This window comes from Cupressus sempervirens, chromosome 7 (assembly GCF_028749045.1).
Source record: "Cupressus sempervirens isolate cs-2001-9-10 chromosome 7, ASM2874904v1, whole genome shotgun sequence".
Classification (NCBI taxonomy): Eukaryota; Viridiplantae; Streptophyta; class Pinopsida; order Cupressales; family Cupressaceae; genus Cupressus; species Cupressus sempervirens.
Window position 1 is genome coordinate 230,735,048 of NC_143124.1, and position 63,755 is coordinate 230,798,802.

The 63,755-nt window shown below is 33.9% G+C and overlaps 1 protein-coding gene and 2 pseudogenes across 1 annotated transcript; 2 read left to right on the forward strand and 1 right to left on the reverse strand.

The window, feature by feature from the left end:
• Positions 1-26,444: 26,444 nt before the first annotated feature.
• Positions 26,445-34,516, reverse strand: LOC149546343 (protein ACCELERATED CELL DEATH 6-like; annotated as a pseudogene).
• Positions 34,517-40,084: 5,568 nt separating this feature from the next.
• LOC149546344 (protein ACCELERATED CELL DEATH 6-like) lies at positions 40,085-42,275 on the forward strand (annotated as a pseudogene).
• A 6,739-nt stretch (positions 42,276-49,014) lies between these two features.
• LOC149546345 (uncharacterized) lies at positions 49,015-52,542 on the forward strand. The gene is made up of 3 exons (XM_089791168.1): positions 49,015-49,916; positions 50,567-51,069; positions 51,320-52,542. Exons 1-3 carry the CDS (start codon positions 49,439-49,441, stop codon positions 52,253-52,255), a joined length of 1,917 nt encoding a protein of 638 aa, XP_089647294.1. The 5' UTR covers positions 49,015-49,438; the 3' UTR covers positions 52,256-52,542.
• Positions 52,543-63,755: the final 11,213 nt, after the last annotated feature.

The window sequence follows — 63,755 nt, forward strand, 5'->3', positions numbered from 1 at the left end:
TACCAACACTAATCCAAATTTTCATTGAGCTCCTTTAGATTTCCTTATGGCTCCCAAATTTTCATTAATCTATTGAAGCATGAGCTCTGCTAGATCATAAGTGTGGTCCTTCTTCACTAGTTTGTATACAATTTCTACTGCTATGCATGGCACACTATTTAGTCTGCTAGATTGATAAAATTTGTGGGATATGACTCTAACAACAAAATCAAGTAAGGTTTCAGTGATGGTGTCAATGGTCATTCCCCTGTTGTTCCATTTGGCACTAGTATTTTTCTCTATAGCCTCCCTTTTGTCACTTCTCAGGGTCTTAGGCTGATCTAGGGTTGGGAATCCAGTAAGCCTATGAACTATTTTCTTTGTGATCTTTACTAGTCATGTTTCTAACCAAAATGATCCATCATGAATTTGACTTAGCACAATGCAAATCCATTAAATCTTAAATATAATGGAAAAAACTAGGGCATTAGTTAAACCCTTCTTCTCAACCACTGAGAACGCATCCTTCAATACTCCCTTGTCACACAGCTTATCAAAGGCATTAAAAATTTCTAGGTCACCTATGACTCCAATCATATAGTTATAACATTTCCTAACATCTTGGACCATAACTACTGTGTCTAGAATGACTGACAAAGCACCGGCTGGGTCATTTTTGTATGCAACCTCAGGGATGGGTTTAGATTCTAGTTGCTTAACCTCATTACTAACAAGTTGAACTTCATGACTCTCCTTTCCTTTTGTGGTTTTAGACCCAAATGCAATCTTGATCAAGCTAAAGTTTAAATTTCAAATAAACTTTTAAATACTACATAGCTCGGCACTTGATGAAATACCTTTGAATTGAAGAGTTCAAGTTGAATTGCTATTTGGATTTGTGCAAATCATTGTTAAATCACTTCTTGATTGGCTCTTCGCTATTCTTTTCTTTTCTCTTTGTGTTCAAATGACTTGAAAATGGGTGATTTTCAACTTTATTAGGTTCAGAACCTAGCATTTATTGCATAGTGCTTACAACTATAAACTCGACATCCATTATTTTCTATTCACTTGGAAACCACTAACATATCTCACTCGGCACCAACTAGACTTTCCAACTAAGCTTATACTGGAGTTTCACTCAGCATCCAAAGGCAACTCGGCATCTTCTAAAAAAATTTCAAGTTTTGTCTTAGCATCTTTTCTCATGTTGATCTCTTCTTTGCAACACTTCTTTGTTCTTTTGGGCTGATGTATGATATATCTTTATATATATCAGCCCCATGCACCTATCTTTTGCTTAATTGGATGAAGTGTTATCACTTGACATCTTGGGTGAAGTGACCTCTCCATTGGATTTGCTTGGTCCATCTCTTCTTTGCCATGTCTTTTTCATTTTTTCCTTGATGTGTTCGACATCAACTTTTTCTTTACCCTTGTTGACTGCTGACTTAGGTGCTTTGGCCTTTGTTTGACAATATCTACTAACATGTCTAGTCTTCAAGCAACTCAAACATGTGGTTTGACTTTACCACCTACTATAGTTCCCTCTGAAATGTGTTCTTATGCAGTTTTGAGGAACATGACCATATTCCTGACAATAGTGACAACTTTTCCTGGTATTGTAATCCCAATTGTAGTGGTGTACATAGTTGTTTCTCCTTGTAGATTGATTGGGTGTCCACATAGGCTTTGATCTACACTAAAAATCTCTATGTCCATACTTTTTACAGTTGTAGCAATGACCATTAAATCTTGGTGTCCTTATGGCTTTGTTTCTACAATCTTTTGTTAGGTGTCCTTGCATGTTAAACTTGTGACAATAACCTTTGTTTTTGGGTGTGTTCTATTGATTGGTCTTCCTACTCCTAAAAACATTAGCAATGTGCCCTTTTTAATCACAAAAATGACAAGTGGGTTTAGAATTCTTACCTTTGTCACTCCTTTTCTCAGCACTCCTTGATGTTTCACCTTCTTCAGTACTGGTGAATCCTAGTCCTGAAGTGTCATTGCTAAATCTTGGTGATTTAAGTAACTGCTCAAAGTGCTTGATGGCTTCACTTGACTTGTTGAAGCTCTCTACTATCTCTTTTTCTCTTTTCAAATCATTTTTCAATTGTTCATTTTGCATTTTAAGAGTAGAGATCTCAATGTCCTTAATGTTTAGCTTATGATGAGCATTCATCATCCAGCTAAGTGTATCCAATTGCATGTTGGGAATCCTTGTAAGTTCTATGGACTTATCCTCAAGTCTGTTTGCAAGGTTTCTTTTTTCATCCTCAAGCATGGTTCTATCCTCAATTTCTCTTTTCTTTTGTTTAGTTATTTCACATAGCATCATGGCTTGTGAATCTTGTTCCATTTTAAGAGATCTTATCTCTTCTACTTGAGCTCTATTTTTCTCCATCAATTCTACTATTGTTGCATCAAATTCCTTTGAATCTCCATTGGCAAACACTTGTGTGGTGTCAATCTCCTTGTAATCTATGTCATTCTCAGCTATGGCTATGTCCTTTCTTCTTTTCAAGAATTTTCTCAATTCCTCTCTAGCTTCCTCCACCTTTTGTAGAGTGAGATGCACATCGATCACCTGATTGTCTATGATCTTCCCAAGTTTGAAGACTTCCATCTTTTGATCCTGTTCTCTAAATTATTAGGCTTCTTCTTGTGAGAACCAGAGCTTTGATGCCAATTGTTAGAATGTTCAAAATGGAAAGTGGACTTCTGAGAAGAGGGGGGGGGGGGGGGGGGGGGTGAATCAAAAGTAACTAATTTTTATCCTTTTAAACCCTCTTTAACACATAACTGGAAGTAAAGTGCATGCATCAAAACATATAAGAAAACATGGAATAAAAGCATGCATCAACACATGACACCAGGAATTTGATAACCCAGAAACCCTCCAAGAATAAGAAGGTAAAACTGGGGTGGGAATGACACCCACAAAATCACTACAATAATATTTTTTCAATCACTTCTGATTGTCTGCCCTATTAAAGGCTTTACACTATGTCAATAGTGACCTAGTTAGAGGATTTACCAACACTTTACAAGAAGTGTCACCCTATTAAAGGATTTACAATAGGTTGTTAAACCCACCTAATTCAATAGGATTTTCATCACCTTCTCCAATGGTTATCCTACCTAGTTGTTAAGCTAAACTATCAACATAGGATTTTAAACATCTAATACAATGGTAAGAAAGTATTAGAATAATAGACCTGATAAAATGCAATCTTCACTTGCTAGGTTTAGGTGCTTGATCTACTCTATCTGTTCTAATCCTTGCTTGATCTAATCTCTATGTAACCCTTGTTTTTTTTTTATCAACTAGATGTGTAATTGTTGCTCAAATTACTAAGTCCTTGACACCCTTGTCGATTGCTTTGTTCTACAAAAATCTCTTGGAAACTTGATAACTCCAAAAACCTTGACATTATGGTGTCCAAGCCTCCTCATCAAGACATTGTGGGCTTAGGGTTTGCAATGTAATCACAAACTTAAAATTCTTGCTCAAATCCTTCGATTTCACCTATTGGTTGCATGTTGTCTCCAATTCTCTGATTGGTTGCATGCTGATATCATAGGTAAATTCGAAGGCTTGATCTTATCTTCTTATCCCTTCATGAGTCATGCAAAAGTGGTTTTACATCTTAGTTTGTCAATGCACAAACTATTATGTTGATTCTGTGTTACTTGGCACATGTTACATTACTGGTGCTCGGCACATGAATGTTCTTGTATCGCTCAACACCTATTACACTCTTTGTTACTTGGCAAATGAATATTTCTAGATCACTCAGCACATACTAAATTCTATTTTTCTCAGCATGAACTGTGACTCGGCACCTATATACTGCTCGGCATCCATTGCTTGCTCGGCACCTGAAATCACTCGGCACTTGTTAAGATTCTAACTTGGCACACACTATAACTTGGCATACATGGTGTACTCAGCATATATGGTAGAATTTATTAAGTGTGTTGACACTCAAATGTCAAAACCATTCTAAGACCAATAGTTTATACCCATGGATAGAATAACTTTGATTTTCTAGGAAAATTAGAACCTTTCCCCCTTGGAAATGGTGCACCATAACATTATTTAGGCAAGCTAAAAGCATAAATAAATATGCTAAGTTTTATGTAAATGTTGCATCCCCACATCAAGAAAGAAATAAGATAAATTAAACATTACCTATGTAAATTAAATAACTTTATATATAGTAAGTAAATAGATAATTAATTTCCATTTTAAAGTATTAATGAGATTGAAGAATTATCACCTATATCAATCGAAGATTTAAATTCAAACAAGAGAGACAAAGGACATACCTACAAACTTCACTAGAAAAGAGAGCCTTTAAAGCTTTTCTAAAATTCTTTAAAAACCAAAACTTGTGTATAAAGAAATGAAGAAAGTAAGTTCTTGTTATAAATAATTTTTTCGAATTCAAAAATCTCTTGCAATGAGACCACTTCATTCATCTACTTATCTAGCCAAAAAGCTCAAAAAATGTGCAAACTTATGGTGGTAATTTTTCAAATACTCTCTTGATAATAATTAGACTTGATAATGACATTGTTGAGAAATTAGATTAGAAGGAAGGCCAAAGAGAGGGAAATAAAACTCTCAACCCAAAGGCTTCTCATCCAAGAAAGGATTTGATTGAAACATAACCTAAACATATCTTTCAACATACAATATTGTGCATGGACATGTGTGCACGTGTATGCACACCCACACACACACACACACACTATCTTTATAAATATAAGATTAGCACCAAACTTGAGAAATTCTTAGAGAAGAGAGACTAAGCACTCATACCCACTTTATTAATTTTAACTAATAGTATATATAATTATCTTGTATTTTATAAGTATCTAGATCATCAATTAATTCAAATGAATTTAATCTATTTTAAAGTACTCCAAATTAACATTGAAGACATTTTATTTCACATAAGTAGAAGATATTTTAGTGTGTAAAATTATTTATTGTCATAATACATTAAACATGAATCAATAAATTTGAGTAAAAGATTACAGAATTAAATTCATATAAAAATATGAAATTTCATCCCCTGTTCATCTTATAATGTACCATTATCACATTAGCTTAAAGATCACAACCATTTCATTCTACAAACCATAGACACTTAGTGTGTGAAAAATCAACTATTGCAGTCACTAATTATTAATCTCCTATTGTAAACAATTTTTAAACTATTAAAAACAAATTCCTAGCTAATATAGAAAAATAACACAATTGCAACATCACTTATAAAATATGGAAAGAAATGCGTGCAACGCAACACAATGAGCACAATATTTTTAGACAAACTATCCCTAGAAAAACCCCTAAAGGAAAACTAGTTCTACAAATGAGAAATTATATTAAACTTCAGCAAATCAAGAAGTACAAAATTCCTTGCCTCTCACTAGGAAAACTTTGATAACCTCCTAATTTCTCTTGTTGATATTCTCCACTACTATTCCCATGGTAACACTGTGCCCTTGCTAACATTGCAAACTTACAAACTCATTTGCTAGCACTACAAATGTTTCTCCAAACTTCTTATTCTCCTAATGCCCCCTAGACCCCCTTTTATACTACTCTTGTTGGTAAACCAATGACCAAGATTGATTTACAATCAGCAGCTAAGATATAAAACAACTTACCAACCCTAAAAAAATTGGTTTCTAATGCTTCTAAAAGAAGTCAATTATTTAATAAATAATTTTCCTTACTCTAACCAATTTGTTAGAGAAAATAATTATATACTAAATAATAGCATATGGACAAACAACTGTCCAAGCTACCAAAACTAACACTCCCTCTTAGTGAGGAAATTGTTTTGCATGACAGCCAACTTATCTCTAAAGAAGATGAGTTTTATCGTCCCCAATGCCTTAGTTAGAATGTCTGCTACCTGCTTGTTTGTAAGTATGTATTGTAGCTGAATAACTCCCCATTGTACACAATCTCTGATGAAGTGATATCTGATCTATATGTTTAGACCTATCATGAAACACTGAATTCTCAAACAACTTGATGTAGCTCTAATTATCACAATGTATCACAGTAGTTTCAACATTCTGACCAAACAAAGCTACTAACAACTTCCAAAGCCATATAGCTTCACATGTCTCCATGCTAGCTACTATGTATTCTAATTCTACTTAACTTAGACCCATAGACTTTTGCTTCCTACTAAAACAAGAAACAACTCCTAATCTCAAGTTGAAAAAACACCCTAAAGTGCTCCTTTTGTCCATTGTACCTCTTGCCCAATTTGTGTCAGTATAGCTTATCAACCTAATACCTCCACCTCAAACATATCTGATCCCATACTCAACTGTACCACACAAGTAATGTAGCATGTGCTTAGCCACTGTCCAATGCATTCTCTTTGGTTCAACCATGAACTCATTAAGAGAGTTAACTGCAAATGCTATATCTAGCCTAGTGTTGACCAGATACATAAGCAAACCAATCAACTATCTTTATAAAGTGGGATCTACATCCTTCTCCTTGGATGTATCTACCTTCCTCCAATTTGTGATCATCAATGTAGACATGGCTTTGTAATCCTCTATCTCGAATCTCTTCAAGATTTCAATGCAATATTTCCCTTGACCAATGAAAATCTTCCCATCTATCTACCACACTTCCATGCCTAGAAAGTAGTGCATAAGTCCCAAATCCTTCATCTCGAACTCTTCTACATGGTTCCTCTTGCAATCCCCTATGAGTCCTAGTGAACCTGTAAAAAATAGGTTGTCCACATAAAGAACAAGAATAAGAATCTCACCCCCAACCACCAAGTAGTGAAGCTTAGCATTTGCTTCACTCTTCACAAAGCTTATTTTTTGCAAGTATGTATCAATATGCTCATACCATGCTCTTGGAGTCTGCTTGAGTCCATACAATGCTTTCCCAAATCTGCACATGTGGGTCTCTTTTTTGTGTGCTACAAAGCCTTCTGGTTGTTCTATACATATACCTCCTCCTTCAACTCACCATTAAGGAAAGTTGTCTTGACATTCATTTGATGGATCTTCCATCCCATCTATGCTGCAAGTGAGATTATAGCTTGTATAGAAGTATACCTGGAAACTGGAGAAAATATCTCCTCATAGTCTATTCCCTTCTTCTGAGAGAACCCCTTTTCCATGAACCTCGCCTTGTATTTCTAGATGCTACCTTCGACACCGTGCTTTATCTTATAGATCCAACAAAATCTAACTGCTACCCTATCTATTGGTCTAGGCACTACCTCCCACACATCATTCTACATTATTGAGGAATATTCCTCAACCATAGCATCTTTCCATACCTAATGTTTTGTAGCTTCCTAATAGCTAGAAGGCTCACTATCTACCAACTGACTAACTAATGCCACATAGTCATTGAACTTGGTTGGTTGTCTCCATTGTCAAGTACTCTTCCTAGGAGCTCCCACAAACTCTTGAGTATCCATTTGTGTATCTAGAACCTCATGGTTCCTACTACCAAATGTAGAGGATGAAATTTTAACCTCTAAGTCCTCTAGATGCATTTCATGTTGCACTTGTTGCTCCATACTCTATGAATCTTCACCACTTGAGTCTACACTTGTATTGGTAATTGTACTTGAGCTTTGCTACCCTTAACTTGGTCTTGGAGCTTCTATTGGCTACTCGCTCTAATCATCTATTGGAAAATATCTGGATATTCTAGATACCTTGTCCTCCATGAACTTGACATTACATTTGATAATAATTATTTTATTCCTTACAATGAAAATCTTATATTCTTTTTAGGTCTCATTGTACCCAACAAAGTACCCCCTCTCTACAGTCTGATCTAACTTTGTACAGGTATCTCTAGGAATATGACAATATGCCAAACTCTTGAATATCCTAAAGTGACCAACGTCTGGCTTCTTCCTTGTGAAAGCCTCCTCTGGTGTCATCCTCCCTAGCACCTTGTGTGGAACTCTATTGTGGATGTAAACTATTGTATTACATGCCTCTACCCATAAGTAATGGGGCATGTCCTAGTCATGTAGCATAGCTCTTTTTGCCTCAAATATAGAACGGTTCTTCCTCTCAGTAACTCCATTCTACTGTGCATTATAAGGAATAGTCCACTCTCTCTTGATTCCTTCTCTAGTGCAGAACTCTTGGAAGACATTTCCTTTGTACTTGCCTCCATTGTTTGACCAAAGAACCTTTATCTTCTTTCCTGTCGAATTCTCCACAAGAGCCTTGAACTCTTGGAATCGACTGAAAACCTCATCCTTAGTTTTCAAGAAGTATATCCAAGTCTTTCTAGAGAAATCATCAATAAAAGTAACATAGTACTCATATCCTCTGAGAGATTTCATCGACATCGATCCACAAACATCTGAATGTACCAGATCAAGAACACCCTAAAATCTAGTGTCACTTCTTGGAAAAGATGTTTTCACGAACTTCCCCAACACACATCCCTTACATACATCATCATGCTCTATGCTCACCTCTGGAACACCTTTCATTGTCTCATGAAGGAATCTAAGTGCTCCATGATGAATATGACCCATCCTCTTATGCCATAGCTCTCCAAGATCTTTAGGATTATTGCTGCTCATGAGTGCCTTAGGAGTATCAAACTACAATCTATAAAGGCAACCACTTGTAACTCCAACAGTTATGGGTGATTTCCAATCCTTGTGCTTAATCAACACATTTGTCCCTCTATAGAGTACATTATACCCCCTATCCTCAAAAACAAATACAAAAATCAAATTCATACCTAAGCTTGGCACATACAACACATCATAAAGTGGAATTATCTTTCCATTCTCCCTCTGGAACTGAATAGTCCCTTTCCCAACTGGGTTGAGTTTGGACAAGTTTCCCATAGAAATTTGGATGTTGGTATCCTCCTCCTTGTAACTAGAGAAGTACTCTCTAATTCATGTCATATGAAATGATGGCCCGCTATCTATATACCAAACACACTATGAGGTTGAGTTGACCATACAAGCTATGAGTGCAAATTCATCTTCCATTCTACTAGAGAGTTCTTTTGCACTTGCTAAAGTTGCCACCTACTTCTTACCCTTCTTCATCTTTGGGAAATCATTGACATAGTGGTCAAACTCATGACATCCAAAGCACTTGCCCTTAAAATGGTCCTTCTTCTTCTCACTTTGTGAATTCAATTTGGGCATTCTTTAGCTTCTCTCTGAGAATCATCTTCTTGTTGGTGGTAGCATTCTAGCACAGATTTAGAATGGCATCCCACATCTTTTTTTCCATATTTAGCTCTGTGATATGTGGAACAATACAATCCTTGACACCATCAAGGATGATCCTCCTCGCCTCGGTATCATCCTTCTTATATGTTGCAAGGTATGTTGCATCCATTAGTACAAGTACATCACTGATAGCATAATTCTTGATACCATTCTCTTCCAACAATAAAGAAATTATGGTCTTCCAAACACTAAAATTTGAGGAACCATCCAATCTATCTTGATCTCTCAAACCAGCTAAAGCCATCTTAAGGGATTAAAGCATTAATAAATCTAAAGAGATCAAAATTTCTTTCTTAGGGAAAAACTCTTCTACCCTTAACAATGTTATGATACCATGTGAAAAATCAACTATTGCAATCACTGATTATTAATATCCTATTGTAAATGATTATTAAACTGTTGAAAACAAATTCCTAGGTAATATTGAAAAATAATACAATTGCAATTTCACTTATAAAACACGGAAAGAAATGTGCAACACAATGAACACAATATTTTCAGACAAATTTTTCCTGGAAAAACCCGTAAGGGAAAACCAATTCTATAGATGAAGAAATATATTAAACTTCAAGAAATCAAGAAATACAAAATTCCTTTCCTCTCACTAGCAAAACTCCGACAACCTCCTAATTTCTCCTGTTGATATTCTCCACTGCTATTCCCATGCTAACACTACGCCATTGCTAACACTACAAGACTGTTTGCTAACACTGCAAACTTACAAACTCATTTGCTAGCACTACAAATGTTTCTCCAAACTTCTATTTTGCAAACGCCCCCTAGAACCCCTTTTATACTACTCTTGTTGGTAAACCAACAGCCAAGATCAATTTACAATCGACGACTGAGATATAAAACAACTTACCAACACTAACAAAATTGGTTTCTAGTTGATTCTAAAAGAAGTCAATTATTTAATAAATAATTGTCCTTACTCTAACCAATTTGTTAGAAAAAATAATTATATACTAAATAATAGCATATGGATGAACAGTTATCCAAGCTACCAAAACTAACATAGTGTGCACTCATATTAAAAGACATTGTTGAAAAACATCGTAGATAGGGACTAATCAGAACATGCACCATTATATTCATACTTCATCTTGTAGCACAAGGCTGATAGGTTTTAGTGTGAGCTTGACAAAAATAGCATATATTTGTAAAAGCAACATTTTAAAACCTTATTAATCAAAAATAGCATATATTTGTAAAAGCAACATTTTAAAACCTTATTAATCAATCACTGACCACAGTAGGAAACTATTGCCTATGGTTAGAACTTAACTGGTGATTAAAATTCTTACTAAGCACCAATGAAATTGTTTCATTTAGTTCTTTAGTCATAGCATTGCAAGGCTTTGCTCACAAAACATGATCGATAGTCATCCTCTCACTACCAAATATGAATGGCGTCATCTTCCCACTGCCCAAATAGAAGGCTTTGCAAATTTCTATGAAGAGTAGGTGTCAAAGCAAAATATTGGGGTTACCATTTTCATAGATGGATAGGTGACATGTTTTTGCTAGAAGGTGGGAAAATATCAAAATGTCTTTGTAGAAGATGTTGGGGTTACCATTCTCATATAGCTTTAATAGTTGGCATTTATGGATTTTTCTCCTTACATGCAAGCAAGCCATGTGTTGTTTAGTTTAGCCTGCATGAAATAATAATAAAAGGGAGAAGCATTCCAAAAACAAGATTTGGGGTTTCCATGGATGCATTGTGAAGAATCTCTTAGGGCGGCGTGGGCAGCAAGAATCCTAAGCAGTGAAGATGTATCTATATCTTCATTTGATCAAGATGTACTAAGCCCACTTTCTCTCCATTTGATTTGTGCTTCATGTACTAAGCCCACTTTCTCTCCATTTGATCAAGATGTATCTATATCTTCCTACAATTACGATCAGATTTACCAGCAAATAGAGCTACAATTTATGCCAAAGAGAATATCGTAGTGAACAGATAGCTACAAAAATAAATAGAGAGAAGAAAAAGGAGAATGTTTATGGAGCACGCCAAGCCTGTAACTGTGCAGCAACCTTCTTCACAGACTATACCGCCAATTTCTACTACCCACGTCTGCTTCTAAACCTTATCATTCTTGCCTTTGTCATAATCTCCTACGCCTTTATGCCTATGGCTTTCCTACTTGCAAAGAAGAATGCTTGGATTGACAGAAATTCCAATTGTGACAACTACGATGATGCTAGGAAAAACTATATATGCCTCCTTGGTCCTATTTAGTTTCTCTGCAACCCTCAAGAAATATTGCTTATGCCGAAGCATGACACGAACATTATGTGGGTAGAGTTACACATGGATAGTCATCTGGGGTTTCGGAGCACGGTTATTTGAAAGGAAAATAGGGTTTTTGATAGTTGTTGAGGTGGACAACACTCAAAATTTGTTTCCTTGTTTAAATATCATCATCATGTGTCAATGACTTTTGCTGCTTTCCAAATTTGTTTGTTTGAAGTAGCATAGTGATTATTGATTTCACAAGAAGAATTGCAGAGAGTAGATAATGGAGGTTAGCATGGTAAAATCAAGACAACTGCTAGAATGAAAAGTATTGGAGCAATTTTGAGATAAATTTAGGACAGAGGAAAAAATTCATACAAAGATCAATCTTCTTAACAAAGATTTAAAATACGAGAGTTGAAACTTCAATAACTGATTTAATATGATGATATTCTTTTGTAATGATTCACCTTTTGGATCAACCAAGAACACTATTCTAAGAATGTACAAGCGATAGCAACTGATTTGACCAAAAGTAGTGATTTTTTAATTTAAATTAATTTATCTTTTAAAGAAAAAATAAAAGATAGAAATGCTTTCCTCAAGACTAGGAGGGTACATAGTCACATTTAAATGTGTTTAAAATATTTCTTTGGCAATGTAATTTCCCCATGGTTTTAATAATTTTAATTGATTGTCTTTGATTCACCAACCCAAAAATGTCCTTATGATTTCCTCAAGACTAGGAGGGTATATAAGTTGCATTTAAATGTGTTTAAAATATTCCTCTATTGTATTGAGGATTTTTTTGACGGTTTTCACTAGTTTTATCGCCTTTTTGCATATAAATATATATCTAATCTTCTAAAAATTGAGAAATTTTGAGTGTTCAGTCAATAATTGTTTAGGTACTTTCTGTTAGGTGGCCAAAATAGAATGAACAAGAGGTACATTAAAGAAGTTTCAGCTGTGGCATCACTTGGTAGAGTGCCCAGAAGGAACTGTTCCTATTAGGAGGACTACCCAACAAGACATAATAAGAGTTAGCTTGTTAAAATATTTGGACGTATATCCAATTGCTATTTCGCTACCTGAAATTCAAAACATCAAGATTTTGTTTACTTTGGTGGCCATCCGGTTAGTTAAATGTTATATTTCTTACAAAATCCCTCAAATATATCTGTTGAAGATCTTATTAGTTCAAAGATACTAGATTTCTACTTTTCATAAAATGATTATTTCATTTTGTTTCTAAATTCAACTACTCAATGATGGGCATTATTTTCTCTAATCTTCTTAGTTTCTCAATTTCCAAATAGGATAACTCCAATTTGTATATCATGATGTACCTTAATTGCACTACATATGTACTTCAACATGCACTAGGATATATTTTCCTTAAATCTATTTTATAGTCTACTAAAACTCATATTTTATGTCCATCTTATACTGGGCCTTTTGGGTTTTGCTCAAATTCCTATCAATGGCTAAGTCATGCTTTGAGTGCTTCATTACTGAGATATCAATTTGTAGTTTGTACCTCTAATGTCTCTATTGTGATGTGGCCAAGTGAAGTAAGATGGTACAATTGATTGAATTTGGGAAGCAATTCACTTTCCAGGCCTGCTTGCCTATGTCTTTTGTTCCTTTTTGAATTCGCATTGTAGTCCCACTTGCATTGTTTGTTATCATAAATTTGATTGTTCTTTTGTAGTCTAATAAGATAAGTTTAATGTTAAAGCTCTATATCAGCGATTGCATCTAGATTTTGGGTATTGGATGGTATTACATTAGAATTGATTGAATTCTTGAGATGCTTCAAATTATTTAATATTCATGGTTCTCAAATTGTTTCTTGTTACTGAAGAAAAAGGTAAAAGGGTAATAAATATCTACAACTATTTAAACAAGTTTAATGACACTGTAAAGTTGAAGCTAATTTTTGGATGTTTTGCGTGAGATATGAGTATTGAGTGAATTTGTGATATGTTTTTTCTACAGGTATGAGGATATTTTCAAGACCTATATATTAGGATGTCCTTGCATTATGATTTCTAGTCCAAAGGGAGAAAGATTGATCTAGTAAATTAGGCTCCTACGTTTAAGCCCATCTTCTCGAAGACTAAAGAGTGCATGATAGGTCCTTGGGCACTCTTCTTTCACCATGCATGTCAAAGGAAGCTAGTTTAGAGATTCATTTTTCTTGAGGCCATCAAAAATATTGTTTTCAATGCTGAATGTCTTTCTCTTCAGGCTCTCCATTCCCGGGAAGGTAGTACCATCAACACATTCCAAGAGATAAAAAAGGGTATGGATTTTATTTATTTTATGACAATCACTTGAGGAATTACTTAACTACTCTGAAATATATTAGTATGGATAGACATAAGAATCAATGTGTTCAATCTTATTTGATCTTAATGACTTTCTAATATGTAGGTATAACCTTTTCTAAAATGGAATAAGCTAACCATGCCTACATTACTAGTATTTGGTAGTATGCATTTGAAGTTGTGCTCCTCACAATATTTGGGATGGATGAAACATTAAATAGATATGTCTAGAAAAAGCATATTTTATCATGGAGAATAGATACAATTCAATGACCTTCAACCTTCTTGACACCCTCTTCAACAAGGTAATGAAGGTAAAACAAATATATAATTTTTAATTTTTAATTTATTTTTTAAATGTTGGGGAATTAAGTGGCTACGAAGTCTAGAACTTCCCATGGAACTTCCAATAGAAAGTTGACAGAGCTTTTGATTTGACTACTAGTTTTAGTCTTTGTTAATTACAATGGGCTAGGCTGGTGAGGTTCCTAGCAAAACAAAAAATAAAAAGTTAACATATGTAAAATTGGCCTTTTAAGCTCTTCCATTTCATAATAGCTATTATTATAATTTATAATAGATCTTTCAATTATCATTAACAATTCTTTCTATCTTAGGTGGGAACTTAGGGCCCATTTGGCAACAGGAATACAAGCGGAATTGTAAATTCATAAAATTTTAAATTCTTTGTTTGGATGCACAAAATCAGAATTGGAATACAAAAATAAAATAGGAATGTGTATTCCAATTTTGGCCCAAAAATGAGGTTTTGCAATTCCACCCAAATAGGTGGAATTGGAATATGTATTCCTATTCCAATTTTATTTATTTTAGAAAACATAAATTTTTGGGTCCACAAATTCCCCATCAAATTTTGGCTGAACCAAACAGAGAATAGGAATATGTACCCCTATTTTCTATTCAGCCCCGTTTGGTTGGGGAAGATGAATTTGTCTCATAACCAAGTTTTTGAAAACCTAGTTATGCATTTTAGGAATATAGTTGGATTATTTGGTTGACATGGAAGATGAATATACAAATCCATATTCTCCATTTGGTTGCCAATTTAGAAATTGGAATTGGAACAGAATATGATTGGGAATATCTTTTTCTTGCATTCGGTTGTTCATTTTTGAATTGGAATTGGAATTTGAAGTAAATTTTTTTAAACTTATTTTATTAGTGAAACACAAGTATTATAATGAGTAAAGAATTAATATTTAATTTAATATTTATGATTGCTAATTTTTTTTAATTAGACTACATTATTATTTTTGATTCTTGAATATTCAAGTTTTATTTTATTAGTAAAGAATAAATAAAATTATTATTATTTTTTATTTTAATTATATTTATTAGCAAAGAAAAGTAAAAAATGATCATACTTGCAATCATTTGTACAAAGTTATAAACTATCCCATAGTTGGGAATTGTGATCATATATATTTATATATTTTTGAAAAATAATATAAGACGAATTTATTGTCGAATTTTTTTCAATCATTTTGCCTTGTCGAACTTCATTTGAACTTCATAGTTTTTGAACTCAAACTCAAACCTTGTGACTTAACCATTAAATATGAGAACACTAGGAAATCCATGCTGTATACCATTATGGCCAACATTCGGCAAGCAACCCTCTCATGTTGCTCATTCTTCCCATTAATGTTTGTATTGTTAGATGGTCAATCCTGCATATATAAACTATGTATAGATCAAACAGATATCAACATTCAAATAATAATGTCATCAAAATATGTTCAAATTATGAATGTGATCTAAATATGTTTAAATTAGGTATGTGATAAATAATTCAATGTTACATATGTAGCATAAGATAGAAGATAGAAAAATAATATCCATGAACTGATGAGAAAGAGCAATATCCATGATCTAAATGGTGGTGTGAAAATACACCGTTAAATACAAAAACACTGGAAAATCCATGCTTTATACCCTTATGCCCAACATTCCATGAGAAACCCTATCATGCTGCTCAATCTTCCCATTACAGTATGTATCGTTAGATGGTCAATCTTGCATATATGAACTAAACATGCTTGAAAAATTAAAACCTAATTATTTTTTAATGGAATACACCAAGGAGTAGCATCAGAAATATTGACCGTTTACAAACATGCACAGTAAGAAATCATCAAATAGCTCATTTTTTATTAGCATGTGTGGTCTCGCAATATCAACAAATCAGGAGCAATAACATAAATACAAAAGAAAGACACTTTGTCAACACCATTGACAATCTTGTCAGGAAACACATACATAGGAAACCAAATTGAGAAAAAAAGATAAGGAATAAAAAAAATATCCAAGCAAATTAGGAATATAAATTTAACATGGGACATAATCATGAACTATACAATAATCTACCACAAATCCTCAATACTTTTGATAATATTGTCAGTGAGAACACACATATGAAATCAAGTAGGGACAAAAAGACAAGAAATAAAATCAAGACAAAAAGACAAGAAATGAAAACATATGCAAGAAAATTAGGACTATAGATATAACATAGGAGAAAATCATGAACTACAGAATCATCTACCAAATCACATTTCTATCAACATATGCTCTCAAGTTCTACAATTAAGCATTCATCGTTTGCCACTCTCCATGTATTCCACGTATGTATGGTTCAATTATAGCTCTAACTAACAATGCAATGAAACACTATACCAAACGTTTACACGATCATAAACTACATATAGATTAGGTATGTATACATCAAGTATGCTTAGGAAAATAGTAAAAATGTGCTCAGTAACGAGTTCCAGTATAGTGTTGTGAGAGATCAATGCAATACCTTTAAATAAAGCCAACTAACCATCTGGAATTACATGCCAATTGTGTGAATGCCAATGAAATGAACAACTAAACTACATATTGACCAATGCTAATCATGCCAATGAAATGGACAACTAAACTATGCATAGATCAAGTATGTATACATACGTACATACATGCGTGTACATACATATGCACATACATACATACATACATACATGTCTGTACACACATATGCACATACATACATAAATATATACATCAATGCAATACCACTAAATGGAGCCCAGTCAAAAATTGGAATTACTTCCGATGAAAATCATGCCAATACCATTGAAATGAACGACTAAACTATGTATTGACCAATACCAATCATGCCAATAAAATAAACAACTAAACTATGTATTCACCAATGCCAATCTTGCTAATGAAATGAACAACTAAATTATCCATAGATCAAGTAATTAGTTCCAGTTTAGTGATGTGAGAGATCAATGCAATACCATTAAATAGAGTCAAGTCATAAAATATGTAGAGATCAACTATGTACAGATCAATGGCAATCATGGCTTTTATCTATACATCGTCAATATGTGCTCAATATGTGATTAATAATGAGTTCCAATATGTGCTCATGTGATTACCTCTGACTACCTATATATATCATAGTGCCAATCATAAAATAGAATTACTTCAGATGCCAATCATACCAATCATACCAAAGGCAACTCATAAAATAGAATTACGTCATATGCAAATCATACCAATGCCAATGAAATAGTCAAAATGTACTTAGTAATAAGTTCCAATATAGTGTTGTGAGAGATCAATGCAATACCATTAAATTAAGCCAAGTGGTAAACTATTTATGAATCTAATATATATAGATCAATGGCAATAATGGCTCTTATCTATAAATAGTTGACCTATACATAGTTTATCATGGTTCTATTTCTTTCTGCTATCTGCTTAGCAAAATAGTCAATATATGTTGTAACTATTTGTTTCAAATCTATTTAGCAAAATAATCAATAAATGTTGTAACAGTTTGTTTAGAATCTGTTTAACAAAATAGTCAATATATTCTCACTAATGAGTTCCAGTATAGTGTTGTGAGAGATCAATGCAATACCATTAATCAGAGTGAATCATGCTAATGAAATGAACAACTAAACTATGGATATATCTAGTATGTATAGATCCATGCAAAACCATTCAACATACTTATGAGGTCATAAACTATGTAGAGATCAATGTAATACCATTAAACACAACCAACTCATAAACTATGTATGGATGTCCATCTTATATTTATGTAGTATACATGGCAAATCAATGACAATCATTGCTTTTATCTATAAATAGTTGACCTATACATAGTTTATCATGGTTCTATTTGTATCTGCTATCTGTTTAGCAAAACAGTCAATATATGTTGTAATTGTTTGTTTTGAATCTATTTAGCAAAATAGTCAATATATGTTGTAACAATTTGTTTAGAATTTGTTTAGCAAAATAGTCAATATGTGTTTATTAATGAGTTCTAGTATAGTGTTGTGAGAGATCAATGCAATACCATTAATCAAAGAAAATCATGCCAATGAAATGAACAACTAAACTATGGATATATCATGTATGTATAGATCCATGCAAAACCATTCAACATACTTATGAAGTCATAGACTATGTAGAGATCAATGCAATACCATTAAACATAGCCAACTCATAAACTATGTATGGATGTCCATCCTATATTTATGTAGTATACATGGTAGATCAATGAAAATCATGGCTTTTATCTATACATAGTTGACCTATACATAGTTTATCATGGTTCTATTTCTATTTGCTATCTTCTTAGCAAAACAATCAATATATGTTGTAATTTTTTGTTTCGAATTTGTTTAGAAAGATAGCGAATATATGTCGTAATAGTTTGTTTAGAATTTGTTTAGCAAAATAGTCAATATGTGCTCACTAATGATTTCTAGTATAGTGTTGTGAGATATCAATGCAATACCATTAATCAAAACGGATCATGCCAATGAAATGAACAACTAAACTATGGATATATTAAGAATGTATAGATCCATGCAAAACCATTCAACATAGGAAACTCATAAACTAGAATTACTTCAGATGCCAATCATACCAATGCCAATGAAATGAACAACTAAACTATGTATTCATCAATGCCAATCATATCATGCCAATAAAATGAACAACTAAACTATGTATTGATCAATGCCAATCATGCCAATGAAATGAACAACTAAACTATGGATATATCAAGTATGTATAGATTCATGCAAAACCATCAAACATAGGAAACTCATTAACTAGAATTACTTCAAATGTAAATCATGCCAATGCCAATGCCATGAACAACTAAACTATGTAATAGTTTCTTGCTAGTAATTAGTTTCATTTTAGTGGTGTGAGAGATTAATGCAATATCATTAAATAAAGCCAAGTGGTAAACTATGTATGAATCAAATATGTATAGATCAATGAAAATCATGGCTCTTATCTATACATAGTTGACCTATACATAGTTTATCATGGTTCTATTTCTATCTGCTATCTGCTTAGCAAAATAGTCAATATATGTTGTAAATATTTGTTTCAAATCTATTTAGCAAAACAATAAATATATGTCGTAACAATTTGTTTAGGATCTATTTAACAAAATAGTCAATATATTCTCACTAATGAGTTTCAATATAGTGTTGTGAGAGATCAATGCAATACCCTTAATCAAAGTGAATCATGCTAATGAAATGAACAACTAAACTATGGATATATCTAGTATGTATAGATCCATGCAAAACCATTCAACATACTTATGAGGTCATAAATTATGTAGAGATCAATGCAATACCATTAAACAAAACCAAATCATAAAAATTGTATGGATATCCATCCTATATTTATGTAGTATACATGGTAGATCAATGACAATCATTGCTTTTATCTATACATAGTTTATCATTGTTCTATTTCTATATGCTATCTGCTTAGCAAAACAGACAATATATAACATGTAACTATTTGTTTTGAATTTGTTTAACAAAATAGTCAATATATGTTGTAACAATTTTCTTAGAATCTATTTAGAAAAATAGTCAATATGTGCTTATTAATAAGTTCTAGTATAGTGTTGTGAGAGATCAATGCAATACCATTAATCAAAGAAAATCATGCCAATGAAATGAAAAACTAAACTATGGATATATCAAGTATGTATAGATCCATGCAAAACCATTCAACATACTTATGAGGTCATAGACTATGTAGAGATCAATGCAATACCATTAAACACAACCAACTCGTAAACTATGTATGGATGTTTGTTCCATATTTATGTAGTATACATGGCAGATCAATGACAATCATGGCTTTTATCTATACATAGTTTATCATGGTTCTATTTCTATTTGCTATCTACTTAGCAAAATAATCAATATATGTTGTAATTGTTTGTTTGAATATGTTTAGAAAAATAGTCAATTTATGTCATAATAGTTTGTTTAGAATCTATTTAGAAAAATAGTCAATATGTGCTCACTAATGATTTTTAGTATAGTGTTGTGAAAGATCAATGCAATACCATTAATCAAAGTGAATCATGCCAATAAAATGAACAACTAAACTATGGATATATCAAGTATGTATAGATCCATGTAAAACCATTCAACATAAGAAACTCATAAGCTGGAATTACTTCAGATGTCAATCATACCAATGCCAATGAAATGAACAACTGAACTATGTATTCAGCAATGCCAATCATATCATACCAATTAAATGAACAACTAAACTATGTATTGATCAATGCCAATCATGCCAATGAAATGAACAACTAAACTATGAATATATCAAGTATGTATAGATCTATGCAATACCATTAAAACATAGGAAACTCATTAAATAGAATTACTTCAAATGTCAATCATGCCAATGCCAATGCCATGAACAACTAAACTATGTAACAATTTCTTTTCAGTAATTAGTTCCATTTTAGTGGTGTGAGAGCTTAATGCAATACCATTAAATAAAGACAAATGGTAAACTATGTATGGATCAAATATGTATAGATCAATGGCAATCATGGCTTTTATCTATAGATAGTTGACCTATACATAGTTTATCATGGTTATATTTCTATCTACTATCTGCTTAGTAAAAATGTCAATATATGTAGTAACAGTTTGAACAACTAAACTATGGATATATCAAGTATGTATAGATCCATGCAAAACCATTAAACATGGGAAACTCACAAACTGAAATTACTTTAGATGTCAATCATACCAATGCCAATAGAATGAACAAGTAAACTATGTAATGGTTTCTTGCCAGTCTACTTAGAAAAATAGTCAAAATGTGCTCAACAAGGAGTTTCAGTATAGTGTTGTAAGAGATCCAATGGCAATAAATGAACAACTAAACTATGTATTGATCATTGCCAATCATGCCAATGAAATGAGCAACAAAACTATGTAGTGATTAATACCAATCATGCTAATGAAATGAACAACTAAACTATGTATTGATCAATGCCAAACATTAAATAGAGGCAACTCATAAATTGATCCATGCAAAACAATTAAATAAAGGCAACTCATAAACAGGAATTATTTCAGATGCCAATCATACCAATGTCAATTAAATAGTCAAAATGTGCTCAGTAATGAGTTCTAATATAGTGGTGTGAGATCAATATAGTTCTAGTTTAGTGCTATTAGAGATCAATGCAAAATCATTGAATAGAGCAATCATGCAACATATATCATTGCAATCTAGTCAGTAGCTAAAATAGCTAAATTGTACCAAATGTCATTGCAATTCAGTCCACTCTTTCTGCCTCATCCATCGTCAAGAACCCCTTGGCTCTTTCATGTTGAAGCATGAATGTATCATGTGCTTTTACAAAAACTACTCAACTTAGTTCAGGGATAGCTTTGAGAGTAGTATATGCAGCACTCAAAACATTATCCTCTTCAAATTTATCCTTTACAATCTAAGGCTTACTGAGGCCATCTTTTAGTTCCTTTATAGTTTCACATATCACATCCAATGATGCAGATAGAGTTGTTCTCTTCCTCTTTCCCCTCCTTGATGATGATGGTGGAGGAGTCCCTCTACCACTTGCACTCGACTGATTGGAATGATATACCTCTTCATCAAAATCTGGTTAGTTGTTAAGAGGTGTACCACAGTTGGTATCATCCTCATCAAGCATGTAGAATGCATTGTTCATAGGGTGCCCTTCTTCAACATCAAGGGGCATTGTAGCTACAAACCCTTCAGCAATGTCATTGCTAACAATTATAGCCAACTCATTGAAATATTGGAAAAGTGACCTCTTATACTTTTTTGCATTTTTGAATTCTCTCCTCTACATGTAAGCATTAATAGATGGATTAGGTTGTTAGTTATTCATTACTAAAATAAGAAGGGAAATTTTCTTCAATCAAAAGAGGAAAAATATCATCCTACCTTCAAAAGCTCATCCCACACAGAATCCTCAGCATCTACAGTTTGAGTTTCTTCATTCCAAGCTAACCCACTTGTATTTTTCAGGTCCTTCATTACTCTATATCCTACTTTCCATGTTTTTAGATTATTCTTAAAATGATCTCGTGATAGATTCAAGTTCATCCCTTCATTGAATGTCCTCTCTATAGTAGTCCAGGCTTCTTTTTAAAACCACCTTCACCTTTTCGTCCAAGATGAACTTGTTCAAGGAGAAAGTCTAGAAACTTATATTCCATCAATTTTGTACACATTTTCTTCTTTGAAGAAGAATATTTGTTGCTCGCAGTGAGGGATCCATCTATATCACTCAAAGTAATGGGAGAACAAATTGGGTTCACATGATCACATCCATCCATGCTCATCATGCGCTCAATATATGCCATTGTGTACTCCTTCCTATATTTCATTTAAATTTGAAGGTGATAAAGTTTAAATATCAATTTGTAATATATCGTAATGGAACAAGGCTAACATATTGAATAGGTAAACGTATTACAATTTAAAGTAATCATATGATTGAAATTGAAAGTTACTGCTCTTTAAATTTAAATGGAATGCAACAAGAAGTAACATTAGAAAAATAGAATTTTAGGCAAATTCATTGTTCTCTTGTTACTAGTGGGTTTATGATCTTCATCATTTGGTACTCCTTGTTGTATTTCATTAAAAATTGAAGACGATAAACTTTAAATATCATTTTTTAATACATCCTAAAGCAATGAGGCTAACATTTAATAAACTTGAAAGTATTTAACTAAAGATGATAAACAATATTCAACTACAACATATGACAGTTTGAGTGGTTTTGAGGCAACGGATAGGAGGTATAGTTGGGAGACATTTAAGCTACTCATATCAAATGATACACATGATCAACCTACTGTACCAGTCAATTTAAACTTTTCCAAATCATCAGATACTATAAATTCAATTATAACTATTTTGGTGGATGGAAGATTTGTGCACAAAATATCATTTAAAGAGGCTTGGTGTGCAAGTTGCAATAATTGATGATAACACATCAACATCAACAAAACTACCAGCAAGACAAAATGGTGATATCAATGGCAGGTACATAATCATGAGCCCCATTATGAAGCATGTTATGGTACTTTCTCAATGTAAAGATGTATAATAATTGTTCTTTCTTACATTTAAAACAATGTAATCTAAATTTCAAGTTTGATTGTGTATAGCAGATATGATCAAGATTATTTGTACATAAAGTAGGTGTGAAATTGAAAGTTAATGCTCTTTTTATTTAATTGGAATGTACTAAGGATTGATATCAGAATAAAAAAGTCACACACATCATTGTATATACATACATCAATTTAATCATATAAAGCACATTGCCTTCTAATAAATCATTTATTCTTAGGATCTATAATCTTCCCACATCCTACTTGGTATATCTTCTTGAAATTAGGCTCACTCATTTCTATCTTCCTGAGACAACCCATATGTCTCAAGCAGTGGTACCTATATCCCATCACGATCATCTTCCTCTTCAATAGCTACTTTTGATGGAAGGCCATCCTCTATCATAATGAAATTCTGAAGTATGCAACATGCTAAAACAATATAGGATTGTGCCATGGTATCATAAGATGTTGCATGTCTTAAGATTGAAAACCACTGCTTCAAAATACCAAATGTATGTTCTAATACATTTCTAAGAGAGAAGTGTTGATGGTTGAACAACTCGTGTGCAAATTTTATTGGCTTATCTCTTGACCACTCTTTCAAGTGGTAGCATGTACACCGATAAGGAGCGAGAAATCCAAGTGCATTTGGATATCCAACATCCACTAGAAAATACTTTCCTACATAAAGAAAGTATATTGTCAATATTTGAAACATTTAGCATACCCTTGAGTATATTAAAATGTGATATGGCTTATTAGGGGGAACTACAAGTGGATTTGATCTAGACAGAATTGAGGCTAGAACATGGCTATCTATAGCAGAGCCTTCCCAACTAGCAAGGCAGTATTGAAACTTACAATCAAAGGAGCAAACACCCATAACATTTTGCGATAGGTTCCATTTTCTATCATGATATTTACCCTATATGTCAAGATCAACTCACACTAGAATATGGGTTCCCTCAATAGCTAAAATGCAGTCATATGGGATATGATACACTAATCAAATGTATGCTCAAGCAATAATAAAAAAAGGACAACAATCCAGATAATAAACTTGTAACAATGAGAGATTTACCTTGAAGAATGGTTCAAAATGATCCTTCCTACTAATTTTAGGAGTGCCTGGACTAGGTGGTATGAAGTAATCCTTGTGAAGGGCTAAGATAGTCATCAACACCTTGTGGAAGTATCGACTAATTGTCTCTCCTGAGTGCCAAAATTTATGGGCAATCTTACAGTTCCTTCGATTGTGCCCAAGGGTGTACAGTAACATCACTAGTTGTTCCTCTAACTTCAAGTGGATCATATCTCTCAAGCTTCCTTTTAGACTAAGAATGCAAGCTAGAGAAAAGAAAGCTGCCCTACTCATCCAAATTTGATCATGAAAATCCACCTCATTGGAATGAATAATGTCTCTACGAGAGGAATTTCTTTTTCTTATTTGTTTACCCATTTGACTTCCTTCTCGGGCTACCAGTACTTTGGTTATGCCAACAAAAGAAAAAAGAATTGTGAAAATGCAGGTGTATGTGGTCTTCCTAACTATGCATCCTCAAACCTCTATACTATCCATAGGATCCATTAGTGGCCTGAAACATGGACAACTTATACACTACCAGTTAAGAGGTACAATATGATTATTTGCTAGCCTCATTGCATTAAGAAGTCAATTATTTATTCAAATACAGCAAGGAGTACCAACTACTGAGGATCATAAGCCCATAATGAACAATTTACAATAATGTGTCATTCTACTCCATGTAATTTGTCTACCAATGAAAGCATACTACTAATTCCATTTGTCTATATGTACATAGGCACACATATGTATGTATGTATGTATATATGTACACACACACGTATGTATGCATTTATGTACACACACACATTTATGTATGTATGTATGTATACACACACACATGTACATACGTACATATTTGGGTTTTTATGAATGAGTTTTAATAAACCATCAAATTAGTCAAAATTGAGGCTCATCTTTTAGAAGATGAAAAGGAACATTTTTGGCATGTGGGAATAGGTTTTCTTTTTGCATTTATCTATACATAGTTTATGACCTCATAAACTATGTATAGTTGATGTATACATAGTTTAGTTGCTCATTTCATTGGCATGATTTGCATTGATCTTATTACTGAGCACATGTATACTATTTTCTTAAGAAGATTCAAAACAAATAGTTACAACATATATTGATTGTTTTGCTAAGTAGATAGCAAATAGAAATAGAACCATTATTAACTATGTATAGATAAAAGCTATGATTGTCATTGATATACCATGTATACTACATAAATATAGGTTGGATTTAGTATCCACCCTTTAACAATGCAAAACCGAAACATGTGAATAGAGTCATGGGCATAAACACTTTAGTTAGGTACATCCATACATAGTTTATGAGCAGGCTGTGTTTAATTAAATTGCAATGATCTATGCATAGTTTATGACTTGGTTGTGTTTAATGGAATTGCAATGATCGATACATAGTTTATGACTTGGCTATGTTTAATGAAATTGCAATGATCTATACATAGTTTATGACCCCAGAAACTATGTGCATGAACTATGTATAGATCATAACCAAGATTGGTACTGATCTATACATAGCTTACAACCTCATAAACTATGTATGGATAAAAGCCTCGATTTCCATTGATCTATACATAGTTGATCCATACAGATTTTATGACTTGGCTCTATTTAATGGTATTGTATTGATCTCTCATAGCGCTATACTGGAATTCATTACTGGCAAGAAACTATTACATATTTTAGTTATTCATTTCATTGGCATCGGCATGATTGACATCTAAAATAATTCCAGTTTGTGAGTTTCCTATGTTGAATGGTTTTGCATTGATCTCTCATAGCACTATACTAGAACTCATTAGTGAGCACATATTGTTTATTTTGCTAAACAGATTTGAAACAAACTATTAAAGCATATATTGACTATTTTGCTAAGCAAATAGCACATAGAAATAGAACCATGATATAAACTATGTAATCAGATAATTAGAGATAATGACATGAGCACATATTGGAAGTCATTGCTAAGCACATATTGACTATTTTGCTAAGAAAACTGGCAAAAAACTATGATATATCTATGTAAAGAAAAAACCCAAAATTCAAAGATGGGTGAGAGAATAGAACTATGTGCACAGAGATTTGTGGGAGAAGAAACCCCACAGTCGTCAGCCAAAGCAGAGAATAATGGCCCAAAAATTCCAAACTCGTCGTCGTCCACAAAAACTCCCAAATCTCCAAAGTCATCGATGTCCACAGAAACCTCCAAAACTCCAAACTTGTCGTCGTCCACAAAAACCCCAACCTCGCCCAAGAACACTAGAAACCCATGTTGCAGGAAGAAAAATGGCTCACGGGTTCGTCTTCCCAAATGCCTCTATCATCTTCCAAAACCCTAATATAAATTTTGCAAACCTGGCGGTTTGATTAAAATGCCTTCATAAAAATCCATACTCGAGTTTTCATTTCAAATTCAACCTATTTCTTGGAAGAAACGTCTTCTAGTTTTGCTCCAAAATTGGAAGAAAAAACTAATAATCAAGTTCTACGTTTGGTGAACCAAACACCCCCATTTTGCTGCATAACCAGGTTTTCACTGTCAAAATCCTATTTTGCCCCTTATATTCATGTAACCAAATGGGGCCTTCTAGAATAAGTATACCAGAATAGCTATTCCTATTCCCCTATTCCTATACCCGCAGCCAAACGGGCCCTTAGCTGCCCTGCAACACTTATTTATCTTTGTTATGGGTACTCTTGTGATAGTTGGAGAACCATGCACCAAGTCCAAAAGTCCCCATCATTCTAGTTTCATCCACAAGTGCTACCACAAATGGTCAGGAGGAAAAGAAATTAGGCCATTCAGGTGGTTGAATCGGGCCTTCTTCATGAAAAACTTTGAGCCCAGGTACAAAAATGTGAGATTTCCACAACAGCAAATGATCAAGCATGCCCAAGAATGAACCAAGCCAATGTGTGAGCCTCGCGGTTAAGCATGGAATACACTGCAGCCATGAAGCCATAGGCTGTAAAGGCAAACGTGGCACAAACCAATAGGTTAGTAGTGCATACGAACAATATCTTGTACCCTGGGGTGATTGGTGTAGTCATTCGCCACATCAGCACCACGAAGAGCGACACGAAGAATGCCAGGCAATCAAAGATGAGAAAGATCTTGAAGGAGTCCAACCCAAGAAGAATAGGAGACCCTAAACTTTTTTTTGGGTCTGATCCAGCTGGAGCTTGCGATCCAATCTTTGAGTCCCCATTTTCATTTCCATCATCTGTAACAAAACTGCCCGAAACTGTGAAAGCAGCCGTAAATGCCATTGTCGCTAAGAAAACTGCCACCACTAATTCTGTGCTACGCCTATCATCATATTCTTTGTTCACCATGTTAATGGAATTCTCATACTTTTGTGCGCTCAAATTTGGAACATCGTACAAGAAAGGCTTCCGTTTGAAAGGATTATTCGACAACACTGCAATTATCTTATCAGATTTGTAATACTCTGTGTTTTCTCTCACAATGTCCAGGGTCGTAGGGCCTTCCTTGTTAACAACGAACTTTTTTATGTTGGCGGTAGTTAGTAATTTCTGTCATTAAAAGCAGACAACCAACCCAACTCAGCCATCCACAGTCAACACTCCAGCCCACAACGCAGCCGTCTATCCATCACCCATAATGAATTACATAGCAGACACTCTGTCGTTCCAGCCGCCCATGTTTTTAATATATGTAATATTATGTTTAATATAGTGTAACATGTGTAAAATATGTTGTGTGTAGAGAGTTCTCATACCCTCTATAAATAGAGGCCTTATGTAATGCATTTGTGTAAGGCAGTAAGGCAATAAAATCAGTTATTATCTCTGTGTCTTTGTCTCTCTTTGCCTTCAAATTGGTATCAGAGCATGAAGAGCTGGGCGTAGGAAGAAAAGAATTATGTGTTGATATGTATAACTGTTGTAGCAGTGAATGAAGCTTCTAATGTTTTCTTGATTGCAGATAATTATCAGCTTCTAAAGTTGGAGACTAGTGGCTGCCAAGATTGAGAGAAGAAAATATCCCAATTTAATGTTTGAAGAAGGTATGAGCTGATTTTTTGGAGTGAAGCCTAATGATTAAAAAAAAAATTGTTAAAAGGGGAAAATAAGCATTATAATGTTGTTTGTTTAAGCTATATGTCATTGGCTTAGACTTGTTTGGTGGATTTGCTTTGTAAAGCAAATTTTAAAATTGTAAGGTGTAGTTGTAACTGTGTATTAATATGGCTTCAGGAAGTAGTATAGCTCAACCACAAATTCCAATATTTTCTGGTAAAAATTATGAATTTTGGGCTATAAAAATGAAGACACTATTTTGTTCTCAAGGCATATGGGATCTTATTGAAAAGGGTTTTATTGAACCACAAAATGAATCTACATTAACACAAGATGAAAAGGATAAATTACAAGATAACAGGAAAAAGGATGCTAAAGCATTGTTTCTAATTCAACAATCTTTAGATGAATCAATTTTTCCTAAGGTTTGTGCTGCTAAAAAGTCTAAAATTGCATGGGATATTTTAGAAACAGCATATCAAGGGACATCAAAAGTTAAGATTGCTAAATTGCAAACTTTAAGGCATGATTTTGAAAATTTGTGTATGAAAGATTCAGACTCAGTTGATCAATTTCTAAATCAAGTAATGAATGTGGTTAATCAAATTAGATCATATGGTGATGATTTGACAGATCAAAAAGTTGTTGAAAAGATACTTCGTTGTTTGCCTAGAAAATTTGATGCCATTGTTGTTGCCATTGAAGAATCTAAAGATTTGACAATACTATCTATTGATGAATTGATGGGCTCACTTTTATCTCATGAATCAAGAATGAACAGAAATAACAATTCTTCTTTGGAGAATGCATTTAGATTGCAGGTATCTTTTGGCAGAGGAAGAGGAAGATCAAACTACAGAGGAAGAGGAAGAGGTAGAAGCATAGATGGACGTGGAAGTCCAAATCAAGAAGAGAGAACAAATCAATCCATTCAGAGTTCTAATAGAGGACATGGCAGAAGTTCATTCCAACACCCATCGTCAAGGTTTGATAAATCTCAAATTCAATGTCATTATTGTAAGAGATTTGGGCATATTGCAAGTGAATGTAGAAAGAAACAAGAGGATATTGAAAAGAATGGTGCTAATTACTCAGATGTATCTAATAACAATTCAGGAAGTTTATTTATAACTTGAAATGTTGCTCAAGAAAGCTCTAGTGATATATGGTTCCTAGATAGTGGATGTAGTAACCATATGACTGGAAATAAAGATTTTTTTGCTAGCTTGGATGATTCTGTAAAATTTGAAGTAAAGCTAGGAAATGATAGTAAAGTCTCTGTAATGGGAAAAGGTGTTATAAATGTCTTGACAAAAAATGGAGGAAAAAGATATATTCCTGATGTGTATTTTGTGCCTAGATTAAAACACAATCTCATGAGTGTTGGTCAACTAGTACAAAAGGGTTACAAAGTTTCTTTTGATAATGATGTTTGCACAATCTTGGATAGAAATCCTAGTGGCAGGTTAATTGCAAGGGTCAACATGACACAAAATCGAATGTTCCCCCTCCAGATTCATTGCATTCAAGGAGGAAAAGAAGTTAGTTTCAAGACAGTATACTCAGATCAGTCGTGGCTATGGCATTTGAGGTATGGTCATCTTCATTTTGATGCTTTAAGCTTATTACAAAAGAACAATATGGTGAAAGGATTTCCTCAAATATTGAAACCACCAAGTTCATGTGAAAGTTGTATTTTGGTAAAACAACATAGAGAAAGCTTCCCAGTAGGAGGTTCATATAGAGCAAGAGCACCATTGGAATTAGTTCACACTGATATATGTAGACCTATGCAAACTCCATCTTTAGGAGGAAATATATATTTCCTAACATTTATTGATGATTTTAGTAGGAAGATTTGGATATACTTTCTCAAACAAAAAAGTGAAGCTTTTGAAAAGTTCAAGGATTTCAAAAATTTGATTGAAAAACAAAGTGGTCACTACATCAAGGTATTGCGATCTGATAGAGGTGGTGAATTCAGTTCTAATGATTTTCTAGAATTTTGCAGATTTCATGGAATTAAGAAGCAATTTACCACAAGGTACACACCACAACAAAATGGTGTAGCAGAAAGGAAGAATAGAACCATAATGGAAATGGCAAGGAGTATGTTGAAGGCCAAAAATCTATCCGATGAGTTTTGGGCAGAAGCAGTAGCATGTGTTGTATACATTTTGAACAGGAGTCCTACAAAGAGTGTTAAGAACACAATTCCACAAGAAACATGGAATGGTAAGAAACATACAGTATCCCATTTTAGAGTTTTTGGTTGTGTTGCTTATTCATTCGTTCCATCTGAATTGAGAAAGAAATTGGATGATAAAAGTGAAAAATGCATCTTTATTGGCTATAGTGAAGAATCAAAGGCTTATAGATTGTATAATCCCATTTCAAAGAAATTGATCATTAGCAGGGATGTTAAATTTGAAGAAGAAGATTCATGGCATGAAAATGATAACAAACAAGTCACAAGAGGAGCACCAATATTACAAGGTGATGATGAATTAAAGGAACATGAGACTCAATCAACACCCAACACTCCACCAAGGAACTTTGTGCAAGGTGCCTCACCTCCAAGTTCAAATGTAAGTAATAAATCTGATTCAACATTCTCAACAATGGGTTACAAAGGTAAGAAGACAAGAAGCTTAAAATAAATATATGATCAAGAAGAAGAGAATGTAGATATTTACTCAAATTTTGCTTTATTTTCTTGTGATCCATTGTATTTTGATGAAGCAATTAAAGAAGATAAATGGATCTAGGCAATGGATGAAGAAATTGACTCTATTGAAAGAAATAACACATGGGAATTAATGGATTTACCTAAAGGAAAAGAATGTATAGGAGTCAAATGGGTTTACAAAACTAAATTTGATGAAAAAGGTGAAATTGTTAAGCACAAGGCAAGACTAGTTGCTAAAGGTTTTTCACAACAATATGAAGTTGATTATAATGAAACATTTGCTCCAGTTGCTAGACTTGACACCGTTCGAACTATTTTAGCAATAGCAGCACAAAATGATTGGAAAGTGTATCAAATGGATGTAAAATCAGCTTTTTTGAATGGTTTTCTTGATGAAGAGGTATATATTAAACAACCACCTGGTTATGAGGTTAGTGGGCATGAAAACAAGGTATATAAACTAAACAAGGCACTTTATGGTTTGAAACAAGCTCCTAGGGCTTGGTATAAGAGGATTGATTCATACATGATAAGTAATCAATTCAATAGAAGTAACAATGAGCCCACGTTATATGTTAAGACTAATAAGAAAGGTTAGATTTTGATTGTATGTTTGTATGTTGATGACTTAATATTCACTGAAAATCTATCAGTAGACATGTTCAAGTCAGAAATGATGAAAGAATTTGAAATGACAGATTTGGGGTTGATGAGATATTTCTTAGGTATTGAAGTTATTCAATGTGACAAAGGTATCTTCATTTGTCAATCCAAGTATATAAAGGATGTTTTAAAGAGATTTAAAATGATGAATTGCAATCCAGTGTCAACTCCAGTTGCAACAGGAATAAAACTTAGCAAGGAAGAAAAGGGCTCAAATGTGGATCCAACTATGTTTAAAAGACATCATGTATAGTGTCAGTTTAATCTCAAGGTTCATGGAATCACCACAAAATTCTCATTGGCAAGTTGGAAAAAGGATATTGAGATATATTGCAGGAACAATGGGATATGATAGCTACAAGGCCAGACATCATGTATAGTGTCAGTTTAATCTCAAGGTTCATGGAATCACCACAAAATTCTCATTGGCAAGTTGGAAAAAGGATATTGAGATATATTGCAGGAACAATGGGATATGGAATTTTATATTCCAAAGCTAACAATTTTGATTTGATGGGTTATACTGACAGTGATTTTGCAAGTAGCATTGATGACAAGAAGAGCACTTCTGGATATATCTTTCACCTTGGATCAGGAGCTGTATCATGGGCATCAAAAAAGCAACCTATAGTGACGATCTCATCAGCTGAAGCAGAATATGTAGCTGCCACTTCCACAGCATGTCAAGCAGTATGGATGCGTCAAATTTTATTCGATCTTCACCATCATCAGGAGGAACCAACACCAATTCTTTGTGATAAAAAATCAACAATAGCATTATCTAAAAGTCATGTATTTCATAAGAGGAGCAAACATATTGATACAAGGTACCACTTCATCAGAGAATTGGTCAACAATGGAGAAATCTACCTTGAGTTTTGCAAATTTGAAGATCAATTGGCAGATATATTCACTAAGCCATTACCAAAGAATAACTTTGAATATCTGCGAGAGAAATTGGGTATTACTGATGCAAAATTTGTTAATGACAAAAATTAAGGGGGAGTGTTGGCGGTAGTTAGTAATTTCTGTCATTAAAAGCAGACAACCAACCCAACTCAGCCATCCACAGTCAACACTCCAGCCCACAACTCAGCCGTCTATCCACCGCCCATAATGAATTACATAGCAGACACTCTGCCATTCCAGCCACCCATGTTTTTAATATATGTAATATTATATTTAATATAGTGTAACATGTGTAAAATATGTTGTGTGTAGAGAGTTCTCATACCCTCTATAAATAGAGGCCTTATGTAATGCATTTGTGTAAGGCAATAAGACAATAAAATCAATTATTATCTCTGTGTATTTGTCTCTCTTTGCCTTCAGTTTATCCCCACTATACCCAGCAACGAGTTAACCATCTACAAAATACACACTCAAATTAAATGATTTTTCCAAATCTAATTGATTCCATATAGAGTCCAAGTGCCATGGAAATAAATTCAATGATACCCAATTGATATATATATTAAATATAAAATGTGTACTTTTTAAACATTTTTAAAATTCAGTGATAACGAGGCCTTTGTTTAGAGAGAAACTTACATTCAAGTTTTTTTCCCTCGCTGCAATATGCAGAGGTGTGTCTCCTTCACTTATCCCTGAGAAAGAATCTTCCTTTTTAGCTGGATCTACTTCTTCTGAAGGCTTCTCAACTCCTTTTTTGACCAAGTATGATAAGCCTATCGTTCTATTCAGGTAATCTACAATTCGCATTTGGCTAACTTGTGCAGTTAAGTGTAGCACGGTCATTCCGCAACTATTTCGTATTTCGACAGCGGCTGGACACTCATTTATCAACTCTTGTACTCCTTCCAGATGCCCAAGTTTTACTGTCAGACAAAGCGGAGTTTCGTGGCTCTCATTATCCCTATAACACAATTCAGCCTCAAATTCTATTAAAATGTGCATTATATCGACGTAGTTTCTTCCAACAGCTACATGAAGCTGTGTTGCGACGTTCATCCGTTTCTTCGACTAACTGCCTGGCATAATCTGATTTTAGTATATGATTCACCATACCTGCAAAATAAGTATCCAAATTTAGACAACATGTTCTTAAAGAATGCCAAGTCTGACTGTGTTCGCAAACTATTCTAGATCTATCTAAAGCTTAACAGATAGTCGACAAAGAAACATAAATTATAAATACCTGAATCTCCTCGTTTGACTGGAACGGTTAAACAGGTTCTCCTGTTCTTCGTGACTTGGACAAGGCTCGATGGACATTTGGCAAATATTGCCTCCACTGTGGCTAAATTGCCGCTTTCGTAGGCTTCGAAGAGAGCTGTTTCATCACGCTTGTTACGGACATCCACACCACAGTCTTGTTGTTGGAGTAGAATCTCCACAACATTAGAGAAACCTCCTTGTGCAGCCAAGTGAAGCGAAGTATCCTTTTCGGCATTGGTGGCCTTCACAAGCAGAGGATGGGCTTCTATATCGCTTTCGTTCACAAGTTTCAAGAACTCCTGAACAAATTGGAAGATTTCCAACACTGGAAGCCAAATGGAGAAAAATATTTTCCCCTCCAGGTGTAAAACTGTTGACGAATTTTCTAAGTTTGGATATCTCAACTGTCCCACTTGGTTGTTGATTTACTGCTGCATTGAACGCCTCAAAACTGATCCACCAATTTGTTGATGATCAGATGCCATGGCAAATATATGCTTCTTTGTAATATGAGTAAATAGTACAACACAACGCTATGCAGAACATAATATGTAGAGGCAGTGTAAATTGGGAAAAATGGACAACGGCTATCGTGGATGGCCATTTCGGTAAGGTTCTGTTAGGTTGCTCGAATATGAGTGGAATAGGGAAACGAAATTAGAATATGTTTTATATTCACTGTTTGGTAAGCTCAATCGAAATTGGGAATAGGAAGACATATTCCAATTTTGCCCCTAAAATGAACATATGTCTATGCCAAAAAATATCTGTTATTGGAATAGGCCATTTTTTTCATTAAAATTTTTTTTTTTTTTTTTTTTGAATTGTTTTTTTTTTTTTGAATTTTTTTTTGTACTTTTACTTTTTGAAATTTTTTTGTTAATTTTTTTTTAAATAACATTTTTTAAATTATATCTATTTGTTTAAAAAAATGAAAATGAAAATGAATTAACTAAAAACAAAAATTAAATTTTTTTTGAGGAAAAATGTTTTTAAAAATACAAAACTTAACCTTATTCCTATTCTATTTTTGTACAACCAAACAATATATTAACACATTCCCAGTCGAATTCCAAGTGCACCAAACATGATTGAAATTGCCTATTTCTATTCTCATTCCTCATTTCCATTCCCATTCCATTTTTCTATTCTAATTTTCTATTCCTATGCCAGCAACCAAACGGGCCCTAAATATTCCAAATGTGAATACTTTGAAAACTTTTGTCCGAGTGTCCCCTTTCCTTTTATAAGTCGGAATATCACTTTTTCTTTATTTAGAATAGGATGTAGGTTTCGTTGATTCGGTAAAAATAATTAGTGTTCAAACATTTATTCGTTTAAATCACGGAACTATTGTGGAGGTTGTACATTTAACGCGCAATTAATCTTTTTTCATTCAGCATATTAGATGGCTATCATTTCTTATATGAATTTGTTTTCTAAGATGTGCACATCATGTATATATTATGTAGTCGGAGAAGACAACTATTCATTAAAAAAAAATTAACATGTTAAATGGAAAGTCCTCAAGCTGGAAGAGTAGTGCCAGTCGAAGAAGGGTCATTATCATTAGAACCCCAAAAGTTTGTGGGGTTGGTAAATGGCTTAGCAGAAGCCCACCCATCAACAAAGGTGGCAACAACATCATTTGTTTCTTTCTCTCCTCCGGCCTAGGCTGAGAGATAGCTAAATCAAGCCGAGGGAAAGCCCATTTAGGGTCTCTGTAAGCAGAAGGCCAGCCTGCATAAGGGGCAACAAGAGGAGCCACTGGGGACCAACCTGATCCCGTCTTTCACGAAGGCAAGGCCGAGCAGCGGCGACCACCAAAACTGCCATTGGGAGAGCAATGAGAAGGCTATGACCTGGGAGTATGCAAGTGGCTCGTAGAACTACTTCAACAATCGCGAGGAGTATGATCACTGGTAAAAGTATCATGGGGTAGTTGAGCAACCGTACAAGGGGGATTACCCCAATGAGCCAATAACTCCTACAGGTGAGCAACCTCCAATGCCACCTTATCTGTTTGTACTTGAATCTTCCTTATGACATTATTACAAATACATGCTTTAGCATACATAGCAACATGTACATCAAGAAAACCGCACGAGAGAATAAAACAACATTGCAGTCTTTCCAAATAGTTAATAAAATCTCCATTCTGAAAGCCATATCTACGAATACTTAAAAGGAAGTCTGGCCAAATCTCCTAGCACAACTATATGCTAGGTAAAGGCCTCTAGGAGGAAAGGCTTAAAAAAATTATGAATCTAGAGCCAATAATTCTGGGCTCACCTAGAAAACCAAAAAAAATATGTAGGAAGCTTTTTAGCTAGCCACAAAAAGGACATCTAGGGTTTAGGACACCTAGATGTCAGAGCTGAGGGCCCAATGATAGTCCCTGGAAAAGGAGACAACAGGAAAAGTGAGAAATTTTGGGCTCTATGATAGTTTACCAAACTGTGACAAATCTAAGACTCTAATTCCTCTAAGAGGATTGTAAATTCCAAAGCTAATCGAGAGTTTCAACCATCAGAAGATGGGGAACCAGATACCGACAACCCAACTTGGGTTTGTGACTGGTCAAAGGAGTGACAGGATACCACTTCTAATCATTCCACCATGGGTGAGATGAATGAATACCAAGCTTGTGCAACATATGGGGAGGCACAGCAAAAGCTAGAAGATCAATTGTCTATTGATCTAGAAGTATAAGCTTGAACAACACTTGCAAGTTTTCCCATGCGTGAAGGTTGATAGTAACCCTGGAAAATTGATCTTTGGGTGTTTTGATTCCCCTTCTAAATAAGCACAATGTGTTAGCTCCTTGAATTTTAGCCAGTGGAATACCAAATATCATTCCAAATCTCCTAATAGAGTGCATACTTCATTCTATGTTGTAAATCCTTTCACAAGGTGTACCTAATAGTCCTTATTGCTCCTAATAGGGAAGATCATCAGAAGTGATCAATTGTAAGCTTTAACATGTTAACTTTATACTGCAGCAATAAAGTTTCTAGGTATCATCTCCACCCAAGTTTTACTTTCTATTTGGAAGGTTTCTAGGTTACCAGATATTGTGTCAAGTGTTATGAATGTTTTATTGTTTTTAGTCTTTCATGCATGCAATTAGATCAGTGAATGTTTAATTGGTGAATTAAAGTATAAGTTTTATTGGTTCCTAACTCACCACCCCACCCCACACCCCCCCTTAGTCACCTAGTCTATATTACATTTCCAACAATTATTATATGATCATACTAACCATAGAGATAATAGATCCCTCATGTTCTCTCTCTTTGTCATGTTCTCATTCCCTTTGTGTATTCTATCTTCGAGGTATTGTAGTGCAAATGTCTCTAGTGGATGCATTTACAATCTATTAAATATATTGCTCCCATTAATTTATTTGAAATTTCTTTAACATGGGTACATACACTCCGCTCATATTTTGCGCACACACACACACACACACACAATGTTTAATGATCTTATACATTTTGGATCCCTTCTTGGATTACCAACAATCCCTAAGGCCTGACCCTTGTATTTTGGATCCTATCTTAGATTACAAACAATCCTTAAGGTTCCTGCATTTCCACCATTTTGATCCTTTAAGGACACACAAATCCTAAAATTTTAGAATTTAGAGTTTTAAAACTTAAAGTTCAATTATCCATGAAACAAGATTATGGAGTGCATATATTTCTTAAAATATGTTTCATATACAATAAGATAGATATTATATATGAAAGTGTTACAATGAGATTCGTCAATAATTGCATGCATATGCACAATAAATAATAACTATTAGACATAATGGTGGGTAAATATATGTGATTTCTAGTGTGTACAAATTTTTGGAAGTAGATAAGAGTGACAAGCTGGAAAATAAGCCCCTTGTACATCAATATTATCCTATTTATTGATATGAAATTTATTTTAAACTATAATTCATTTAATCAAATTAGATGAGAGAGAGAGAGAGAGAGAGAGAGAGATTTTATTTTATTATAACTTAATTCCAATTTTACATAATAAATTTGAAAATTTTACTAAAATAAAAGTTATGAAAATCTTTAAGATTTCAATTTTATATCACTCTGGAGGGTAGGCTTTAGAATTTTTACTATTACCATTTCCCCATCTTGAACCTTTTTAGGAACCGTGACCTCATTTCATTCCCCTATCTTATTCTACATTCTGTGGAGGACAACATCCTTAGGGTAAGTAAGAAGATGAAGGAAAACCCTAATCCATCCTCCATGAGGTTTTTATGTATAAACTATACAATATTCACAAAGCCCTTTGCCCTCCCCAACCTCTCAATGTCTAGGTTTTTTTACCTAACCCAACTATCTCCACCTTGACCCCTCAAGTTTCTGTTGAGGTTGTGTCCATTGTGGAAACTAAATGCCCTAAGGCCTCCCTACCCCAAATGCTTAAACAAATTAGAATGGAGAAGTACATTCAGATTGTGGATTCTGATGTGGAGATGAAAGGGGGAGAAGGAGGTCCCTTAAGAATAAGAAGAAACCGATACAGAAGGATCCCAAGGCCAAGCATGATCACCCTGCTAGTTGGATTCTACTTGTATTGGAAAGAACAAACCCACTCAAAAAATATAGAAAAAGAAGGCTAATAGGAAAAGATACATTGAGGATGATGAAGTTGAGATGCCTAGTGACAATCATCAAAAAGGGGGAGATTATCCCTAGTAATAGCCACTTAATCCCTATGTCATCTCATGTTTAAGATACCTTCAAGAATGATACCAATGATAATTCCAAAATGTTGAGGGAGAAGGGAGACATCTTCACCTCCCCTTCTTGTTATCATGGGAAAGATAAGCAAAGCTAGGACAATGACCCCCAGGACCCCCAAGGTGAAACCCAAACCTACAAGGAGGAGCATTCCACCTTGGAGAAGAGCTTTAAGAAGCTGGAGGAGAGGTAGGAGGTCATGGAACATAGGTTTGATGATGTGACCATGTTTGTGGTTCAAGTTATGCATTCTACTGGTTCAACTCTTCAATTACTTCATGCTGAGAAAGAAGGGATTATTGTTATAGCGGGGGTGGACACCATTGGTTCCTTATACAGGTTTATGGCTATTGCTTAGTTGCAACTACTCCTAGACAAGTCGAAGGGGAAGGAGAGCTAGCTCTCTGTTGGCTTATAAGTTTTTGTTATGCGTTTTGCTTCAATACTCGACCCACGTGGACTTTGTTTCCGGTGTCTTTCTGGACTCTTCGTAATTATTGGTTTTATATATATAACACTTACGATACCGATAGTTTTACTGTTAGATATTGGGATACTTAGGTTAAGAGTTTTTATAAATTAAGAAAGGGGATAGGTTAAGTTTTTACTGTATCTGACTTTAAGTTGTTTTACAACATTTTGTTTCCGAACCAGACCCCATTTGTAACTACTTTTTAATTTCAAAAAGATTTCAATTATCATTTTAAAAAATCATGCATTTTTCATATAACATCACTAAATAAAAGTTATAAAAATCTTGAACACTTCAATTATCATTTTTAGAAAAATATACATTCTCGGAAACACCACATAGTCAAGATTTCCCCTCATTTTGTTTTAGTCTAACACAAATTATTTGTAGGTTATCGTAAAACATTCATGTCACGCAAAGAACAGAATAATTTCAAATAAAGGAAAAATCTACTAAAGCAAGCCCGTCAACCAACTTACATCTTGTCCAAAAAAAGATTTTCAAATAAAGAAAGACTTATTTGAATCAAAGTATTTATAGCTAATCAATGAAACTTTCATCAACTCTAAGAAAAGTGGTTTCAAATAAAGAAAAAGTCCTCCCTAAGTAGAGGAAAAGTGCGACTCCAACTAAAGTAAAACGGAGATTTCAACTTACTCTGAATTTGAAATATCTAATAAATGTGGTCAGATGGGCATCCACGATAGATGCCGTCCAGTCTTCCTACCTAGCCATTATACAGTCTATTCTGTGGTATCTTCAATCCCATTATAAAGAAGCATCATCAATTGTGTTGAAGGGAGCAAGAGCAGATATTTGCCATGGAAACTGAGACTCAAGAGCTTCGCCAAAGGATCGATCCTGACACCTTCGTTGCTGCAGTAGATCACCAATTCACGAGCAGAACCATTGACAGATCTATAGTTAAAGAACATCTTAGCAGTGTTACACCTAGAGGGGAAAATACTCTCCTCCATTTGGCAGCTAGTGTAGGAAATCTACCGTTCATTGAAATGCTGGTGCAGCTCAATCATGAAGTTCTTAACGCGGATACCATCCGCGAAGTTCAGCCTCTGCTTGTGAAGCGTAAAAATGCCGAAGAAAGTACTGCGTTGCACTTGGCTGCTAAAGGTGGTTTCTTCAAAGTTGTGGAGTTTCTACTCCGACAACCAGAAAGTGGTATGGGTGTCTGCAACAAACATGGATAAACGGCTCTGTTCAAAGCTTACGAGAGCGGCGACTTAGACACGGCGAAGCTGCTGTTTGACGCTCATCCGCCAAGTTTACAGCAAAAGACGAAGAACGACAGAACATGTTTACATGTTGCAGTGAACAGAGGAGATTCAGGTTAGTGTTTAGAATTTAGGATTTGTTTCTCTACTCATTTCTAATGTTATCTATTATGTTGAGGTCTGTAGTGCTTCAACAAAGCTGGAGTATCTAATTTAAGGGAGTGATTTTCGATTCTTCTATTACAGGTTTGGTGGGTCATATACTAGGATTACCAGATGCAAAGCACTTAATCCAACAAAAGGACGGACATGGCAACACGGTCAAGACAGCTCTGCATATAGCCTTTGAAAGAAACTACGAGGATATAATACAGAAGTTAATAGAATTTGAACCCGAATTGTGTTATTCGCTTAATAAAAGTCAAGAAACTCCACTTTGTGTGGCAGCGAAACTGGGGCATCTGGACGTAGTAGAAGTGTTGATAAAGAAGAGGCCAGATGCTATCGAAATATGGGATGAATGTGGAAGGAATGTGCTACACTTAGCTGCCCAAGTTAACCAAGTGCGAATCGTGGATCACCTGAATAAAAGCGTAGGCTTGTCATACTTGGTCAATACGGGACTTGAAAAGCCTCCAGAGGAAGAGCCCCATGGAAGTGGAGGAAAATAGGATCCCTTTTCAAACACATGGGAAGGGGACACACCTTTGCATATTGACGCAAGGAGCAAAAGTTTAAACGTAAGTTTCTTTATATAGAAAAATGTAGTTCCCGCTAAGGTTGTTTCCCTGAACTCATTACTACATGTATCAATCTTGTGATTAAGCAATTTTTTAAATAAATTCCTATGATGAATCATTTAATTTCTGCATACTAATTTGAGTGTCCATTTTGCAGATGGTTAATTTGTTGCTGGGTATACGGGGGAATAAACAAATTTGCCATTAACAAGGAAGGTTTAACGGCCCTCGACATTTTGAGAGAAAATACAGAATATGACGAGTCTGGCAATATAATTTCAGTGCTATCTTATTATCCTTCAAACCGCAAGCCTTTCTTGTACAATGCTCCAAAGGTGACCGCACAGAAGTACGGGAATGCCATGAACAAAGCATATAAAGACAGGCGCCAAACAGAATTAGTGGTGGCAGTGTTGTTAGCGACAATGGCATTTACTGCAGGTTTCACTGTTCCAGGCAGTTTTGTGACGGGCGATGAGAATGGAGATGAGCAGTCAATGATTAGATCGGGAACTTCTCATGGATTAGGCTCAAACAGGACTTTAGGCTCGCCGATTCTACTTGGAATGCAATCCTTCAAGATTTTTCTCATCTTTGATTGTATGGCATTCTTTCTTTCTCTCTTCATGGTACTCCTGTGGCAGCTGAGTACATTAATCACCACGGGAAATAAGGTATTGTTCGTCTGTACTACCAACATATTGATCTGTGCCACTTTTGTTTTTACAGCCTATGGTTTCATGGCTGCAATGTATTCCATGCTTGCTAAGGAAGCAAACAAGCTGGCTTGGTTCATTCTTGGGGCGTGCTTGATCATCTGCTGTTGTGGTAATATCATCTGCTTATATCTGGCTGCAACATTTTCCGTGAAGAAGGCAAGGTTTAACCACTTGAATGGTCTGTTTCATTTTCCTACGGACCGTATAGGGGAGTCCGTGTGGAAGAAACTAGAAAGATGGGGGGTTATGAACCCGTTGCGCGGGTTCAAAACACAGTGGCTCGACTTCTTTTACCAGAAAGATGTGCCTGAGAGTAAATAAGATAAAGAACAACCACTCATTAAGGAGGTTTTATCTATGATATTTTCTATCAAGTTGGCCACGTTAATCTTCCTGGCTTTATGCAACGAAGTGAAGCGTGGATGTGGCCAGTGATTGTATCTGAGTGTGTCTTATAGTCTTAATGCTTGCATAATGTTATGTAAATAGATCAAGTTCTTGAATGTTTCGAGGTCGTGTTATATATATGCTTCAAGCTAAATGTCAGATGTATTGGTAACAATAATATGCGAGTTGACTTAATGTTTCATATTATTCTTCTTTCTAGGTAAATTATTAAAATGTGGGTTAAATTATTTAAAAATGTTATACATGAACATTTGTGGATGTCAAGACAAGTTATAGGGTGTAGGTTGAAGAAAAGAGCAAGTGGTCAAATCTTGTCTAATTACCAAGGGTACATTTTTCACTTGTTGCACAATTTTGGATCTTGAAGCCTCTACATTTTGTTCCAATCCATTCTTTCAGTGCTGCCATATCGATAGAGGCTTATATAGCCAAGTTTTTAGAAACTCAACTTTTTTAGTAGGTATTCTAAATCCAACAATGAAATCAACTTTACCAACCATTGTTTCTTCAATCTCATAAAAAAATTGAGATTATACAAACAAGAATGTATTATGTGTGTTAGTTAACAAAACCCTAATGTTATCTTCTTTTGTGGTTCTTATTAAATTGATAGACAAAATGAGAAGGAAACTCTAGGTAGCAATTAAGATTCCATTGGTAGAAGGAAACTGTTTGTAATTTTATAGTGTTCAAATTGTATTTTAATATTTATGTGGAAAGCACAACATTAATTGTCAGATTCAATGCTTCCTCCACATGTAAAAGCCTTTTAAACAAGTTATTTCATTTTTTACCTTTATGTCCAAGGAATGTGATGTGCTTTATGGTTCCTCACACTTACATGACCTCAACTAGTATTCAATGTGTTCAATTTCAGCAACTCGGGTCCATGTGCCCATGAAAGGTCTATGGCCATATGAGTCAATCTATCTATAGAGTGAACTTAAAACATATAATGGTATTATATTATTATGAGAAGATCCATGTAGCCATTAAAGGCCCATATAACAATCCATCCATGGTGTGAACTTCAAACAAATATTATTATGACTAGATCCATTAAGATATATAAGTTTAGATTATACTCATTATGTGGGGATTTGAATTTGTTAAAAAAGTACTATCATTTAACTACCACATTATAAGACTAATATAATATTTTTTGTGATATTAAATTGTATATTGGTTTATTAATTTTAGAATAGCTATGGTAGAAATTTATTGTTCACATATTCTTGTTTTACTCATCCAGATCATTGTATTCATTACTTATAGAGATGTCAAATAAGTGAATAGATCTAAGGTATCTTTTTTCTTCTTATTTTCCACACTTGACTGTAGTGTAATTTATATATATCTCAAAATAATATCCCTAGACATTGATTGTGATACTAAAATTATGATTAAAATATCCACTCATTCAGATCCTTGTATTCTTTACCTATAGCAATGTCAAATAAGTGAAAGCATTTATGGTATCTTTTTTCTTCTTATTTTCTACACTTGAACATAGTGTAATTTGTACATCTTGCTATATAATCTACCTGCGCATTGATTGTGATACTAAAATTATGAATAAAATAACAAAACTAGTAGTGTAATAACTATTTATAAATATCATCTTTAGATATTTGTATGTCTATTAAATCATGATACTATGTTGCTACTAAAATTTGCCCTAATATTTTTTTCTTTAGGGAAAATTTCAATATATTCTAAATGCCTTCACTTTTTTCATATTTGGAAACTAATTACATTTTGGTATAGTAGTTTTATTGATCCATTTAAAAGGAGGAAACACTTGTTTTGCAATGAGTATTATAGAAATATTACAATTCAAACTTATTGATATTGTTGATGCACCCTCACTTATTACAAGAAATTCAAAGGCTCTCTGTACACTCTCATCTTTCTCTACACTCTCATAGTTTCTAATCCTCTACAAAATAGTAAGGTAAAATAGTAAATATAGTGCAACTACAACAAATAAAAATAAAAATGAGAGTGAATAATTTTGAATTATTACAATTTTCTAAACATCTTAAAACACATTTTTGTTTTATTACTATATGATTTAATAATTTTTATTAAACTTTATGAAATGTTTTTGTCTCCCCCATCATTAAACAAGAGATGTAATGCGTCAAAGTTCTTGCCAATAGTTAGAAGAAACTAAAAATAAATAAAGAGACAAAATATGAAAAGAATTAAAAGTAATATAAGTATATGCAAAAGAAGGGAGAATGAAATAAAAAAGGATAATAAAAAAATATGTGCATAAATAAATGTAAATGTAGCAGTCAACAATATTCTAATAAGCATATTTTATCTGTACTATGGAAAAATACACTTACAAAGAAAAATTTAGAAATCATATAAAAGAAATTCTTAATATTTAATTTTGATATATTATTATAGGTAAATCAAGTTACTATATAATTAAAGAGAATAATATTTTAGTGATAATAAGCATATTCAAAATATTTTAACTTAAAATATAAAATATCTAATTCAAAATTATAACAATAAAGAAACAATATAAACAAATACAAATAATTTTAATAAAAAATTTTGATTAAGTAAAAACGGGTTTTGAAAGGACCCAAAACTTTACAAAGAGAAAAGAAAGATATAGTAATGAAAGATCTTAAAATAACCGTAGAACACCACCCAACAAACTAGATGAACTCACCATAGTTCCTATCAAGAGGGCTAAGAACCAACCCATCTAAAAACAACAAAGGACCAACAAGATCATTTTGGCCCTATCTTATGAGAACGTAAAGACATCGAAGGTTTGAAGGATTTGACATTTTTTCCTTTAACTAATGTCCATTCATCCTCCACCTTTTTAGTAGCCATTTGCCAATCCAGAGAACCCACCAAAGGACATACAACAACATTATCCATAGAAGAGAAAAGGGTAGCACCACAACTAACCCCTAAAACCCTCCCATAAGAAACATAATTTTCATAAATTATTATTATTGCAATTCAATTAAAATATTCTACTAAAAATAATTTAACATGAAAAATAGTATTATAATATTGAATTTCATTTAACTCTATTTTATGTTTAGATTAAGAAATGCCAAAAAAATTGATTGTCATATAAATAATATTATATATTTCTATGAAAATGTTTTTAATCTTTTATTGCACTTTAATTTAAAAATTTAATTTAATAATATTTAATCTATATGCATGTGCATGTATTCTAATTATGGTAATAATTAGAATTCTTACAATAAAGATGAGTTATCCTTTTGAAATGTTGTTTGCAATGGTATTTATTTTATTACTTCGTTATAAAAGTACTTGTTTTATATCTCAATGGTTTTCTAAAGTGTTATGTGAATGCTATTTTTCTTCTGTATGGAGTGTTAGATATGTGCGGTGTAAATGACCCACTTTTTTTCTTGAGTATTTTAATAATTTATACTCATGGTTGGATGTTATTACTGTACAAAGCCCATGTGGTGTGTCATTGTCACATACACTTCAATTTTTTATTTTAAAAGTTGGCAACTATATTATTAGGTAGATTTACCTTTTTTTATGTGAGATACATATTTAAATTTTTGTTGAAAAAAATTGAATTGTATCCCTACTAAAAATAGTAAGATCCAATAGAATTAATGAAAAATATGATTTATAAAATAACAAAAAATAGGAAAATATATAAACATTTGAATTTTATTCAATCTTTTAAATTCTTTGATTTGGTTAGCTAATTTAATTAAAATTTTTAATTAAATGAATGGAATAGTCTTCTAAAACAATTAATATGGCTTTTTAACTTATATGTTTGATTTTTTATGGGTTATCATATGATCATAATTCTTTTAACATTAAAATAGAGGCTCACACACATTAATTCAAAAAAAGAATGTCAATTCAAAGCTAAATTTACATACAATATATAGTAATAAATATAGATAATTATAAATTCTATTTCTTTCTATTGTAAATATAAAATAAAGACATTAATGATTGGGCTTAGGGGAGAGGACCCAATAGTCGAGTGGGGTCCAATAGTTGATCACGCTATGGTGAACATAGATTCCTATCTTCCAACACATTTTTACTAAACATTGTAATTAATTGATCTATTTGTATATATATAAAAATTTAAATGTTGATAAAAAAATATACCAATACTTGAACACATGAAAACTTATAAATGTTATAGAAAAAATAAATAAATAAATATATTAATGAGTGAAATAAATAACTTTTTGTCTCAAACAAAATATCATAACTATCTAATGTATGTCACTCAAAACATAATATGCTCACTTAAATAAACATTGATCTCTTAGTGTACACATACTATTCTTATGTGTACAACTATTGAGTTAGCAATGTTTATGCATAAAGTAAACCATATCAATAATATCATCACAAATATAAAAGGTGAATACCAATAAATTTTTTGTATATTTTCTCATGAAATGTGCGAGATTGTCCAAAAAAAAAAAAAATTACTGTCCAACTAATTGTCCCTATGTGTGTCAAACAGCCATAAACATGTATGAAATAGAAAAACAAGCGCTGTGTTACAGCAAGAGTCCAGCCTAATAGTAAAAAAATAAATATTGTTTGAATAGATTGAACAAACATTGGCATAAGTAAATGATTGTAAATAATTAGTAGAAGAAAATTAAAATAAAGTAATATAAAGTAATAATTATTAAAGAGTAAATCAAATAAATTAATTTTATAAGTTTTAAAATAAAATTTAATTCTTTTATAATATAAGAACATAGAATAATGAAATAGAAAATTAGAGAAAATTAGAGGAAAGCGTTGTTTGAACACATATTTTTTATTTTAAATCAATAGGTACAATATTATTTTAAATCAATTGACTTAAATAATTTCATTAATATGATGACTTCAAATTTTCTTCATAATTTATGAATTTATTCTAGCGTATTTACTATCAATCTATTTAAATAATATGTATTTCATTACTATCTACTAAAATAAAAAATTACTCAAACTTTTTTTTCAATATAAACATTAAATGGGTAAATATTGTGGTGCTTATCTCTAAATGCAATTCTATTATTGACCCTAACCTAACGTAATAGTAAATCTAATCTTAATTGAATTCCCATACTAAACTCTCACTTTACTTGTAAAACTAATTTGAATGCTCAACTTAAATCTCATTTTAAAATTATAATAATGAAGGAAATTAGGGATTATATATATATTTCAAAATAATTATTATATAAAAGAAAGTATATAATAAAATTTAATAACATTTATAAAATTTAATTAACTTCTATAATAAATTTTATAATTTAATTCTTAGTCCTTTCCTTTCTCCATACTACTAGTTATATATATTATATAGCATATAATATATAAAGAGAAAGTGTAGAGATATGGAGACTTAAATTTACTTTTTAAAAAAAAACTTTTAGTTGATTAGACAATTTTTTTGTAATTTTCAAGAATGAAAAATTAATTAAACCCCTAGCAAAAATAGGGTCAACCAATAAGAAAAAAGAAATACTTTTCAAGAAATTAAAAAAAAAAAAAAACACTTCAAACATTGGAAATCATGTTTAATATTTTGCAAAGGCACAGCTTTTAAGGCAAACTAATAGCCTAAAATCATCAGGGGAAAACATAAGTCTCAGCCTATAAATAGGCTGGACTAATAATAAAATTGTTTTTAATTAACCTTCTTGGATGTACCCATTGCTTACAGAAGTATAATTATTAGTTAGTCAGAAACAACAATACAAAGACCAAAACCATGAACGGGACCGATCTGTTCAATCATCTTGGCTACGTACGGATGAAAGGACAGTGGATGTCGCTTTCTGAGAGCTCGTTCCTCTTAAATATAAACCGCCTTAGGGAGCGTAATAAAATAAAACTATCATCACTCGTATGGCGAAAGCTATTATTAAGTACAATAAAAATGTAAGTAGTCATCAAATAGAAGTGGAATAACATGGCATATTTTAGTTGGTGCTGCATTTAACGCTATTCTATGTATTTCTCTAACATTGAAAAATGCAAGATGAAGTATGTCAAACGGATAGGGCTACGGATAAAGCATAATGCTGTGAAACGAATATGGGTCCACGTCTTACAATAACAATGATAGACTCGCTTTGAAGATGAAAGAGAAAAATGAACATTCTGTCGAAAAGATGTAGAAAATAAATGACAGAAAGGAGAGTACATCCAGAACATAGCACTGTTTCACCGCTCTCTTTGGCTATTCCTCTTCAGTTGACATGACATGCTTCCTTATAATGTCCCTCAATAATGCAACATGCGGCCCTACAGATTAGAATGCATGGCCTCGCTTTAAAGAAAATATTAAAATAGACATACCGGTCATAAAGATGTGGAAAATATGCCACTGTAAGAAGATTCTCTAAATATTTGGTTCTATGACTAAACACTTTCCAAAAGTGCTAGTACATGTCATATTGTTTAATGATATTAGATACTGCAAACATATACAAATTTGAGGGGATTTTGTCCCAGGAACACAGCAAACTTGTCCATGAGAAAAAGGATTAATCCTTTAATCATTGCAACAAATTAAAAGAAGCTTATTTCCAATTCATATAAATGTTCAAATCTAAAACAACATAGAACTGAAGAGGGCTTAACCAAGGAAGACCAAAGCTTTTCAATATTATTGAAAACTTCAGGCATCCAAGCATAGACAAAGTAACAAGTCATATTATATTTGTTCTGATTCAAGGCCTCAGTTACCCTCAATCCGCGTCAAACATTGTATATGATTCCATCTAAAGAAAAGTTTGTGAGTCCAACCAAACAAATGTAGTGGAAGTCACTTCAAGTCTGTTTAACTAAATTAAAGCATTCCTGATAACAGACGAGACTCACATTGTCACTTATTCTGGAAGTGTCGTATTCCTGGGGCTTAATTTCTCGATGGAATCTCTTCAAAGTTCAAAGTACTTTTTCTTCCACCTCTCCTTGAAGGCTATGGCCATTTTCCAATATCAAATTGTTTATTGACATTATAAAGCAGAGTAGGGAAGGCAGGGGCACAGAAATCTGAAGAAATTGCCATGGCGACTGATCTTGAGCAGCTCAACGAAGGAATCGATCATAAACCGTACAACGCCGCACTGAGTTCGAAAATAAAGATAGAGGATACCCAACTTGAAAAGGTTCTCAACAGTAGAACACCTGGAGGGGAAAACACGCTTCTCCATTTAGCTGCCGGTGTGGGAAATCTACCATTCGTTCAACAGATCCTGCGACTCAATTCTCTGCTTGTAAGAGCTACAAATGCTCAAGGAAATACTGCATTGCACTTGGCTGCTCAGGGTGGCTTTCTTCATGTGGTAATGCATTTGCTCAAACAAGAAGAAAGCGGTGTGGATGTCTTCAACAAGAATAACGAGACGCCTCTCTTCAAAGCCTGCGAAAGCGGCGATTTATCCACAGTGAAGCAGCTATGTAATGGAAAAACGCCGAGGCTTCTGCAAAGGACACTGGACGAGAGAACCTGTTTATATGTTGCAATAAACAGAGGAGATTTAGGTGAGTGTTTTGAAAAAATTATGCTTTTATTTGCGTGGATGATAGTATAGTTCTAGTTTGTTAGTAATGGAGAACTTGTGTTTTTAAAGATAGGTTACAAGAATAAATTCTGAGAGGGAAAAGAATGTATACCTTTTAGTTGAAAAAAAGGGACTTAAACCCCATAAGAAAGATGTAAGACGGGGTAGTCTCCTATTACCATAAAATGTCTATACACTCATTTACAGATTGTTCTTTATAATATACTATTAAAAAAAATCTTCTTTAAGATTGATGCAACACTACCCTCAGACTATCAGTGTTTTCTTATTTAAACAACTATCAAACTTTTCGCCATAAAAATATCATTCCATGTCCCAAACTTTCTTCACTTGAAATGAGTTAAGCACGGCTGTCTTTTTTTACAGTTGTTTTATTCTATTGATCTTATTATTATTTTCCCCTTTGATTTCTTCACTGTTGGTAACTGTTTTATACATTATACATATGGTACTTTATGGCTTTATTCTCCTTATGTTCATGTTTTTGAGTCTTTAGTTGAGGTTTTTATCGCTTGAGCAAAGGGTAAACTAGGCATACTTTAGCTTTAGCCATTCTTTAACAAGAGCTTCCCAAACTTTAGGTAATGTTACAGGATGTCTCTTTTACAGATCTGGTGGATCGGATTCTGAAGTTGCTAGACGCAAACGATTTAATCCAAGAGAAGGACAAACATGGAGATACAGCCTTGCATATAGCTGTTGCCAGGAACGATGTGTATATAATAAAGCAGTTAATAGAGACTAAAGTACCCCAACTGTGTTACTCTCTTAATGACAACAAAGAAACACCGCTTTGTATGGCGGCGAAACTGGGGCATCTGGAAGCAGTCCAAGAGTTGATAAAGTGGCGGCCAGACGCTGTTGAAATACCGAACGGTTGTGGAATGAACGTACTGCATTTAGCTGCCCAAGTTAGCCAAGTCAGAATTGTTGAATACTTGAGTAAAAGAGTGTTTTTATTGGACTTGGTGAACAGGGGGCTTGACAAGCCTCCAGAGGAAAAGCCCCCCCAAAGTAGAGAAAAAGATGCGGCTGGAGAAACAGATCGTTTTTCAAAGATAAGTGAAGGAGACACGCCTCTGCATATTGCAGCAAGGAAAAAATGCTTCAATGTAAGTTTCTTAGGAAACAAAACTTTGGTTTATTTCCTTGAAGAAACAATGTACGACTACTCGATTTGGGTTTGTGTAAGATTTCTTGGCCAGATCTCGTGAACTATTGAAATAGGTAACCATAAAGTGAAATTAATGAAAGTATTTCCTTTGAAAATACCCAGCAAGGAAAAACTTTAAATCCTTAAGCATTACTGTTTTTAATGGATTACCATTTCCAATGCACTGAATTTGTGTGTGCATTTTGTAGATGGTGAGTTCGTTGCTGCGTATCGGGGGGATAAACAAATTTGCCCCAAATAAGGAAGGCTTAACGGCCCTGGACATTGTGAGAGAGAACACACAGTATCACGAATCTGACAAGATAATTGCAGTGTTGGCTAGTTATCCTTCGAAGCGCAAGCCTTTCTTGTACAGCGCTCCAAAGGTGAGCGCGGAGAAACATGAGGTTGCAATAAAGACGCTGGACAAAACATTTGACGACAGGCGCAACGCAGAGTTAGTGGTGGCAGTTCTGTTAGCCACAATGTCTTTTACGGCAGCCTTCACTATTCCGGGCAGTTTCGTGACGGATGTAAAGAAAGGAGAATCGGCTAAGAACTTGGGTGCACCAATTCTGCTGGGACTAGACTCATTTAGGCTTTTTCTCATTTTTGACTCTGTTGCATTTTTTCTGTCGCTCTTCGTGGTGCTGGTGTGGCAGATGAGTACCCCTATCACAACGGGAAATAAGATACTGTTCCTCTGTGCCACCAACCTATTGGTTTGTGCCACGTTTGCCTTTACGGCCTATGGCTTCATGGCTGCAATGTACGCAATGCTTCACCGCAAGGCTCACGAGCTGGCTTGGTTCATTCTTGGGGCCTGCTTGATCATATGTGGTTGTGGTAATTTCACCTTTTTCTACATGGTTTGGAAGTTCTCGGTGAAGAAGGCCAGATTTAACCACCTGAATGGTCTACTCCCTTTCCTTCCTGAACTCGTGGGAGAGTGGATGTGGATGAGACTCGAACGATGGGGGCTTTTGGACTTGGCGCGCCTGTCCGTACGCAAATGGCTTGCATTCTTTTACTGCGATCGCCGTGAGGATATGGCTAACAATGATGAGTCTGAGAAAGATACGGCTGAGAAGGATCTGGATACGAATAACGAAGGAAAACAACTCTCGGTGATTCATAAGGTTTGACAATTTGAGTTTGCAAGTCTTAACATATCTCTCAAATTCCCACTTTTGTGGCGCATGGTAATGTAGGCCTTCAGTGGTCAGAGCTTACTGTCTACACGACTTCAGCTGTATTCAACCATGTCTTGCAATATGAATATGTGTACCTCATTGGAAGAGTGCAGATCATCTATACTTGTGATACAAACCCATGTCAGGCATTCCGAACTAATTGTATATTTGTATGTTTCACCTTGAATATCTGAGATTCAGATGTATGCTTAATACCTGAGTAGTTTTTTTTTCCTAAATTACAATTTGTAAGTTCTGTGTCTTTTGGTACATGAGTAGATGTTGGATTAAAAATTATCATTTTAAATATCTTCAAAATATCTAATGTATGTTTATTTTGACAAGTGAAAATTCTTTCATCGTTTATTATAATTTCAATTTCAAGAAAACACCTCTATTCTTCTTTGGGCAATTGCATTGTAGATTTTAGACTATTTAGTCAGCTATTCATAACTTAAAGATTCATTACTATAGTACATTCTTTATCAAAATCTTCTACTTGACTTGTGCATCTTTGATCTATATATTATTTAGACCTACACTCCGTTTTGTGAACAACCTAAGACTATCACGTATGTTTTTTTTTCTACCAAAGTCAAGAAAGGACTTCTTAGAGGGGTTTAAGGCTACCGACCTTTTAAGACATGTGGCTTTGCTAGAAGATAGGTGATACTTCACTTTCAAATTTATCTAGACTCAGTGTGATTTAAAGTGAATATTCTTTTTTGTATTTTGATTAAAAAAATATTATTATTAATATTGCTGACATAATTATTTTTCTTATAGTTATTCTTTTCTCTATTGCGATTGAGTAGATTTAGGTTCAAATTAATAAAGTGACACTTGAACCTATCCATTTGTTTCCACTTCTAAATATAGCATCCATAACTACTTACATAACTACCAAAGTGTCATTTCCTTCTACCTCCCATTAAAATTATGCACTTCCGCATGAACATAGCCCTAGACATAAATAATCTCTAAGAAGATTGATTTATAACATTTAATTACATTCTTCTTAACTTCCTTATAAATATCTCTTATTGTTAAAAAAAATTGTTGATTCATTTTAATCAAATTCATCCCTAGTAAACTTTACTTCTGATGTATTTTCTTCCTATGTAAACTCGGCCTTACCCGAGCTTTGAATTTTTCTTTTCCTACCCATCCATTCTTTTGGACAAAATATTATTCTTTTTAAAAATTTATAAAATAATTAACTCCCACTATATAGGACTGTTACAGCTCTGAAATATGTTTTTGTGGAGAGAATCTCCTTCTGGCATATATTTTCCCATATCTTTTTAATGGTGAAGTCACATGTTCTTGTCTGGAGGGTTAGATAGATTTCAATTTATAAGGAAACATCTTGGCTAGCAATGCGGGTAGAAATTAGAAAAGTACTGAAACACGTCATGTCAACTAACCATGAATAACTAAAAGGAGCAATAAATAATTTTACTTTTGGTACTCCTATTGGGTCATAGTTCAAATCGTTGCATGGTATCTTCTTTGACTAAGGTATCACCTTTTTGCTTTGGTATTAGGATAGGTGTGAAAATAATTAGAACAGATTTTCAAACACTTTTAGATATTTTAAAACTACAACATTTTTTTATCAGTGCTTTTCGGCACACCATTATCCTGCACATATGCAGGTGGGGTAACAAATTCACGATTTTCCTTCTCATTTGGTCAAGCATTAGACCACTGAATAGAGTTGGCCAAACATCTTAGGAGGGAGCTAGGGAAAAAAAAGAAAGCAAATAACAAGAAAGTAAGAAGCCTAAAGAGTTGGAGATTTAATCTACCTATAGTCTACTTTTGCCACTATTATTATTAAGAATACATACTTGAATGATAGGACTACTTAAACATGTGCTCAATCTAACACATATAAGTGTTGCAAATAAAACTAGTACCAAAGTAATAAAAACCATTTAGTTTATCCAAGACAAGGAAGATAATAGTAACAAATAGAAAGATATTACTATTTTCAAAGATAAATGAATCCCATAGAAAGCACTCCAAGATCCCTTTACTCAAAACACAACTTATAAATACCAGAAAATACTTGGTGAGATAAAGATTTTCTAAAAAAGATAATTTTTCTTTCATTCATGAAGTGGTGTGTTATAATAGAATGGACAATAAAATCATCAACTTTACTAACCCTAATATGGCCATTCTATCTCTTATTTATAGGTAGGTATGTATATTTAGGGCAGGGAAACAACTTACAACCCTAACTAACTCACCTACCACCTTAACTGCTCCTATCTGGTGTTATCTATATGTAGGACCACTAATGGGATAAAACAAGTTTACATAAAAACCATGAAAGGGGTAGAAAGAAGTGGGGAAAGGAAGAAGGGGAATTCACAAGGGAAATCTAATTCAAATGGTGATCTTCACATGATTTTCCTATCAAATCTCTACCAGTTATCTCCTTGAGATTCCCACTAATTTATAAGAGTGCTCCACTTCTTTGACATACTTAAATGCATCAATTATATGTGGAAATGAGAAGGAAAAAAATGAACTCTCGACTATTTTTTCCTGCCTACTTTCATCATTAATAAGTCTATCAACCAATAGTAGCGAATGATGATTGACTTTGGAAGGAATCCCAACACATCCTTTTATATTGAAGATGCTCTAGAGTTGATAGAATTTCTAAGTCCAAGGTTATGATAACTGGATATCATGGAATGAAAGATCACTCAATCAGGCTATGGAAAAGAAGGAACCTTGGACATGGAAGTTCACCTTGTAGAGTTGTAGTACTTTTGAAAGCAAGTGAAGCTCCTTCTAAGTAGGTAAAATAAAACCAAAAGGATCTCCTGATGCTAAAAAAAATGCATGTAGTGGCGTCAATGTTGTGCATCGTTCTATGTCAAAATGAAAGGTACATCAGATGTAGAAATGGAAGCCTCATCGATCCCAAAAGATTAACATTTTGGACTCCCTCTTGCGAGGTTCTAAACATATGAGTAACCTTCCATTTGTTCACATATGAGCACCCAAACTCTGAGAATCTATAAGATTAAAACTTATTAGCATAGAATAGGTAGTTTTGAACTAGAAAAATATTACATTACTTATTCTTTACTATAATCCCAAATTGTATTGCCTAGACAACAACTCCAACAATGTAGCTTATAGTGGTGAGGTGTCATGCTATTGACAAGATTATTATCCAATGTTCACTCATGTGAGACATGGGATTAATAAATGCTTCTTACTTTGGGGGTGAAAAATATTTGAATTCAAAATACTGGTCAATGAACATGTTGTAAATTACATATGGCACTCAGCCTAAGGGAGGGTGATGCATCTCGATGAGCGATTAGAGGTAAGAACCACCTCTTTTTGTCACCTAAAACCATGAAAGGACTACTAGTGCAACACCAAAAAGTCACCACTAACCCACCAGTATTGAGGTCACACATTTAATTTTAATTATGATAACATATCCCTCACTCTAACTTTTAGAGTTGAAGTCACCAACTAGACACCTAGGAAGGTGTGCCTCCAACATTCTCAAGCTGAAATAGGTGAGCTTGACTTCTAGGATCCAATCCCACATAGGACCAAGGACAAAAATAGACACCAAAATGTGCCCAAGATGAAAAATGCTCTTCTAACAAGGCCAACACACAAGAAAACCATAAGAGATGAACTTGCACTACTAAAGAACAAACCGAAAAAAAGAAACTAGCAGAACAAAAAAAACTTTCCTCCAACAAAATACATCTTGTATTGTGAATGCAAGTTGTGTCACAAGTGACCAACATTCATGATACCAAAAGTGTTCAATAGTGGAAACATGAACTTCCTCTGTATACAACGAGGGTGGAGCTGAGGAAGACTCACCCTACAATTAACTGGTAGTGAAAACAAATGAAAAGTCAAACAAAGACCAATGAACAACACCTAGAAAAGAAGCAAAGAAACAAAGAAAAAGAGCACTAGATGGATGAAGAAATAAGAAAAGGACAGATGGAGAAAAGACAAAGAAAAGCACAAAAATTGAATCAAAAAGAAAAGATGAAGGTTAAACAACAACTTTTAGAGACATTGCAATGATCAAACTCATCCTTTTTTGAACATGAACCAAAACTAGAATGACTCTCAAAGAGGTTATGTAATTCCAAAATGATCGCACATTTGCGAGATGGAAACCCCAAAAGAAAATTTTTGGTTGCATAGTACAATTATGATTATTGAATAAAGTGAAAATTAACCCCTTTTGGTGTCTTAAATACATGTCAATCATGGTATATCAAGGTGCATTAATTATGATCATCCTTCATTAATAAACCTTGTCATGTGTCCAACTAGAAATTGCATAAGTCTATTCCCTCCTCAAATGACATGAGGGAAAGGGTTCATAAAAGGTCTAAGGATTACTCATCTCATTAGCCTTAGACCCTAGCATGGATTTGAGAATCTTTACTTCCTTTCTTCCATACAAAAGAGACATGAAATAAACCAAAGCACTTGCCTCCAAAGAGACAAGATCAAAAGCAAAAAGATGGGACCCAACATTTTTCTCACAAAAAGTAGGGATGGGTATGTAGAGCCTAACATTTAGGTACATTTGGCAAGAACAACATAAGAAATAGATAGTAGTACAAGCTAGACATAGGCTAGAGAATTCAAATTTGAATTCTTAGAATAGGGTTTAAAATGGAGTGCATGAAGAGGATATAAAAAGACTTTCATTTTGAAAGAAAAACTTAGATCACATAGTGTAAGAGCAAGAAGCCACAAAGTTAGCGATAATATCAAGAGGAGAAGTTTGATGATGAAGAGTCAAGAATAGTGTGTGAGCAAATACTATGTTGAAGTAAGCTAGTGAGCCAAATAACATTGCGAGTGGAGAGTGTTGAAGCTAGTAGAGCCAAGCACATGGTGGTGTGTATGAGCTATAAAAATAAGGGAGAGAAGTGCAAGGTTCAGATGGGTTCACGTGTATCTAGGTGATCTATATCAAACTAAATATAGTAGCTACTTTGATTAAGTCAAATCATCTATTTTTTATAATCACTACAAAAAAAGTCGTGTTAAGGGAAAACTTTGACAAGTTCTTTATATATATGAATCCCCTAAATGGGTGACACATTAGTTTTTGTTCCAGATTCCTTTAGCTAGACTTCTCTTAACCAAGAAAGAATCTCACAATTCTTTACTAAATCACTAAATTAGCTAAAACTTGATGATGTCCCTATAATCTTCTGAAAGAGATAAGATCTTGAGTGGGCATTAGACACATGAAGTCCACCATGAACCATATTAGAGGGTGGATTTATCACAACTACTCCTAGAGGGTGGAATAAGAGTTTCGCTTTAAGATTCTCTCTCACATAGAAGAATCCAATAAAAACACATTTCAATAAATTTTTTATGCCAAGACTTCTTCTTAGTAATGACTTCATTCTTCAAAAGTCCATGCTTTTCTCCAAATGCACAAACTTTACTTTGGTAAGAGACTTAGTAAAAATATTTAACTCATTCATTCTTTAGTGATAATGTACCTTGTCTAGAAACCATCTCTTTGGTCTACTCCCTCTAAGTCACTATGATCAAAGATTCACATGGTTAATCTTTTAACTTAACTCTATCTATTGTGATCACAAGATTATTCGTAGGAGTAGTCTCTCATACACAATTGTATAGTTTGTCTGATTTCAATGTAATAAACTATGGGTTAATCCTTATGTTTGGTGACACTAACATTTATGATAATGTGGCTTCTATTTGAAGCTCCAAGTACACGCATCAACCTTTTGAAATTCTCTTCAAGATTTACTTAGACATTTTTGAATGAGATATCAACCTTCTAGAACATCCTCATTCAATGTTTGCTCTGGTAGAGTGCAAGAATCCCTCTAAAGCTGATCCTCAATTGTCAACTGAAACATATCATCTATATGCTCCCTTTGTGACAAAATCACACCTCATTGTCCAAGGTTTCGTGTAAGGAAATGTGTGGCTCAAATATTTTGCTTCAATAGCCTTAATTTATCGAGCATGATCATCAAATGAGTAATGAATCCTAGGTCAAAACTCTTTTGGAGCTACTGTCATAATAGTGAGTCATTTACCATATTTGGTATCATGCCTAATGTACACTTTTTTTGTGTGGAACAACATCCTTGATGGTGTCTTGATCTTAATTGACATCTCCCCTTTAAGGATAGTTCAAATAGGAATGGAACATTGTTTATTATTTCCCTCTCCTCCCCCCCTCACAATGTAAACTTCCCACTCTTATATCATCAAACAATTTTGCATTGCATCAAGATATGGAAAAATTCTTTGCAAAGAATCATCCCTGGAGATCAAGGAAAGGAAAAAGAGAGTAATAAAGAAAATAACTTGTATATATTTCATGGATAGATATAGTTAAGATGTTGACTATAATAAACAAATAAAATTAGTATTCAAGAGGTAAAAACAAACTATATTTACCCCAAGATGATCATTAATATCCTTCCTAATGGATCACTAGTGAGGTTGCTGTAAGGAAACTTACAACAAAGAATACAAGCATTTCCACATAACCCATAATAGATCTAAAATAAATATTCAATTAAAATCCACATGCAAGAGAATAGACAACATACCCACAAAAATTGTGACACAAGATATACCCTGAGAAACCCTCATTGAGGGAAAAAACCCAGCCTCCAAAAGCATGCATCACTATGTATTGTTTGGCAAAAATACCATTGTAATACAACCATGGAAGCCTTCAAAGCCATAGCCACAACCGAGAGATCCATGTGAAGAAGCATGAATCCACACATCCCATGCCATGCTTTCAACCTTCACAAAATGCTCCCTTGACTAACCTGTCAAGCCTTTTCTCGCTCGACTCTTGTATTTTTCCATTTTGTCTTCACACACAACAACTATCTTTGTGGCTTCTTATATAGTAGCAAGTCCCACAAAACCACCAAATGGTATTACATAAACCATGTGCTACCTAACCCATTAACCCCACATTTAATATTGAAATTTTTTTTTCTCCAATATTAAATAATTACATGAAATATTATCACAGTGTTACAATACAACTCATCAAGTATATCCCATGGGAATCTTTATATGTTGCACATCCATCTAGGTGCTCCTCCACACAACATTACATAATAAAATGAAGTAATACAATATAACAATATTATGCAATGTGTGCAACACCCATTATCTCAACAATCTCCCACTTGTTGTATACATTGCATAGGGTCAATTTGTAGCCACATAAATGAACAAGGCAACAATCCCTCCCAAAACATCCACCATCATGGATCAAAGTACACCATGTGCTCCATCTTAGTACCCACAACAAAATCAAAGTATCCAACTTCTCAAACATGAACGAAGTCACCTCCTATTATGCCATAGCCACCAGACATACATAGAAGCCATCCAACGAGAAAGTCACCCAACCTGTCACATTAGAAGATCATAAAATCCTATACCAACTAAAATGCCAAGCACAAAAACCAGATCCAAAAGTAATTCCATGTATCTGTATTTGTCAAAATATCCATAGCTGAAATAGCACCCACATCAAGTGCCAAACTCATCCAACCATCCATATCTCCAAAGGTATAATAAGTGAATCTCACATCATCAACATATGCAATCTATAATCTGCAATCACAAGCCTCAAGAGAAATATCTGCCACATATATACCATGAAGCTCCCACTGCAAAAGATAATGTCAAATCTATAATCAATCCACTCACAACATCTTAAAGAATTTAATCCATGTAGTCTCAAGGAAATCCATAACACATAAACTAGTAAACTACAAGAACAACTCTCACAAAAAGTCTCCAATGCTCTCCCAAGTTCTCCACAATGAACAAAGGAAAGAGATAAATGAATAACAATGTCATCTCTCACATGACATACATGAGCACAAATTAGTGATCACAATCTCTAACCAATTTCAAATCCAATGTAAGCAAAACTGAACATCCAAGAAGATAACCCTGACTATGCAAAAACCATGCAAATCATAACCTGTATCATGTCCTTCTACACACACCTCTAGATGTAAATCTTGCAAGTATGATCTCCTCCATAAAACCCCAACAAGAAGCCTGAACAACACCCAAACCATTCCATATAACTAATCATGGATGAAAGCCTCTCACAAGAAAATCAAACTCATAAACCATTCTTAAACCAAGGAATATGTCCAATATAAAACCATCTCCCAAAATACATCAGCATAATAACATATGCAAATGGAGATAACCAATGCTAAACCATCTCTCAAATGAACCCTCCAGAACTAACTCAAGATCCATATCCATGAAAGACAAGCATTAATATAATGCACCTAAGAGAAACAATGGGCTATACCTCTCAAGTAGCAAATCATCGAGTAGACCAAGAGTGGGGAATGAGAATGTTCATCAAGATATCCAAGTCTCCAACCAAGACTCATCTAAGAACAATCTCCTCTCAAATCCATATAAGGTGAATACCCCTTGGACTTTCTTGCTAAAACCATCAATTGTCCCAACAAAAACTTCTTTAATCCAAGAGGAATCAACATCACCACTGTCTCTAAGTATCTATGAGCACCTATAATCAATCAATCCATGCCAACTACAAATGCAACATAGCAATATCATGAAGTATCCAACTTATGATCAATGTACTCAATACAAAGAAACTAAACCAAGATCAATGTTAAAGTTCAAACCATGGCTTTAGGAACATAAACATGACAATATGATCTAACCATCTCAACCAAAGAGATAACATGTTCCATATGAACATACTATAAAATGTCAAAAATCTAAACATGTATCAAGAGTATACCATGACATAATAATGAAACCATTCTTACACCAAGGATAACATGTCAAATGAAAGCATAAACCACACCCTTACCAAGAACCTTGTAAGTCCTCAAGATGCAACAATCTCCACACACCATGAAGAAAGCCATCTCCACATACCATGAAGAACCATTTCCACACACCATGAAGATAACCAAGAACCCCATGAGTCCTCAAGACATAACCATCGTCACACACCATGAAGATAACAAGTGCACCATGCAAATATCAAAAACACTTCTGGAGCAACAAGATCTAAGACAAACCTCCAACATATACAAACACTCAATAAATATATTAATTCCAAAAAAATCTCACTCAATTGTGGTACCAAGTCACCTATGGCATCATAAAATCTATCTCCTATATGAAGATCCTCTAGGTCTACACCCACACAACCAAGTGTCAATACCAAGTGAAACCAAGATCTCCAAACCAAACTAGGAACTAATCTTGCATAGTCACCTCATCACTGTCACAAGCTCCCACTAAACTTTGTATCCAAGCTATCTATGACATCATGATAAAAAACCATCCTCTAACCATGGGAATCAACCAAGGCATCAAACCATCAAAAAAATCAAAGTGCACATCATGAGCTCCTCAAAAGAAATCAAATAACCATGATCCTCAACCAAGAAGATATACTACCATAACCAAATCAAGAATCCAAACTAATGAACATCAAGGATGTACCTATGTATCCAATCATGTCATGCCAAAATCTATGGCACCATGATCACATCCATGAACCAAGCATCTGACTCTTAAAAGTGTCCAACCTACAGCATAGAATATTCAACCACAATCCTCCACCATGATTGTACTTGGTAACAACATCTCATCCCTTCTACATGAAGAAAAAATTAACAAATCATGTGACTAAGGGCATAGACAACCCAAATTCAAGCCACCAATTTGAATATGCATCAATAATGAAAGATCAATGGATAAAGACAACCCATAACCAAGCCATAAATTCAACCTATAAGTATAGACTACTTAAAACACTCCACAACTTGTAGACCCAACAAGTCATCATACATATCCAAACCAAACATTGATAACCATATCATCATAAGACCAATCTGAAATATGAACTGAGTATACAATGACATCAAATCTTAAATCTCCAAACATATAATGCCATAAACTCACAATGCTACCAAATCTGAACCAATGTGTAAAGCTCTCCAAGAGCTTTTCATTGACTACTCGAAGTCCAAAATTTGACTCCATATGCCCAAGTTATGCCCTAATCTATGTTCAAAATGAACAACATCTAACTTTCAGGCTCTTAAAATCTGAAAAAATGTTAAAATCACAAAAACCAAAACTACATCAAATTGTAGTTCTCTAAATTAGCTTTCCAATGCTTGTAAGAAGTCTAAAATCTGATATCTTGAGAGAAAGTTATGGTCACTTTACTAAGACAATCTTTCTACCATTTTCATTGCAATTTTTTTTTTTGTGACATCAATTCCAACAGGATTAAATTTGATAGCCATCACAAGCTGAAACTAAAAAACTCTTTCACTTCCTCTGAACATGGCATTATATATCAAAATTTATGGAAACGTCAACTTGAATCCAATGGTGAGGTCTGTTTTTACCTAGGTCATTTTTGCAAGCTACCCTCTAAAACCCTCATTTAAATGAAACATCCAAAAAACCTATTTGTCCAACAATTTCACATGCCCAAAATCCACCAATATCTCATCATAACAGCAAATCGAAAACCCTCAGATCAGCAATAAAAACTCATATATCTTGCCCTTTCTTTTATCCTCTCATGCATTCTCATGGATTCAATCTAGGGTTACAATAATAAAACCATAGCTTTGATACCACTTGTAAGGAAACTTGCAACAAAGTATATAACCATTTCTACATAACCCATAATAGATCTAAAATAAATATACAATTAAAATCCACATACAAGATAATAGGACAACATACACATAAAAATTGTGACACGAGATATACCCTGGGAAACCCTCATTGTGTGAAAAAACTTGGGCTCCAAAATCATCCATCACCATGTATTATTTGGAAAAAATACCATTGCAATACAACCATGGAAGCCTTCAAATCCATAGCCACAACCAAGCAATCTATGTGAACAAGCATGAATCCACACATCCCATGTCATGCTTCCAACCTTCACAAATGCTCCCTTGGCTAACCTGTCAAGCCTTGTCTCACTTGACTCTTGTCTTTTTCCCTTTTATCTCCACACACAACAACTACCCTTCTGGTTGCTTATATAGTAGCAAGCCCCACAAAACTACCAAGTGGTATTACATAAACCATGTGCTACCTAACCCATTGATCCCACATCTAATATTGAAAATTTAATTCTTTTATCCAATATTAAATAATTACATGAAATATTATCACAATGTTACAATACAACTCATCAAGTATATCCCATGGGAATCTTTATATGTTGGGCGTCCATCTAGGTGCTCTTAGATACAACATTACACAATAAAAAATAATAATACAATATAACAATATTATGCAATGTGTGCAACACCCATTATCTCAATAGATGCTAGTTCCTGTACTGTAGCCAGTT

Excerpts from the sequence above, each read along its gene's own strand:
- LOC149546345 (XM_089791168.1), top strand. The coding sequence starts at position 49,439 with ATGGCGACTGATCTTGAGCAGCTCAACGAAGGAATCGATCATAAACCG. Across the intron at positions 49,917-50,566 it reads AATAAACAGAGGAGATTTAG|ATCTGGTGGATCGGATTCTG; the intron begins GTGAGTGTTTTG and ends TCTCTTTTACAG. Across the intron at positions 51,070-51,319 it reads CAAGGAAAAAATGCTTCAAT|ATGGTGAGTTCGTTGCTGCG; the intron begins GTAAGTTTCTTA and ends TGCATTTTGTAG.